The 64,666-nt window shown below is 33.0% G+C and overlaps 1 protein-coding gene and 1 long non-coding RNA gene across 2 annotated transcripts; one reads left to right on the top strand and one right to left on the bottom strand.

Annotated features, from left to right (window-relative positions):
- The first annotated feature begins 13,959 nt into the window (after window positions 1–13,959).
- On the top strand, window positions 13,960–39,138 carry LOC134241862 (tyrosine-protein phosphatase non-receptor type 9-like). Its single transcript, XM_062723884.1, has 4 exons — window positions 13,960–14,109; window positions 14,223–14,363; window positions 15,162–15,255; window positions 39,090–39,138. Exons 1-4 carry the CDS (start codon window positions 13,960–13,962, stop codon window positions 39,104–39,106), a joined length of 402 nt encoding a protein of 133 aa, XP_062579868.1. The 3' UTR covers window positions 39,107–39,138.
- A 13,930-nt stretch (window positions 39,139–53,068) lies between these two features.
- On the bottom strand, window positions 53,069–55,556 carry LOC134241863 (uncharacterized). The gene is made up of 4 exons (XR_009986740.1): window positions 55,194–55,556; window positions 53,781–53,844; window positions 53,440–53,507; window positions 53,069–53,217 (listed from the first exon to the last, which is right to left on the bottom strand). It is a non-coding gene; the product is annotated as an uncharacterized LOC134241863 (long non-coding RNA).
- Between the last annotated feature and the right edge of the window lie 9,110 nt (window positions 55,557–64,666).

The raw sequence follows: 64,666 nt of genomic DNA, 5'->3' as shown, positions 1-64,666 counted from the left end.
ACTGGCGTTCTTTTCAAATTGCTCAACGTAGAATTTTTTTTCCCGTAAAATATCACCCACAGTTGACTTCCCGACTTTGAATTTCTCACCAAGCACCCGTTGAGAAATCTTAGGTTATGATTCATGGTCCTTGATGAGCTTGACTTCTTTACTTAGTGGTAACTCAAGACATTGACGCTTTGCTGGCTGAGACATGTTTGATGAAAAAACTGCAGAAGTTGCAGTATTTATGTATAATTTCAGCTTATTCGTAAGACAAGACAAACAAACATTGTCATATCAAAACTACATTTGCAAAAAGAAGAAATAATTTCTTATAATGATTCAATTTGAAAAAAAAAATACAAGCTCTATCAGTGCATCTGTACTTAACTTCAAGCTGCTGGGATAGATTATCGGCACAAAGTAGGTACCATTCACTTTGATCCTGGGTATCGTTTCACAAAAACGTCGTAAATTACGTACTACTTAGCGAGTTACAACGAACTTAGGTAGTACTTACGCACTACGTTAAGACCGTTTCACGAAAGGTACTTAGAACTGTCGTAAATAATCGCACCTTACGTACTACGTAATTTTACCGGAAGTGAAAAAATATGGCAGACGAAACAATTTCTAAAATCAAGAAAGAAAGAAAGAATTTTACCGCGAAAGAAGTAGAGACCTTGGTGGAGGAGGTGGAGAAACAGAAGGATATACTCTTTGTGCCTCATAAAGAGGTCAACACCAATCAGAAGAAGACTCAGTGTTGGAAGAACATGTCTTCCTTGTGTGTATACAGCATTGTATAATATAAACATTTTATGCTTTGTTTACTATTTCAGTATATTAATATAAAATTTATGCACACGTTTTAAATATTTCATTAAGTAGATCAATATGTACATGAAGTCTCTAAACGTTATCCCTAATGCGCCCCTCACATTAATATTTATAATGTTCGAGTTTCTTCTTCAAGTCACATATCGCATCTCGGACAATAACATTTTGATGAAGCATCAGGATGAAGAGTTTACAGTGAAGTAGGATAGTTGAATATCACATGCTAGTAAATTAGCAATCATGTAAAGGGACTCACGAAAGATGAGAAAAGAGGAGAAAACGATTGCTTACCGAAACCAACGCAATGATGAATGAAATCGTCTGCATGTTTACCGTTTAAGCTTGACCTTGAAACTGTGAGAATATCCCTTATGAATATAAAAATACAATATTTGGGCTTTTAGTCCTATTTAATTTTACCTTTTCGGTACAGCACACATTGCCACCTTACACCGGATATAAGGAAACAAAATGATTTTATTTTTAATTTTCATATAATCCAGACCCACATGATATTTTTTCTCAATGACTTTTGTACTGATAATGTAGTGGTGGATCAAATTTTTGCTAAATAAATAGAATTCATGGATTTGATTTTGAAAAAAGGAAACACTTCTTTTTTAAAATTGAAAGTTATGTGAAAGTTACAGCAATAGTTGTTTTTTTAATATTTTTGTCCAACTTGACCATGACATGAAGTATGGTGGAGAGATCGAGAGAGAGGAGCCGGGGGGAGGGGGGTCGTGATTTCGAAGTTATTTCCTAGTCGGTTCCTGAAAAGATTCTTTTAATGTTTATGTTAATGGTATCAGTTGGAATTGTAATTAAACGCAATTGTCATCGTTTTGGAAAAGTTGAGACAAAGATAATAAATGGTAGGCTAAAAGCAAAAGAAATGATTTTGACAAGCCGACATGGAGGGGGGGGGGCTATCAGATTATTGGGGATGGGTTGTCCCATCGTCGCAAGCCACGGGTTTGTGGAAATAGAATGGACACAAAACCCGTGGCTTTCGACGATGGGGTTGTCCATTTAAAAAATAATCAGCTAATGGCTTTTGTTATTTTGAAATTTTAGAGTTCAAGGAATTTAGAATTAAGGCAGATTAATTTGCCTTTGTACCAAATTAATCTCATTTAATTGACGGAAGCACATATAACGTTGTTAAAACTAATAATGGAACGAATTGGCAAAAATCTTAAAGTCATCTTGGTACGAGTTAATTAGTTGGTATCACTTCCGCTTCCGTCACTCAGAAAAATAGCGCGGCAAGAAAACAGCCATTACAAGTTATTTAGAAAAAGCTAAAACAATCTGAAGACTGCGATCGTCAAACAATGCCGCCAGTCAGAGAAAGAGTCAATACGCGTTCCAGGAAGGAGCGGGAGCGTAATTTTGTCTCACCGGGCAGAGGGCGAGGGATCCGGAGGCGACCAAACCAGGCCAATCGGACCCCACAAGCTGACCCACCAACCAACAGACCACCGAATAGGGGGAACGCGGCCAGGAGGACACCAACGCAACCAGCCACAGCAACGGTGGCGGACCCCATGTCGGAACCAGCAGATCTCCCAGAGGGCCCAGACGAGGTCGAGGCTTCTAGCAACGTGGGTGAGTCCAATGTTTTCAGCCTCCCCACAGTAAATGATATATCTCTAAACTCAATGAATGATGAATTCGATGGCCCCCCATTTAATATCTCGGATTACCAACCAGCCCAGACTCCCAGCTCTATAGATCCTATCAGCGCCCACGTCCCCCTAAAAATCAAACAAAAGATTTGGGAGGGAAAATTTATTGATTTGTCAATATTGCTTAAGTCGGCGCGGGAAATTTCAGATCATTTAGACACACAAGGCCAAATCCAAATACGTAATGGCACAATGTGCCTTGTTAAACAAAAAACACGCACCTTTTTGTCAATTGAAAAATGGACTTCGGCCTTCCTGATTTTCACTAGCATAATGTTAGAAAAATTCAGAACAAGAGCACAAGAACTCTTGAAATATATGAGGGATATTAGAATGGCCGCCGATAGATCTGGGAATGGTTGGTTCACCTACGACGAACAGTTTAGGCTGCGAAAAGTATCTGACCCACACTCATCTTGGGGTATCATAAACTCTGAACTCTGGTTGATACATGTTACAAACAACTACGTCACGCAGGCCCAAGAAAAGCCCATATCCCCCCCACAAAATTCCTACCCTTATCCCAAACAGCCCAACAATACAGTGGCTAAGAGAAATGCTAATTCAACATCTAATCGTTACTGCTATGATTTTAATTCAGGCAAGCCATGCAAATTTTACCCAAATTGCAGGTTCGTCCACTCATGCAATTCATGCGGCGGATCACACCCCTCAATCAAATGCAGAAGTTTGGAAGATGGAAATCAGTAGCTTTTCTTAAATACATAAATAAATAAATAAATAAATAAATAAAAATTTTAGGACATTTGGGGGGAGGGGTGCTTGAACATGTATATAGTTAATTTTAACCCAGAACTAACCGACCCAAAGCATTGCAGGTCCAAAAATATGGATCATAGGATCTTCCATCCCTTACTGGGCAGGGGAAGCAGCCAAACACTGCCCAGGGGGACAATGCCTGAACCTCCCTGCCACACTGTCATGGAGAACACACAGGGGAATGCACTGGCAGGAACTCGATCCAAAAATCCTACAGCTAATCAAACAGGAAGTACCCCCCAATTACTTAGTAATTCATTTAGGATCCAACGACTTGGTAACTCCAAACTTAACTAGCAAAAAATTCATACAAGAGATTCAGTGCAGCTTCCTGCGATATAATGCCCTTCTCCCAAATACTAAACTGGTGTGGTCGCATATTCTACCACGCCGTTATTGGCATGGAGCCCCATTGAACAGTGGAAAAAAGATTGACAAAAAACGCAAAAGAATCAACAAAAATATTTCTAAATTTGTCACAGAATTGGGTGGGGGTGTTATTTCTCATGGAAACATTTGTGTTGCTAATACGGACATGTTCAGATTTGATGGAACGCATCTCTCCGAGCTGGGTAATAGAACCTTCTTAAATAATGTAAAAAGTGGTTTGTGGTCCCTCATTCAAGGGAAGGGGAAAGTATCCCCTAATATAAAGTAATGGAGGAACATCATATCGATGTCTGTGGCGGGTCCGGGGGGATAAGTGGGGAGGGTTGTGAACATATCTGGCTCGTTGTTTCCCTGCCCAGCCAGCAGATAAGTTGGTGGGCACTTTGTTGGGTAGACAGGTTGTCTACAAAGTATCCAACCTATGGCAATGTTGAACAAAAGTAAAGTAAAAAGTCAAGTAAGAAGTTTTTCGATTGGGGTCTTTGCCAAGCCTGCAGGCCTGGGGCCCCCTCCACCTCTTGTAACAGGAGGGGAGGCTTAGTACTGGAGTACTTGGGTGTTAAAGTACTGCTGACCAGAAGCAATCCCTGGAAACAGGGTATACAGATGTGCTCGCAACTCTCCCGGGCCCAAATGTCTAGTACCCAAATTTGGGATCCCAGGCACCTGTGACCAACACAGGGTCACTGGTTTTGCCCGGTACTCTTTAGTCGGTATGCCAGTTGTCCTTCCGGACCCTATTCTTTATTGTACATCTATGCAATGCGGCCTATTAATGCCAACTTCCTTTTTGTCCATCACAGTTATCAATAACACAAGTTGTACATGTATGTTTTTTCAAGTCTTTAATAAATTCAATGAAAACCATCCAACTGTTGTCTATTGCAAAGTTAACACCAAGGAAAAGGAATAGTGATCTTATGAGCATAAGGAATCAAAGAGCAATGCACGTCAGGTCCTGCAGGGCAGCGATCACCTGACTGTTCAATTAAGGCAGATTAATTTGCCTTTGTACCAAATTAATCTCATTTAATTGACGGAAGCACATATAACGTTGTTAAAACTAATAATGGAACGAATTGGCAAAAATCTTAAAGTCATCTTGGTACGAGTTAATTAGTTGGTATCACTTCCGCTTCCGTCACTCAGAAAAATAGCGCGGCAAGAAAACAGCCATTACAAGTTATTACCCACCCACCCACCCCCTTCTGATAGGTGTAATTTTATACTTCTGGGAAATCGCATGCTTTCGTGGGGTCAAGTTTTCGTAAATAAGCTTATGTAGACATGGGTTCTTTACAGGTCTCTTCAGGCCTCAAACACATCGAAAATTTGACCGCCGCAAAAGTTTGTTATTCCTCAGTACCGAATATGCACTCCCCTATACACTATCCCATATAAGATATATATATGTATATATATATGTACATATCCCAAACTTACCAGCTACCAATATCATTAGACGATGCAACCATTGGCTAATGAAAATAATACCAAATTGCAGTAATCTGCTGTCAGTTTTTTGCCTTTTTCAGATAACCAGCAACAAAGAGGGCCAACCAAAAATTCCAGCTCGAAGGAATTGAAGTCCAGAAAGGGCAGCTAATCCAAGGTCGAGCACAAAGCCAGTCCAAAAGTGATTCAAGACTGTGATTTGACTAATGTCAAGTGACAGTAATTTAGCACATTAATCTCGTAGCCCATTAGCCAAAATACATAAAACCCGTCAAAATCCTTGTCGCATTGTATTAAAGGGGGGCGGGTCCGGGGGGATAAGTGGGGAGGGTTGTGAACATATCTGGCTCGTTGTTTCCCTGCCCAGCCAGCAGATAAGTTGGTGGGCACTTTGTTGGGTAGACAGGTTGTCTACAAAGTATCCAACCTATGGCAATGTTGAACAAAAGTAAAGTAAAAAGTCAAGTAAGAAGTTTTTCGATTGGGGTATTTGCCAAGCCTGCAGGCCTGGGGCCCCCTCCACCTCTTGTAACAGGAGGGGAGGCTTAGTACTGGAGTACTTGGGTGTTAAAGTACTGCTGACCAGAAGCAATCCCTGGAAACAGGGTATACAGATGTGCTCGCAACTCTCCCGGGCCCAAATGTCTAGTACCCAAATTTGGGATCCCAGGCACCTGTGACCAACACAGGGCCACTGGTTTTGCCCGGTACTCTTTAGTCGGTATGCCAGTTGTCCTTCCGGACCCTATTCTTTATTGTACATCTATGCAATGCGGCCTATTAATGCCAACTTCCTTTTTGTCCATCACAGTTATCAATAACACAAGTTGTACATGTATGTTTTTTCAAGTCTTTAATAAATTCAATGAAAACCATCCAACTGTTGTCTATTGAAAAGTTAACACCAAGGAAAAGGAATAGTGATCTTATGAGCATAAGGAATCAAAGAGCAATGCACGTCAGGTCCTGCAGGGCAGCGATCACCTGACTGTTCAATTAAAGAGAGGAAAGGCCAATCCATTCCCGACTACATGTACTACATGTACGAACGTCTGGCTTGAAAATGATATTAAAATGTCAACATTTATTTTACGGGACTTTTGACAAGGATCCTGTCCTACAATGTTGAATATCAGTGTTAATTAGCATATGATTTTTATGCTAATGTGGATATCATATAATAATCACTGCCCATTAATTTTAACATAAATCACAAGATCATATGTCTTCGTTAAGGTTCATTTAATCAAGTCCATTAGGAACCGAAAAGGCGCGATTTTACCAGTGCATACTATTCTGAAGAAAATATACATGATAAGTTAATTGAAATTTCTAATTTGAAAGTCATTTTCAATCCACCTTTGTTACTCTGAAATGCTCAGTGTAAACGGTTGAGACCCGGGGGGAAATTTTCAATATCAAAATATACAGCAAAACACGGTTTAAGCGAACCACGGGGGGGGGCTATAGTTTAAGAAGTAAGCCTGAAAGTTTTTGAGTTTCTTCCTTCTTGTTTTTTGCTGGCAAACAATTTTGTATAATTATTGACTGACACCCAAACCCTAATTAATTATTGGTTTGTATCTAATTTTAATTTGCTGACTGAAATTTTAAATTATTCATTCGTTGAGGAAAAACCTCTACATAATTTAAAATCGCTTAAATCTAAAATAAATGGAAAAGAAATAAAAACGAAAGTCACATTTTATTTATTTACGTATCTGCTGTATGTTTGTCGCGTACGACATTAAGCAAAATCTGTAAAATTCAAGAATCAAATAAATGACAAACAGGAACATTTTTTATGACTATAACATGTAAAATGTTGTTGAATGATGTTTGTTTTTTTTTTTTATTATTTTGAATAGCTTGTTTTTAATCATTGTTAAATTATAAGGCCGTTTATATCCGCAATGCAGTACGAATGCAACAAACATGGCGACGACGGCTTGTTTATATTTTACAAGTCATTGGTCATTTAATATTTCATTTATACATAGCACCAAACTACTTGTATGTTTATATATACAACTTAGATCAATTGTGTACAAAGACCATGCCATTGTATACACTCGAGAGCACAGGTTAGGAAACCCTTGAGATCATTTTCACACTTCCGATCTCCGATCATTTTAACACAATTGGCCGGTCATTACCATCGGCCGATTACAGCCCTTTGGCCGATGATAGAATTTCTGGGTTGGAAAAAGTGGCCGGTATAATGAGGAGAAATTACCTATGCTTCTTACAATTTGTTACCAAAAAAGTGGCCGGTGTCCAGTTTTCAGGGGTGGCCGGTATTATGAAAATCTATTGGTAAAAGAATGTTAAGATTTCTGCCGGGACTTTTAAAATCGGCCAATGTTGAGGGAGAACCAGTATTCGGGGGGGGGGGGGGGGGGGTGGTTGAGAAGTTTCACTGTATTCTATTTTAATTATAACACGTCTGTAACATTTTTTTATCCAATTTGTGATTTTTCTTTTAAAACTAATTTATGGGTATGACTCTTAGTATACTGGAAAAATGGCAGATCCTATGATTTCCTGGACTTGTTTCTTCCTTCTTAAAGGTGTTTTTTTTTCAAGATCGAAAAAAGAAAAGTCAAAAGGTCAAAGATGTGGCGAATTTTGTTAATATGAAAAAAAAAACATTTACTTTCTGTTTATCCTGAAAACTCCTTTACTCCTCAGGGTGCGCGGGTTTGGACGCTGTCATGAAGAAAATTATTGTAGTGGATTCCTGATTATGGGTCATTCCTCTAATAAAACTTTTGATTTTTTGTAACAAATTTGCTTTCTAAACTCCTCCAGAAATTAAACTGTCTCCCCGAATACGAATTTGAACAACAATACGACTAATATTAAAGAAAATTGGACATAAATCTTCTTTGTGCTCTTGCAATTCTTTGCTCTTGTCAGACCTCAAGTACATCTTTATGGTTAATTTTGTTTTGGGAGTTTTAAACAATAGATTAAAATTTCATTATCTGTTTGAATATTAAACAAACGTGGATAACTTTAATTACTGATATTCTAAAATAATTGTTAAGACATTTGTACACGCTGTCGTTTTCACTCATTTTTCAAAATATAGGTTGACCTTTGAATCCTAAGCTTGCTAACCGTCAAACGTTTCTTAAAATCAGTGTTAACTATAGCTACTCCCAAAACGAAATGTTTATCAAAGAGCTGAAGCCACGAACCATCAATATCTGCCTTTAATTTTAGACAAAATTTAACTTTAAAATCACAAAGCCTATCATATGTTAATTTGTAGAGCACAATGTCATGGTACGCTACATATAATTTTTTGGCACACAGGCCACCGTCTTTAGCACATGCGCAGAGACAAATATACCTATGAAGTTAAATATTGCCTAAAACGCCGAATTTATGGCAGTTATTTCGAAATTTGAATGTGGCCACACTCAAGTACCCTTTCCAAACTTTGCATGCATGAAAATATTACATTTATGCACCTTCGCGTGTGGCCAATATCAATTTTACATTATATGAATGTTGAGTTTCAGAAATTGAAGCAAGATCCTCCATTTCAGTAGTAATTATAAGTTCATCATATGCGTAAATTTTCTAAATTAGTTATTAGTATATCAGATTTATTCTTGATAATTATATAATCCCCAATTTGTCAATGATGTTGTGATAGAATATTTTAAATTGTCATTTAATATGTGTTCTTTCATATAAAATTTAAAATTACGCTCTTTTCTTTCATGCTTACGTACATGATAGAATGATGACGTCATAATTTGACCGTGAGGTCTACTGCATCTGCGCAAAAATAATTTGAAGAAATTTGTCAAAATAATTTTATAATTAGAAAAAAGTGTTGAGAATTGATTTGTGTCGAGTTTCCAATTTGTTGCCAGCACTAGATGTTGAACGTAATACCTTGTTTCAAATCTTTTTTATAAACATAAAAGAAATGTCTAATCCGAAGTTGATATCTAAAATTCATGCAACTCTTTGTGTATTCTAGGATGCATAAAAAGTACATAGTTTTATTTGTTTACACTGATATTTCAATTGAAGAAATCTATGGCATTTATGAATATTTTGCATTTAGGATTACAGTTAGTAAGCTAACATTATTTTAAAACTCTAAGCTCTAAAACGCATGTGCTTTCTCTCTCACCATCTCTCTCTCCGTAGCTTTTCCCTTCTTTATTAACCTTTTACGATGTCTTAGAACATTTTCTTTGGCATACCTTTAAAAAATAAAACGACGCAGATTTTTTTCCCGAACGAAAAAAAAAAAGAAATTGGTAATCTAATAACTCTGAAATTGAATAACTCGGGATGATCTATCCGCACACGTATACCTTATAGAAGAAGTACGTCTCGTATCTACTATAGAAATTGGTCAAATGTGTCCGAAATTTTGTAACATCTGAATGCATTTTGAGGTAAATACCGAGGTTACCCGATTAAAAAGAATAAAAATAGACATGGATTTTGAACCCTAATTTACCTTTTAGAAGTAATTGGTTTGCCTTGAGGCTTCCTCATTCACATCTTGTGATCAGACATAACATGGATCGGACATATTACTGAATTATCTACAGATAGAAGAAAATATCTGCAGAAGTAATGTAAAGTGTTACTTGGGGAAGACAATTATTAAAGATAAGTGAAAAAACAAATTAAGCTTTCATTTTCACTCCATTTTATATACATAACATCTATATATCTCAGTACAGTGAACGCGAATTGAGACATGTAATTTTGTTACTTAGGATGTCCCTCACTATGACTAATAGTTAGATTAGTTTCGCTTCAAATATAAAAAAAAACTGTGGTAATGTAGTGATTGTCACGGATAAAGGAGCAGGAAGAGAAAAAAACGGCGATAAATAATCTACTGAAAAAGTAGAGGAAGTGGTCGAAATATAATTCGTCCCATTCCAGGGTACATGTAGTACTATTCTTACCGTGCTGACCGTTCACGATAGCCTAGTGGTAGAGCGTTCGCCTCGTGATCGGGAGGTCCGGGTTCGATTCTCGTTCCCGGCGCCGCGTCAAATCTTAGACGTAAAAATAGTTAGTGACTGTTCCTTCGCCAAGCGCTCGGCATCAGAAGTGAAAGTCATGGGTCTTTCAGATATGACCTTAAAAACGTAGGTCCCGTGTCACGGTAGGCGCTGGCACGATAAAGAACCCTCACTGCTCAATGGCCCTGAGTGCCGAGTATAGGTCTAAATTTGAAGCCCTTCACCGGCATACGGTGACGTCTCCATATGAGTGAAAAATTCTCAAGAGGGACGTTAAACAATATACAATCAATCAATCTTACCGTGCTGAGTATGCATGGCGATTTTAAATATTTTTTATATACAAACGAGTGTAATATTGGAGACAAGCCACACTCCCTTGCTTATTAAGATACTTGATTTTTTCAACAATAACATAAGCGACGATTTTTTTAAATGCAGTACCTAATAATATAATTTAAGATTAAAGTATTAGAATGCATGTCTTACGTCACGCCCCCCCCCCCCCCCCCCAAGACAAAATAGAAGTGATAGCGATAAAGAACATGAGAATTAAAAATACACTATATAATTTTGCATAAAGGAAAAGATACATACCTGAAAGAAAAAAATCTAAATCCAAGAACGTGTGATATCAATATTATCTAGCGGACTATGATATACCTGGTAATATAACTAGAAACACTCGAATTTAGGGCTACAATCTATATATATTTATCTTTCAAATCAAATTCATGTTACTTCCACCCCTGCCCCCTCCCCCCTCCCCCTGCCCCCTTTCTTTAAAACTTGAAGAATTCTGCAAGACATATATTTTATTGTCAAAATGCACGAATGATCTGAGTTCGTCACATACACAAAAACAAACGTACTCACTTTGATAATTCTATTTCTTTATAATAGGCTCAGATTCTTGTTTAGAAAAAGATTTAACAATTACTGCGCCGGGCTTCACTTAAAATTTATCCAGTCACAAAATTTGAAAACTTTCAGAATTTATTACATGTATATCAAAAAAAAATTATGTCATATAATGCAGTAACATATGTATAGAGTACTACCGGTAAGTACTTTTAAAACTAAATGTACAAGAAAAGAACTATTGTAACGCTCGGGTGTACAAAAGTAAGCAGTTAACTGTAGAATATTCTATAGCAAAGGACTTTTTACGATGTTATGACGTTACATTACAAATAATGACGATCCTCATGTAAATTTCATTCACAACAATGCCATACTGTCAAATCTCTTATTGAAAAAGTATTATAGATATCTGAAAAAGGAAAATAGTTATGAAAAGCTACAAGTCTACACCATCTTTATTGAAATTCTCATAGATTTTTTAGTTAAGGCGTATTTCGATGGTTCGTGGCTTTAATTAGCTCTTTGCTATGTGCCTCAAAGTCAATCATACATCATCAAATATTATTTGTTGAAATTTGACAAACAGTACATAAGTTGGAATATTATTTTTGTTGGCAAGGACGGTACCCATTTTTGATGTCCATTATATAATTTTTTGTCATCGAAATCCACCTGTTCATTTGTAGATAAAACAGGCATTGAATGCTGTAAATTTCACATATTTCAGTAAATGTCTCTTTTAGATTTTAACAAGTTTTACAGCAGCTTTAATGATGCTTTTATTTTCACTCTAATTTACTGATTCTTTATCATTCATTTATAATGCAGTGCCTCGAACATCCCTTGTTTTCCAGCTTCTCACAATGAAACTATGTGATGAAAAGTGGTCACATAAATTGTTATAAATTCATTAAAGATTATATAATGGGAAAAAGTCAAGCTTAATGTCATTTGATATTTATATTGAATGTCATACAGTTCAGGACATTATTAAGTGAAAAGTCCTCGTAGAACATTTTATTATCATTTATAAGAAAGAAAAATTTTATATTTTCTGCAGGTCCCCAAAGTAACACTATTGTTGAGCAGTGGAGAATGATATGGCAGGAAGACGTGGAATACATCGTTTTGTTGACCAATCTTACTGAGGGACCAAAGGTTTGAAAATCCAATGAGTACTTCAAACAGGAAATTATGTCATCACCATTTTTGCATTATTCTAAGCTGGGCGAAAGGGGGCAAATTCAAAGAAAATAGTATTTAATTTCTTAAACAGAAATATCAACCGGCAAATTAAAATATGAAAATCATGTGTTGGCAAGTGCGAATATAACATGGAAGGGAAATACATTATAAACCTATATATAGAAGTATACACAGATTGCTCAATGCTTTATTTTAACATTGTTATCATTTCTTTTAATTTCTAACATATGATTCTAGATCTAACAATGTAAACAGTTTAATTCCTATATTGTTTTCAATAAAAGGATTCACATGCGCTTGAAATATCCTATTTAAAGGTAAAATGTAATCAATATTGGCCAAATGAGAGGGAAGAACTAAGACAGGGTCCATTCTCTGTGAAAATGATTGAAGAAAAAGCATATGCATACTATGTTGTTAGGAAAATGAATCTTTCGAAAGAGAAGGTAATTTTTTTATATAAAATTGTACCCGTTGAAATCAAAATTTTGTTGTAATAAATACACCTGCCTTGTGTTACAAACGAATACTGCTGCTAACATATTTTCAAAAGGTATCTGTGTCAAGGAGAGTTGTACAGTTCCATTTCACCAGATGGCCTGACCATGGAACACCAAATCCGATGAACCTGATTATGTTTCTCAGACTTTTCCGGCATTAAAACAGACCCAACAATCACCCAACTATTGTTCATTGCAGGTCTGGGTCTATTTGTCAACTGAAATTGTGTCAAATTGATTTTTTGCATTTTGCTTTACAAACGTGTTCTAGGAAATTTTAGGTAGCAATGGCTATCGGTATTTAAAAGGACAAGGTTCACTTATGCCCTATTTGGCCCTGTGAATTTCTCAAAAAACTGAAACTACATTCTTTTGTTAACAATGCATTGAATATCACTTAGATCTTTGGTGATTGCGTATCTATCAAAAATGAAGTAATTTTCTTATTAGTCAATGCATTATGACGTCTCAAAATGTGTCAATTCCCTCATTTTCTGAAAAAGTCTACAAAATCGGAAAATTTTTAAAGCTATTTTTCGATATCGTATATAGAGCGCAACCTCTAATCTAAAATATGCAACTAATAAATGATAGAACTGTTTCTTAAGATTAAAAGACGTGTTTTATTTTTTAGATCAGAGAGTGCGCTCATATTATCTTTCTTCACTGAAAGTACTCAATTATACCTGTTTACATAAAAATTCAAGAACATTGCAATTTCATAAAGCCAGTTCTCCGAGACCTGGACGCTTAGGAGAAAATTTTTAATAGGATATGAAAACATGAATTCTCTATTTTATTTTAATGCTTCAAATGAACAATCAAGTGTTAATCAATCAATTGGTATATCTACAGGGCCATTTTATGCATAAAGTGAACCGCCTTCATTAGGTTGACATGGCAGGTGCATGTTTTAAACTGTCCGTTCTCTTAACAATTAAAGCAAAACAATCATAGACATGATATTGTTATATTTCTATCTAGATTAACAGAAAAACTAAACTTACTTATAAGCATTTCAGCTCCTGAAATTATATCAAGATTAAATTTATTTATCCCGGTTTCTTTTGATATGATTGAAGTCAATAGATGAATATACGAAACATAAAGTATATGAAGAAGGAATCTGAAAAAAAAAAAATAGATAAATGACGACAGATTGATTACATGTTCGTGTATAAAACAAAAGGGACTTTATTTTTTTTTTCTTGATTTGACCCTAAATATTTTTATTAATTAATGTATTTAATTAGCGCTGGAATCGGGCGAACCGGAACGTTCATAGCTCTGGACGTTCTGTCGAGGTACGGTGAGGAACACGACAAAATCAACGTCATCGAGTTCGTTAAGGCCATGCGTAAAGACAGGATGACCATGATTCAAAACGCTGTAAGTTGTTTATTGTGTGCCTCTCTTGGTATACGTGTCAATTTTAAATTTTTAAATGGAGAAAATTACAATGTACTATCTTAAAACCTAATCCCAGTTGTTTTTCATTTAAGGATCAGTACGTATTCCTTTATCACGCCCTGTATGTGTACTTCAGAAGAAAGGCGAATTTTATCAGCAGAACAGAGTTTATCGAGTTGTATGGCGAAATAGAAAAACCAGAAAAAAGAAGACGACTTAGGAATGAATTCAATGTGAGTAACTATTAAATTTCAAAACTATGTTTCCATTACAGAACAATACTTTCACATATATAAGATGACTGATAACATTATTTTATAATTGTATCTATGAATCTAATGAAGGATCAATCAAATGAAACATTTATTATATTGTTTCAGATGACAAATTAAGCATCATTTAGTTTGCTTTTCAAAGAGCCCTATAGTCACCAAAGGATGTAGCATTTTTGAATTCATTACATGTGAAGTTTTATATGTATAAATTTGTAGGATTTATTCAATTAGTATTTTCTAGTTCAAACTATTTTTCATCAAAAGGATTTATTTCTTCTTATCGTTACATTTGGTAAATTATGATTAAAGTACACATGATCAAGTTGAAAATTCAATTGATAAAAAGGTAATGTTAAGTGCACTGTTGCTTTGAAAGAATCGCTGAATCAATTTTTAATTGCAAATTTTGAGTCATACTTTTTTGAAAATAAACTTCGAAAAGACCCAACGGTATATAGTATAACTTATGTTATATTTTTCTATATTGTAGTCAAATAAGATCATTTCAATATCGAACGTACGACTTAGAAATACATATAAGGTTCTGATGCAATTAAAAAAGTATTATGAACATTTAAAAACAAATGAATTTCACGTATTGATATGTTTAAATAATTGCCTAGAAATTAATGATAATGCTTAATATTCATGCTAATCAATAAAATATTCCAGCTAATTTCATTGACAAGTAAGCATGGCAGATTTATTTCAAACTTTAACTGTATAGTATTAAATAAATTTATTTTGGATTTCAAGGCTGTGATTAGTTTGAAGCCACACTACACCGCTGATGATTACGGAACAGGACGACGGTACATGAAGCTCAGTTTTACTAATTCTGTTTTACCAGGTGATGCCATTAGTGTAATTTTCAAAAATATAAATATTAAAATGTGATGTTTGAAAACAATCAAATATTTTGAATGAATAAAGTAAATTTATTTGTGAATATTCATATGAAAAAAAGTTCAGTCTTTAATACATTTCAGTTGAAAGATATCTTGTGTATTTAACATCAACTGTGAAGGGGCGAGAACAATATTACAATGCAGTTAATGTCTCGATAATTTTTATTTGACGTGATTCTATCAATTAAAAATCATTTGAAAACAGTGTTACAATATTTATAGATTTGTTTTCTGATATTTTTTAGTCGTTTACAAGGGCTGAAGAGTTTATTTCTGCGCAATATCCGGTGTCTGGAGCCGCCATTGATCTAGCTCGATTGCTGATTGATCAGACCTCTTCATTCCTGATCTCAATGAACCCTTTATCAGAAATTAATGAGGTAAAAAAAATATTTTGAATTATTTTTAAATAAATGATTTCTTTTTATTTATACCAGTAAATTGTCTCTCTTTAACAAGATAAAAGATTGGGTTGACAACAATATTAAGAAGATTGATTTGGCTCCATATGAAATCTCAAAGAGTACACAGCAAATGGTTACAAACAACTTTCGAAAAACAGACATTAAAATCAAAAGGAAACACGTAAGTTTATTTTCATTGTGATATATATTCAAGTCAGTACAGATAGAAATTATGGATTAGAAGATTCAACTGCATGTAAAAAAAAAAAATACACAAAATTCAAATAGAATGAGATTGTTTTTTGAGGTCACAAAGATCTTTAACTTAAAATTATATTTTTTTTGTCCCTTAGAAAATCCCCTGAGAGACAAAAATGAACAGAAAAAAAGTAAAAAGGAATTTGGTATGTATTTTCCTAAACCCTTTTCCACGTTATATGTAGGGTGAATTTCATGAAGTACCGTACAGATAATTGAATGTCTTGACTGGAGCTTGTCTGAGCTTCTACCAGCACAACCCTCTTCAATAACAAATTTGATAAAACAGTTTTACTTGGATAGAAAGTCAAAACCAGATGGCCCTGTGACCCTTATTTCCAAGTATGTATTACAACTTAGAAGAAATATATGTATTTTGAACAGTGAATGCTCAGAGATTTTCTCAAGTATTTTATAAGAATAATAATTGGCTGAGAAAAAGTTTTGTTGAAGACAAATTCATTATATTTTTTTCTAGAGACGGAGCGACGTGTTGTGGATTGTTTATTGCTGTGTATAACGCCATAGAACAACTACAACAGGACGATGAGGTAGACATATTCACAACAGTACAAAAACTGCAATGTCGCCGACCAGAAATGATATCTACCAAGGTAATTGGCACATGTAAAACCTGTACGAATATACATGTTAAATTTAATGTATTTAAAACTCTGAAAAACACATTATACAAATGTTTTTTTTTTTTCGCATAGGAAGAATAACGAGTTTTGCTACAAGGCTGTGTATGAATATCTGAGTTCGGATAGCATGTATGCCAACATTTAAAGAATGAATATTTCTATGGATTTGTTCTTCATGCATTAATAAATAAAGATACTTTAAGCGTTTCAGTTTTTGAATATCTTGTGAGAAGAATGCAAAAGACTTAACAGACATTTATTTCTTAATTTGTAGAAACGTAAATTTCAAGAAGTATTGATAATTTTTCTTTAATTCATTTATGGATTATATCATTGACTTTGAATCAGAACATATTCAATGTAATGGATTTTGCTTTTTTATTACAATGACGATTAAGTACAAGATGTATTTAAGCATGACAATTTTGTTCATTTTTTTTTTCATTATTAACTTGCTGTGATAATTTTAAGGTTCAAATTTTGCTCTTCAACCGCGGGAAAGCAGCTTTAGACTCGCGGAATTTTCACCAGCACCTTCTGCGCAAAGGGGTCTCGGTTTATACGGTCTCATCTAAAGGAATGGTTTTACATCCCACAGTGGGATTTGAACAATATATCAATTTATTTTATTTGAAGCATACGCTTTTGTTTTGTATTTAATCAATGAATAGGAAATCTATAATATTAAAAAAAGAAAAAGATTAAGTAACTATATCTATTGAGTATGACATCCCAATGTATTGAGAAAAAGAACTGTTTCGAATGTCCATATTATCGTTCTGCACATATTGTCGTCGGACTCACTGCGCATATTCGAAACAAATTGTACCCGGCATTAATATGTGCCGAGATTATGTTTATTTTTCTGCATAACAGACGACAAAAGATACAGTTATATATAGGCACAATTTGTCGTTGGCAACAATAGGTACAGAGAGTATTTGCCCATATTGTTGCCGATATCAAGTATTGAATATTTATTAAGCTAATGAAGGCAGAGAGAGAGCCAGAGACAGCCAGACATAGAGAGAGAAGAATAAACAAACTCAATGAAAATATATAATAGAGTAAATGTATTCTTTTAGCATTCCTCGCAAGTTCCAATTTTTTAGGAAGAAAAGGGGTTGGTTTTGGTCAGAAAACTGGATCTAAGAGTCGTGTTCATCACTATGATACATGTATGCCAAAATAGAGTTAATTCTGAAATATAGAGAATTCATATATACTACTTTCTAAGAGGGGCGATTTGGCCCTCGCAGCTCCCAGCTGTGTCAATTTACATGTCTTGACGTTGCTGAAATTTCTAAAAAAAAAAATGCCTTTTTTGTTCTTTACTCTTACAAATGAGAGCCTTGCTGAACTGTCCTTTTATATCTCGACTCTTAAAATTGCGCCCGAAGGACATTTAATAACATGCTAGTTTCGACTTAATTTTAACTTGGGCCATATTTGAAAATAAAATAGTTTGTTAACGAATAATTCTTGACCGTAACTGAGTATTTGTAAGAGTCAAATTTGTCAGAAGAATTTGTGAAATTTACTTTTATCAGATGCATCAATTATATTTCTTAGTCTATCATGTCATGATTTCAATTTTTCCTCGAAGTAAAAAGATACTGGGGCAAGCATTTTATTTCTACAAGAATTTCCATTCCATTAGCTTATTTTTAACAGTCGACCTATTTTGATTACTACTTCGATTTTAAGAATTATAAAGTAATCACTTATACAGGAGATTATTTTTTCATGCTTAGTACCAGAGAGTTTTAATGGAATGATAAATATTTAATCACTTCCTGTTCTTGTTAAATGGCAATGCTTGGTATTTTTCAAACAATTAACAATCCCCATAGGTTTCACTGCGATCGTTTTTAATGGATGCAAAAGTTAACGCGGCGCCCATGCAAAAGTATACCACGTGAACCCCTAAATTGCTGAAATTGTTGTTCTTTAAAAGATTATTCTACGGAATCCCATTTAGGACCGATAAAAATATTTGTGAAATTTGACAAAACGAAGTCGAATTTGTTATAACAAATGAAATTTATTATAACAATTTCTTTGAATTTGTTATAACGATCTTAATCTGTTACAACAAATTTGCTGAATTCAATATAACGATTTCTGTAATTTTTTATAACGAAGTTAATATACCCTTAATTCACAGGTTCCTCATTTTCTTCAACACGTCCTTTATCATTATGACTAATCTGTCCTCTGCCTCTTTTCACATTTCCAAATTGTTTGCTAATTAATATGTTATTCTAAATTTTCGAAAGAATGGGCTATCACTATATCAAATGGGCCATAGTTAATAAAGTATATAAGTCATGGCCCGTTAATTTTCTATTGACTAACCTTAGGATGATGATGGATTTTTTTTTTTTTGAAACTCAAGCCTGATTGCAATATTTTATTTTAGATTTAGAAAGTATAGGTTTTACATAGAAAATAGATAAAAAAAAAAAACGAACCATATCAAGTTAAAAAAAAGGAAGTTATGGTCTAATAAGAGAACAAACAAATTTTTAATTGATTGACCTTAGCATGATTATAAAACCTTTGATAGAAATTCCAATCTTTTTGAAAAATAAAATGTAGATTTAGATTTAGAAATTTTATCCTGTTACAATAAAAATGATAGCAATCTTGTCATACAAAAAAAAAAACAAAAAACGTAAGACCAATAACGAGAACACAACAAAATTGATGTATTAACCTTAACATGAACATACATACTTGACAAAATAAGAAATTCTAATTTTTTTTTCATTTAGCAGACAAAAATATTTTATGATATCCTAAAATAAAAACATGCATCTGTAAAAGGTTTGTACAGAATTAATTAGAGATATTATCTTCCTGCATTGTTAAAAGGAAATATGCCTCATATTTTTCATTAAACCCAACTACATGTATTATACATTTCAAGTTGCATGTAATCCAATCCTAAAACACAAATCAGAAAAGTACAAACATTTTTTTTTTTGTTTTTAAATGAATGGAATTTTTACTTACAAGCGAAAGCAATTTACCCAGTCCCTCTAGAAAGTTAATGCAAAATATGATCTCAGTATCATGAAACAGACTTCGACTTAAATCAAATTTTCGATCATCATTAAAATATTTAAAATCATTATGATTGAACAAAAAAGTAATATGAAGTAACATCAAAATGTGCTTTAGTTTCTGATTGACAAAATATATTTATGTTGGGGTTTTTTAGACAAGGTCTTCCAACAATCTATTAGAATTCTTATGGGTACCAGTTGCGCCCCGTTATTCATATGAAGCAGAATTTGTGCAAAACCCTATGCCTGAAAGAAGAAGTTACTGTTGCCTTCAACTTGATATTTAGACATATGGACAACGTATTGTCAATTAACAGTTGTAATTTCCATTTTCATGTCGATATGATATATCCTGATGAGCTTGAGAGAAACGATAACACAGAGTCCGACATTGGATATTTTACTTGAAAAAGACGTAAATGGTAACTTAAAAAAACAAGCTTTAACTTTTATATCGTCAACTTCCCTTACTTATGCAGCAATATACCTTCATCACCATTATACAGAGTTTATATAACTCAATTAATTCGATACCGAAGAGCATGCTCTACCTATGAACAATTTCTAAAACGAGATAAATTATTGAAAATTTATTAAAAATATGTTGATGAAACAAGAATATCAGTAGTCTCGTTTAAAGTTATAATTTTGCAAGTTTTATGGTCGATACAATGACCTTGTCAGAAAATACAATTTATCATTGAGTCAAATGCTGACTGACGTTTTTCATACTTGCTGTTAATCCATTATTTATACCCTGAATTGACGACGAATTCTTTCCAGTATAGCCCAATCATGACAGGGAGCACACTGCGGATGTGAAAAATCGGCAGGGAATACTCACTCCTCTATGGCACCTTGTCCGACCTCTGATGTTTTTGAGGCCCTTGTTTGCTTTGCTACTGTTTTTTTTTTTTTTTTTTTTTGACTTTGACAAAAGTAAGGATTGGGCATACATTCTTTTTAAATAATGTAAAGTGTTGGGACCAAGTCATTCATTTTTACTCAATTATTTTTCTCAATGTTCCAACCCAAGTGAAAAATATTGACTGGTCACATCATGAACTCATAGTTCAATATATTGAGAACAAATCACTCGTAAAAAGTCTTTATATCTTTTGTCTGAAATAATTTGAAAGGAAAATGTAAGCATTCATATAAATGTAGTTGCATCAATATTTTTATGTCTTCATATCAACATTCAATTTGATAACAGTTATGAGAGTTATAAAAAAAGAATTTGATAATTGTTTCAAATCACAATGAAATATTTTTAATGGTTGCTATCGCGAGTTTCCAGATGTAAGATCAATCTCAATATTTTGTTCTGCAATGGAAAGTCTGTGACAGATGCTTTGAATCGCAGACTAATAATGTTAATATTAATGCAGGTTTTCGTTTCTTTTGTGTACCATCATCATTAATGCACGAAAAAATTCTGAAGACGTTTGAGCATTGTCCGTTAAATGTCTTATTCCAAATATCGACTTTTTGTTAATTTCTTTTCTTCTTTAAACTTTCTTATAGGTAGTAAACAATTGTCTCACTGTACCATAAAATACATTTGATCATTGTTGCGTATTATTACCATCAGATATCGCAGATTGTAGCTAGAATCAGCAATTAATTTAAAACAATAGTTAACATCACTCAGTAAAGATGGCATATGAATCGTATAAGACACTGGTTTGTTTTATTGTTGTTCTATTCATGGAAATCATGCAATGTAAAGCAAACGTAAAATCAGTGAAGTTTAGGCAAATATCTTATTTGAGTGGCGTATTACCTACGAGTGGAAGCTGCTACGTTTCCGAGTTAGACGACATCCAACTTATACAGTGCTCATTGAGATGTTTGGAGGTGGTGTGTGCTGGGGTGTTCTGTAACGATAACCTGAAGTCATGTAAACTAATGAGAAGAACCTGCAATGAAAACTTACTCTACGTTGAACATGAAGGCTGGAACTTCATCTCTGGTAAATATTAACTTCACAACAAAAAAATTTGACTATTAATTACAGTTTTATTTCGTTATCCCGATTGTCAGTTTATTGAATACTATTAATAAGTCGTAAATAGTAAACAAGAAGTCACAACATTTTTATTGTCAAACATAACTCATTTACCAAACACGATGCTTAATTTGCTACGTATCATTTTAATGTTTTAAATTCAAGATTTAAAATCCTAAGATATTTCGTATTTTAAGTATTTCCGTGGCCCAATCTCTTTCTAGACAACAAAGTGAGAATATGTATTTATAAAACAAAAAATATACAAAATATGCTCAATTTAGTGTAATCATTTAACAAAAAAATTATATTCTTTAAGTGGTCATTTTTTTTTCACTTATAATTTTTTCATCTCTTGCACTTTTTCTACAATTAGTACAAAGAAGTGTCCAACAGTGAATTTTAATGCTTATTCCAGATAAAATTACTCTTAAATACCATGGTTGCTATTGATCTTGAACTACAAAAAGGAAATAAATCAAGTTTTAATGAAGACTTTCTTTAATGCGGCGTTTAGGAGTAAGAATATTTGCTACAATATCATGTTAATATTAAATCATATTTAATGTTGAGATTGAATAATTTGTATGTTGTTTTTCACTCATAAAGAGACATCTAAAATCCAGAGAAGGGCTTACATTTTTAACCTTAATTCGACACTCTATGGAATTTTTATCTAACAGCGTCTGTCGTGACAAGGATCCTTGTTTTTTTTTTAAAGTCTCACCCGACAACCGAAACACCCTAAACTTCTTCTTCAAAATGTCGTGTGCTTGGCAAAAGGAAAAGTTGCTACCTATTTCTATCGGTTTAGGTCATCCGTGGCCGAGATTCGAATCACGGAGTTAGCGCTCTACAGACCTACCTAGAGAGAAGGGTCAAAATGTTAAGAATATAGTAAAATATAATCCATTGCTATGGAAATAAGATTTAAAAAAAACCTTCAAACTATTGTATGGATTATCACGTCTGTTCTTGAATGATATTATGAAGAGAACGATCAGAATCCAGGATCCGAAGTCTATTGAAATAATACTAATTTGGAACAGAATAAACAAAGATCAATGGTGAGATTATACGTGCCATGGAAATGTATGCAACCGCAGTCGACCAGTCCCTTGGGCAAACGGCTAAAATATTCAAAGATGTGGAACTTTCTATTTCTTTCTAAAATAAAATCCATAAATCACTTACCTGTTTTCCAGTTTGACTAACTGATGATTACATTAATTTTTTTCAAAAACTTTTTATTTCTTCTGTATATATATGTTGTGTACAGTTGATTTATAGTGTTTTTTACTGGAAGTTTATTTTTGTTTTTACTATAACTGTGATCAATTAATACAATTGTGTGTTAAAAGGTGAATGTTTGTAACGCTGACTTGTAGTGGAGTTTTTATAGTCTTTTGGAGTTAAGCAAGAACAAATCTCTTGGAGCAAGAAAAATGTTAAAACATTTTTACTTTAAAAAATGATATAATCAAACATCTAAGAATTATCCTATTACGTACGATAACCAAGCTAGTGCAGTGAGCACTGTTATTTCTGATATCAAATATATCCGGAAGGTATAAAGACGTATATAAATTATAAGTTTAATTTCCCCAAATAAGGACCCTCCTTTTACCCGAAGGTTTCAAACTGCGAAATAAAACAGTTACCGTTATCTCCCCTTTATACAACAAGGTGATGAAAAATGAAAATTAAAAAAAGGGAGATAATCCATATTCCCAGTAACTACGTACGACTTAGACTTTACAGAAAAATTATGAAAATGGGTCAATAATGAGTAATAAATGTCTTTTTTCAGACATGTCCTCCTGCAGCGAGGGTTGGGTGCAATACAGGGATCACTGTTATATAATCAGGACGGAATCTACTGGCTGGAACAATGCTAGTGTAAGATTATTCAGTTTTTATTATAAACATTAAAAGTGGGCTTTTGTATTTACATCTTAAAAAATATATAACAGGATCATATTAAAAAAAACGCAGATTTTTGTCATTTTTTTTTCTTATTTATGGTTGCATAATGAACAAATTAGGTAAATAATTTCAACAAAATATCTTTATCATTTGAATCAAAAAAATCAAATATACCATGCTGAAAATCAAGATTAAGAAAAATAAAATTCAAGCATAAGAATTAAGAATTTGACAACAATCTTTGGTTTTTAATTTTTTCCCTCTCTACAAAGGCTTTATTAATTCAAATACTTTGGAATTCAAAAGTTTCCGAATGAACTTAACTGAAGAAACATAATCTGGTGAATCAAAATTGGTACTGGATATGATTTACAAGAAAGAAATAAGTAGTTCCATAATAAGCAATTGGCGCTTAACTACTAGGGAATTTATAAAAGCACATTTACTAAGTAAAATTTTGAAAATATTGACAAACTAACTAAAGCCACTTGAAAAATTGATTTTATAAAAAAAAATAATCAAGTGGTATGGAAATATTATAATGAACGGGTAGGGGGAATATTTACGTTGTCATGTGGCTGTGTGTGAACTGTACAGGAAAAGGGGGGGGGTATTTGATATATTGTCAGGAGGAAAATTTTTTGAGGTTATAGTGATGCTCAGCATGTAGCAAAATATGTGGAATGCAAAGTTACACAGTCAATTTTTTTTAACGACTGAAACTTTACCAATGATATAAAAATCCATTTTTATTTCAAACTAACTTTATTACAATGCATTAGTTTTATATGATATCTTTTTTCATAGCTGTATGCCTCAGACCATAAATCTTAGAGGAGATATCATTTGTTCTGCCCCACTTTTGCACAGTTAACTTTTAAAAAAAAATTGAGATTTAAATCAAAATAAAGTCCGTCTAAGTTTAGGGATCTAGGATCCTATATTTAATATTTTCTTTTAATTACTAACCTGGAAACATATTCTTTTATGACTATAATACATGTTATTAAAATCTTTCACCATTGATTGTTGACATTTCTTACCATTCAGTTACAGTGTCAGGACCTTGGATCTTATTTGGTAGAGATCGAGACGAAAGGGGAGGATGAATGGATTCGAAAAATAGTAGTATTAGGTATGTACATATGATACACTGACAAATAGTAATATTAGGTATGTACATATAAATACATTGAAAAATAGTAGTATTAGGTATGTACATATGATACACTGAAGAATAGAACTAATAGGTATGTACATATAAATACACTGAAGATTGATTGATTGATTGATTGTATATTGTTTAACGTTCCTCTCGAGAATTTTTCACTCATATGGAGAAGCCACAACTTGCCGGGGGGGGGGGGGGGCTATGTCCTATGCTCGGCATTTAGGGCCTTTCAGAAGTGAGGGATATTTTTCGTGCCAACACCTACTGCGACAAGGGGCCTAGGTTTATACGGTCTCATCCGAATGACAGGTCTCCACGTCCCTCAGTGGGATTCGAACCCGCGACGTAAGGGTTGACTCCTTACTTCGCGACTCTAGAGCAAACGCTCTAACCACTGCGCCACGCTGGCGACTTAAATACACTGAAGAATAGATACACTAAAGAATATTAGTATTAGGTATGTACATATAGATACACTTGAAACTTTACATATGTATATAAGTCATTTGGTGATTTTATTTGTATACTAGTTTAACTGGGCAGAATCTACAAAGCTGTTTACATAGGATAGGAGTATCTTATATTTATACTGAAATGTCTTTTCAAAATGTTATTCAATATTATTTAAGTCAACTTATCTCCAAAGTTATAGGAAACACATACATAAGAAACAACTACATTACCGACCAGACCCATCCTGATACCCAAGCAGTCCCAGAAAGCAGTCCCCGGGACTGCTTTGGGACTGCTGTGGGACCGCTATGAGACTGCTCTCGAAAGCAGACCAAGCAGTCCCAATTGTCCCTGCTTTCTGAATATTTGCATGTATATATTTATATTTCTCAATCTTATATTGATAATATTTACTTCTAATTTATGACTTTTATTTTTGTGGAAAGGACTTATATAGGCAGTGCCTGCTGTCCAATCCAATTATGTTTATTCATAAAATAATATTGTTTAAATTAAATTAGACTGCTTTCTGGGACTGCTTTGTTCTCTCATGTGTGAAAATGTTTCTGAGTGACATGATACCCCCTTGTGCATTCTGAGTGTGCAGGCTCCCAGCTGTTTTGTTTACTTGCAGCAGATAGAAGTTTAAACTATAATTAAAGAAAAACAAGGATTTCTTATGATCTTTTAATATGTAGAGATTATTTTAGTTAATTAATATTTTCATAGACTTTATTCTTTCATAAGTGTAGATTAGAATGATTTTAAAAAAAATGTATAAAGTTGTTAGATAAGGAAGTCAAGATTTTTTATCCCTAAAAATAAACTACAGGTTTATAAGGGATTGATTGATTGATTGTATACTGTTTAACGTCCCTCTCCAGAATATCTCACTGATATGGAGACGTCACCATTGCCGGTGAAGGGCTGCAAATTTAGGCTTATGCTCGACACTTACGGCCTTTGAGCAGGGAGAGATCTTTATCGTGCCACACCTGCTGTGACACGGGGCCTCAGTTTATACGGTCTCATTCGAAGGACCGCCCAACCTGCGGTTTCGATCGCCTTTGAGCAAAATTCAATCATACATGTTATTTGGGTACATGTATAAGTGTTACACATCATTGAACATGCTGGTCAACAATGACCCTAATTTCAATCTATATTATTTTGAAAATATGATAAATGAAGTGTGTATAATTTCTGAAAGGGTGATTTAATTTCGAATATAATGTGTTGGTTCTATTCTGGTGATTTACAGATGTACACTCAAGCGTTTACAAATTAAACACCTAACATGAGTATTACCGAGCTATAGAATCTAACGATAATTAAATTGACAGGTGAATAGAAATAATCATTACTGAAAAGTATACTATAGTTAACTATTGTTGAATATAGTTATAACTTTGACACTTTGAAAACGTTTATTTACTATGGTGATCATTTTGACACTTTGAAACACTTTATGAAAACTTTGACACTTTGAAAAACTTTGGGAAAAACTTTAATACTTTTAAAAATTTTGGCGAAAACTTTGACACTTTGAAAAACTTTATCGAAAACTTGGACACTTTGAAAAATTTTATCGAAAACTTTGACACTTTGAAAACCTTTATCGAAAACTGTGACACTTTAAAAATCTTTATCAAAAATTTTGACACTTTGAAAAATTTTAACTCTTTGAAAAACATTATCGAAAACTTGGACACTTTGAAAAACTTTGGGGAAAACTTTGTCACTTTGAAAAACTTTGACTGTTGGAAAACTTGATTGAAAACTTTGACACTTTGACAAACTTTGGCGAAAATTTTGACACGTTTATATACTATAGTTAACTATAGTAAACTATAGTTATCTATAGTTAACTTTTTCTTTGTTAGGGTATCCACAGCATGAATTTCGGGGGTGGGGGTCTGACTATGGGGATGTCTCAGTCTACAACGTTGGTACACTCTATATTACTACAATTAGTAATTGTTATAATTATCTTGTTTGTCTTTCATTGTTTAGAAGCCCCCTCGGTGAATGGTATTTGGACAGGAGGTACTGTCTTTGGAAATGAACACTCATTTATCTAGAAGAATAGCAAGAAAGAACTTAACTATACAAATTGGCGAGAAAATTAACCAAATGATGCTTCAGGCAAAGAGGACTGTCTGGCAATTCTTATTCCCGAATACGAAGCCTGGTTTGACGTTAATTGTGACAAGCAATACCAATTCCTGTGTGAGAAAAAGCATCCATTTTGAACTTAGCAACTTATCTAAAGAATTGGAAGCCATCATACATTTGTACTGCAACACATGGAAAAAATATCAATTTGGCTTGAATTTTTAAAAAAGGTTAACTTTTATATCATTCAATTATATTTGTGTTTAAATGGTTGTTTTTAACGTCTCTTTCGAGAAAATACAAGAAAATATCACTCATACGGATGCACTACCACTTGCCGATGGAAATATTCTAATTATGCCTTTACTATGTACTAAGGAAGAGTGAGCAGTGATTGATTCCTTTCATGCCAGCTTCCGTGCCGACAAGGGACTTCGGCTTATAGGTCTCATCTAACGATGGTCTTCACCGGGGGCCATAAAACCTCACTTTTGTCTCTCTCACTTTTTCCAAAGGAATATATAGTAGAAAAGTGAGACTGAGATCAAAAGTGAGCTCGTCTAAGTTTTATGGCCCCCAAGCCAGGTCTTACTAGAGAAACACCGACATCTTACGAACGAATGTAACCAAAAACGGGGACCAGTCATTGTAGTCTATTGTATTCACGGTTGCATAATTGAATTCTTCAATATTATTGGGATTTCGATAGGTAAAATCCCCATAAGATACCTCAAAGCCACGTTCTTGTCGTAGTCGCTACCGTGACGCTACAATACATTTCAATGGACATTGGGTTCGAGAAGGGAAATGAAAGGAAAATTTAAAAAATGTCATTCTGTGGCATGAAATAAAAAAAATAATAGTATATGCGGATCTAGTTGGGGTCGAAGGGGGGGGGGTATTACTATACTAAGGGTGATCAAGACAATTAAGAGTTATGGTCTAAAATTAAATTGCAAAAACCCAAAAATTGTTCAAAATACTATATGCTGTGAAAAATAAAATTAATAAGGCTCTAATACACAAGTATTATTTCATATAATAAAACCAGGGGAGTGCCCATTCGTAATTTGTCGGTTGAAAAGTTTCTTCTTACAAACGTGTATCTTAAAATTCTTCTCACGGGTGCTAGTGGACAGGACCCCTCCCCCCCTAAACACCCGAAATCTAAAGCTATTTTTTTGATTTCACTGTAAAAGCTCAAAGGCTTTTCGAGATGCCTCTTGAAACAAAAGTGTATAACAGACGGACATAATTATAATACGAACGGTAGACCGAAATTAATATCCCCGACTTTCAAGGGGGGGGGGGGTCGGCGCAAAAATAGAAGTTTAGTGAATTGCGTTTTTGACGTAATTTAAGATATATGAGAGCAAGTTCCATATCAGCTTGCCATCATAGGATCTATGCCCACCCCCCGACCCTCCTCCAACCCTTGGAATATACATAAATCCGGCTCAAAAGATATTTTTTGCCTTTCTTTCATTAATAACATTTACAATTTACAGCATACAAAATTGATACCTGTAGTTAAAAAGTTAGAGGTGATTTCAGATACTACGGGCATGATTTTTTTAAAATAAAAAGTGAATTCTATGTACGTTTTGGATTGTTCATATGAAATAAATTGTAAATATGTACTAGACGATTTATTTATAAAAAAGACAAATATGAATATCTTGGGACCGGTAAATTGGAGGTTGGGATGGGGAGGTTGTCTGGTCTACATGCACTTGTGATAAGCATATGTGTGCAAATACTTTTGAAGGATATTATGGCAACTAAGTGACAACTTCGTTTTCATATTATTCACACTTTAAAAAGTCTGGTATCTTTTTGTCGGCATTCTGGAATCAATCCTTTTTTTCTTTTACAGGATGGTGAATATATAATTTCCTTACATATGAAGCAAGTTATAATTTCTGTCATAGTTCTTATGTATATTGGACTTTCGGTCAAAATAACTATGTGTATTGTCAAATGTATAAAGTGTATCTTCTTAATTTATATTTTGACGATTAATGCATGGTTAACAAACAGTGACATAGTGAAGCATAACTTTGAGACGAAGAAAAGAACTTTACTAAGAAAAATGCACCACCGTACATAAATGCATATTTCCTTTTTATAATTCATACATATAAATAGACATACATGTACACACGTTCGTATATAGGAACAGGGTTGAGGAGTTGGGGAAAAGCCCCCCCCCCCCATCTGATGAAGTCGATAGATAAACAATGTAATATCATAGAAAACTTAGCTGTATACTTATGCCCCCTCAATAAAAAGAAAATCTTTCATTTTGGCTTCCCAAGGAATTTTTTGGAAGTGACTCTAAACTAAAAATGTTTGGTCCCCCCCCCTCCCCAACTAAAATTGCTTGCTTCAGACCTGTTACATAAATGAAATAATAGCAGTCCAAAAAAAAAATTAGTTAAGATCGCCATTTAATGCACCATCTAAGAAGATGCTGTCTTCCATGAATGCTCGTTTATTTCTTTGAAGTGATATATAAATAAGTTTAAAATGAGTTTCTCTATCTCTCTTTAGATCTCAATACAAGACACTTTATAGAGTGCACTACCTATTTACTAGATTGCACGGATTTATTTATTTTAACCTGTAAAAAGTAACCCAATATGAACAAGGCCATGAAGGCGCACACTACGGAGTAGTTTGTAAACGTTTAATCACTGACGCATGACAAACGTGTACCTTAATATATCCGTCTAAAGTAGTATGGTGTATTTCCTTCTCTTCTGTTTATTCGCTTTTTTAAACAAGGTAGGTGATTACAATAAATTTCACATGAGCAAATTTTAATTACAAAGTATTTAAAACACTATCCATTCTATTTTACACATATACTTATTTTTTCCGATTTTAAATTTTACACTGGTGCAATCACTGGTCCCGAGAAAACGATCGAGATACGGGAAGTTAGGGAGAGTTACGTTGGTTCGTAAGATGTCGGTGTTTCTCTACTAGAGAAACACGCGGGTATGTTAAGGAAGCATATAAGTAATTTCTCGGGAAATTTAGACTTTTTGAAGAAAATTTAGTTTAATAAACTAAAACCACTGATAAACGTAAACTGATATTTACTATCGCATACAGATAAAAGCGTGTCTAAGGCAAAGACGTGCATCACCGCCACGGCATCACGTGACTTCTATTAATAGCAAAATTTTCCTTAATAAAAAGGCTTACAGAACAACAATACCCCTGAGTTTGATAATTTCTTTGAGTATGTAATATAGCTGAAAAACATCTATTTTGTCTAAAAAGTGCTGCTAGAATCCCACTATCTTGTCCGTAAAATATTTATTCCACACATTCGCACGAAACCTTACCCTTTGTTTTTGATTTTTATACATATGAATCGAGATTTTTCGTACAACCATGCTTAACTCGGGATTCTAGCAGCACTTTCCAAGTTTGTCAAAACGCAAACTTTCAATCTGTATAAATCGTATGTTTTGAAATATCCAGCTTATTGTTGTTCTGTAGCATTTTTTTTGGTCAAGAATGACGGACGATAGGCCGACCGGGATACCTAATATAGCTGACTGTCTTCGAAAGAGAATATAACCGATGAAAATAAATTAGCATACCTGTTGTATTAATTAAACTCCATATGAATTTAACACAATATTTCCGATATTTCCTTTTAAACTCCATTTGACGTATCTTTGAACATGCCGTCCTAGCCAAATTCTCTTTACACGACATGATCAATTTCCAAGTTACTTGATGTACACATATGACGTCATCGGTTTAGATTTCAATCATAATGACTGTTACAGCATAACAAAATAAAAACATTTTATTTTTGTTAATGTTTACACGTTTCTAATCATTTTCTAGAGTTAAATTACATTGCTAAATACCAATATTACGAAAACCTGATTTCTAAAATTGACGTCATCTTGCCTACTATGACGTCATAATGCAGCACTGATTTAGCCAAGGCAGAATATTTTGCATGCTTCCTTATTCCCCCTGCGCACCGACTTCTTACGAACGAACGTAACCAAAAACGGGGATCAGTCATTGTAGTCTATAGTATTCACGGTTGGATAATTGAATTATTCGATGTTATTGGTATTTCGATAGATAAAATCCCCACAAGATACCTCAAAGCCACATCTTGTCGTAGTCGCTACCGTGACGCTACAATACATTTCAATGGACATTTAAACGAGCAAAGGGGTTTAAGAAGGGAAATGAAAGGATAATTTAAAAAACAAAGTTATTCTGTGTAATGAAATAAAAATAATAGTATGTGCGGATCTAGTAGGGGTCGAATAGGGGGGGGGGGATTTACGAATGGCGGTCGGGACAATAAGGAGTTATGGTCTAAAATTAAATTGCAAAAACCCAAAATTCTTGTTCAAAATGCTATATGCTGCGAAAAATAAAATTATTATGGCTTTAATACACAGGTATTATAGCATATAATAAATCCAGGGGGTTGCCCGTTCTTAATTTGTCGGTTGGTAAAGCTTCTTCTTACACACATGCATCTTAAAAATCTTCATAACATTCTTACGGTGCTAGTGGACTGGACACCCCCCCCCCTTTAATTTCCCGGACCCAAAGTTATTTTTTTTTAATTTCAATGTAAAAGCTCAAAGGCTTCTCGAGATATTGTTTGAAACAAAAGTGTAACAGACTGACAGAATTACAAATAGACGAACGGGCAGAACGAAATTAATATCCCCAACAATCAGGAGGGGGCGCAAAAATGGAAGTTTAGTGAATTATGTTTTTGAAATAATTTACGATATATGAGAGCATGCCATTATAGGACTAATACCACCTCCCCCAGTCTCTGGAATATATATAAATCCGGGTCTAAAGATATTTTTAGCTTTCTTTCATTAATAACATTTACAAGTTACAGCGAAAAATTGATACCTGGTGGTTTAAGATACTATGGGCATGATTTTTTTTAAAACTAAAAAGTGAATTCAATGTACGTTTTGGATTTTTCAATTGAAATACATTGTAAATATGTACTAGACGGTTAATTCATGAAAGAAGACAAATATCAATATCTTGGGACCCAGCATGTATATTGGGGTGGAGAAGGGAAGGGGAAGTTGTTTGGTCTACAAGCACTTGTGATAAGCATATAAATGTATGTGTGCACATACTTTTGAAGTATGCCATGACAACTAAAAGTGACAACTACGTTTTCATATTATTCACACTTTTAAAAGTCCGGTATCTTTTTGTCGGTATTCTAAGAATCAATCTTTTTTTTTCTTTTATAACAGGATGGTGAATATATATTTTTCCTTACAAATGAAGCAAGGTATAATTTCGGTTATAGTTTTTGTATGTATATTGGACCTACGATCAAAGTAACTCTGTGTGTAGTCAAAGGTATGAAGTGTCTCTTCTAATCTTAAGTTTTGGCGATGAATGCATGGCAAACAAACAATGACATAGTGGAGCATAAAATTGAGACAAAGAAAGAACTTTACTAAGAAAAATGCACCCCCTACATAAATGCATATTTTCAGCCTCTTTTTATAATCCATATATATAAACAGATATAAATGTATGACACACGTTCGTAGGAACGGGGTAGAGGGGTTGGGGATAAGCCCCCCTCCCCCTAATGAAGTCGATAAATAAACAATGTAATATTATAGAAAAATCAGCTACTGTATACATGTGCCCCCTCAATAAAAATCTTTCATTTTCGCTTCACAAGGAATTGTTTGGTACACATGTAGTGACTCTAAACTAAAAATGTTTGGTTGCCCCCCCCCCCCCCCCCCCAACTGAAATAGCTTGCTTCAGGCATGTTACGCAGCTAGGATAAGGCTGCCCGTAAAATATCAAACTGTTCAAACTGTAGTTACTTCTCTGAACTACCCAGATATGACGTCATAATAGAATATGACGTCAAGTCACTGCATACTTGAGCTGACACGACGGGGAAAGTGTTATAATTATTATAAGGCATGTAGATATACTATGGGGACTTGTGTTTAATTCAAGAGTACGGGTTGTTTTTTAAGCTCGTATGTGCTTTTATAATGTTGAACATTTGATATTTAAATATCTCTACTCCTTTTGCTTGTCCAATATGCACACATTCAAGCAATAGCAAAAAATTATGTTTGAAACGCTCCCCTTACACCTCTGCAGACAGAGTTAGAATTTATGTATCGTGTTTATATCGGACTGGCACAAGTGAAAGACACGGATAAATTGAAGATATTCTGCATGAATCTTAAAGAGAAGCATGTCTTCTCTCTCTCTCTCTCTCTCTCTCTCTCTCTCTCTCTCTCTTTGCTCACTCTTTTTGTGTGTGTGTGTGTCTGTGTGTGTGTGTGTTTCAAACAAGGATCACATATTGAAATTAAAATCTAGCTCAAAATAATATATATATTTTTAAGACATTTTAAGTGTGTGTGTGTTTAATGCACCATTTAAGAAGATACTGTCTACCATGGATGCTCGTTAATTTCTTTGAAGTGATATTTTAATAAATTTAAAAAAGAATCTCTCTCTCTCTCTCTCTCTCTCTCTCTCTCTCTCTCTCTGTGAACACAAAACATTATCTACAGCGCACTACCTATTTACTAGATTGCACGGATTTATATTTTTTCAAGCTGTAAAAAGTAACCTTTCCCCATATGAAAAGGACGCACACTACGAGTAGTTTGTATACCATTAATCACTGACCAATTACAAACGTGTTTCCTAATCCGTCTAAAGTATTATGGTGTATTTTCTTCTATTTGTTTGCTTTTTAAAACATTGTTAGTGATTAAAATAAATTTGACATGAGCGATTTTCAATTACAAATTGGTTAAAGCACTATCCATTCTATTGTACACATGTACTTATTTTTTTCCGATTTTAAACTTTATATTGGTGCAATCACTGGTCCCGAGAAAACTATCGAGATACGGGAAGTTAGGGCGAGTTACGTTCGTTAATAAGATGTCGGTTTTTCTCTACTGTGGGATTCGAACCCAAGACGTAAGGATCACCTCCTTCATTCACGAATCTAGTTCATAACAACAAGTAGATTTCAAAATAAAGTTGGGATTTATGGAAGTACACAGTCAAAAATAAATATTTTTTAAACCAGTAATTTAAACTTACGAACCATGCTAATGATGTTGTAGTTTACGGAAACATTATGCATTATAATTCAGTTACGAAAAAGATGTATCGTCTGTCAATTTAAATATTGTTTCAAGACTACTTTGTGACATGTTAAGTTTAAAGTGACACAATAATTCTGGAGAATTTCTAGATATATTGTTTTTTTTTTTTAATTCTCCATACAAAGTTTGGTGCCAGTGCTTGTTTCCTAGATTAAAAAAAATATATGTACAAGAATAGTTCTCAATTTGAATATATTTGACATTGTTGCAATTATCGCGTGAAATTAATCATTTCTAGTACTTGAGACTAATGTCATCTAAATGTCTTTGTTTGTGGTTTTTTATTCAATGCTTTTGGGTAATTTTCGCTATATTTGTAGGTGTTTTTTCACTTTATAAATCGTTATTTAATTTTCTGCTACAGTTTAGATGTTGTCAGTGCCATACATGTACTATCATTTAAGGACAGATGATACAACCATAAAATGGATGTCTGGATCAGTATATATTTCTTCGTATAATTTCATTGCTAATGATACCAATAACAAATTTCTAGAATATAAAGAAATTGTAATCCCTCTGTGAGGTTCAAAAGTCTACCCTTCTGAAACCATCCTCATTAATCTATACTAATATTTCTCACCTTTAATCCCATTTTTGTGAAATTTTGAATAAAAAATTTAAAAACTACGCGGTGAAACATCATTTTACTCGTTTAAACATGACCCAGGTTGTTATTTTCACTTTTTTCAACATGTCTGTTTGTATCATCTGTTCTTAATTTTACTTTTTTAACGAATTATTTGCCACAGACTTACATATTTGTTGGGAATTGTTTGGACAATCCCGATGTATTTAAATAAATTTAGATATGTCTTGTCAATTTATAATCATTAAACATCTAAATATTTGTAATTTTGGTTGATTTTTTTTTGTACAGTAATCCATTTTTGTAGGACAAGGGCTGATGAGTTCCTACCGTAAGACAACCAACCATATGAACTGCCATCACATGCATCACCACCATATACACTGCCAACAAAAAAGAATACTGGAAGTGTCTGTATTTCAGACAACCATTGTGAAACAAATACTATCCGAAAAAGATAAAAATGATAAAAAATATAAATATATCGAACATTACTCATCTAAAAAAAAAACCCTGGTAGCAGAAAAAACCTCCTAAATATATCAGAATTTGGATCAGGTGTCATGGAGGATCAAGCTTCCACTTTTGTACAGATGGAAAGTTTGCCCTCTGACAAACTTGGAAAGTGCTGCTAGAATCCCGAATTGAACATTGTTTTACGAAAAATCTCGGTTCATATGTATAAAATGCAAAACATGGGGTAAGGTTTCGTGTGTATATATGGAATAATTATTTTATTGACAGGACAGTGGAATTCTAGCAGCACTTTTTAGGCAAATTAGATGTTTTTCAACTATATTATTTACTCAAAGAAGGTATTAAACTCCGGCGTATTGTTGTTCTGTTAGCCTTTTTATTAAGGAAAATTTCCCTATTAATAGAAGTCACGTGATGTCGTGGCGGCGATGTACTTCTTTGCGTTAGACACTCTTTTATCTGTTTGCAATAGTTAATAACATTTTACGTTTATCGGCGGTTTTGGTAATAAATCAAACTTAATTTTCTTTAAAAAGTCTAAATTTCCCGAGAAATGACGTATATGCTTCCTTAACATACCTGCGTACCGTTTTTTGACTTCATCGTATGCCAAGGGTTTATAAGGAGAGTAGCGTATTAGAAACCCTTGGCTAGCGAAGATGATCTTATATATATTATACATTTTATTGACTGGATTCGAGGGTTACATAAATTTTGTCGGACTTAGTACCAAAAGCTTTGCCTGATGCTGATAGAAAGTTAGGCAATTGTTCCCTTTTTAACCCGATTATCACAAACAACAAATGGCTACTGACATTCAAAAGGTATGAAAATGAGAAAGTATCAGGTTTCGTTCATATTTAACGTACATCAAAACTTATTTTTACACACAGTTTTTTTGGTTTGTTAAATCCCATACTGCAAGATATAAACGATTCATTGGTCGATGTTACATCAAGTAGCAGGAGTTTACACAGTTTGTATGCAATAAGAGGCTGATAAAGCTATATTTGTCAAAAATAAATGTCTTTTGTTTTGAAATAAAATATCATTTACACATATATAAATGTGTATATATAAAAGGTTGATAAATTGGATGCTATATATATTTTACTATTTTATTCACATAGTGTCCGTATATTCTCTAGACAAGTGATACTGTCATATATTTGTATGCAGATTCATATAATAGAAGGGTCATTATAAATCTATTTATAACATACCCTCAATGAATCATTTTTTTTTTCATATAAACTCAAGAAAAAATAACATAATTGAAAGGTGATGCAAACCTTATTTTTTTATTTAGATTAACATAATGAGAAAGGGGTGCAAACTTTGTGAAATCTTTGAAATGTAAAAAAGAGCAAGAGCCAAGATGGGCCTAATTTGGCCTTGAGGATTTCTGAAAAATCAAAACCGTTCAGTTTAGGTTGCAAATACAGTATTTATCATTTGGAGTGTTGGTGACCACGTACTGTATCTATTGATCATAACGTAGTTTTCCCTATAGTCAATGCATTATGACATCATAAAATGTGTCATTTTCTCATATCCTTTAAATTCCTTTGAAAATGACCAAAAGTTGAAGCATTTTTTCAATATTTCATATAGAGCACAGCTACTGATCCAAAATATGTAAATACATAATGAAAGCTCTGTTTTTGAAGATCAAAAAGCATGTTTTATTTTTTGGATCGTGGGCTGTGCTCATATTTTAATTCTTTGCTGAAGGTAGTTAAATACGCATGTTTTCTGCAAAATTCAAGAACATTGCAATTTCTCAAACCTGTTTTCCAATATCTGGATTCTCAAAACGAAATTTTATTATAGAAAATGAAAGCACCAAGTGTCTACTTTATTTTGATATATGAAATGGGAAAGAGGGTGATAGTTAATTAATTGATATAAGTACAGGGCCATTTTGTGCATAAGATGGCTCTTGCTCTTTTCTTATATTTAATGTAATTGACCAGTAAAATATTCAACCTAGGGTCTAAAATTTGTTTGCATTGCATTAGAATATAAGGGAATATATAGGTGCCCAGGACTTTTCAAGAACTACATACAATGTATTGTATTGAAAAGCAATTTAAATAAAACTAAGATTTTTAATTTGGTTCTGCTTTTTTAATATTGGTATCTATAATGACCTCAATAGTCAATACTGAAAGGTAATTAACAAAAGCATTGTTACTCTGTTAGCATGTGACAAGTCGAAAATATGTGAAGATTTATGATATGTAGATTTAAACCACATTACATTTTTCTGATATCAGTAGTGTTTTAAAACAATCGCCAATCTTAATAACGAATGTATTTTTTATTTTATGAATTCATCGATATCTCAATTAGACACCCTATAACTCTACTGTCTATTCAGGCGATGCAGGTATATTGCTGCATAAGTAAGAGAACTTATCGATGCTCAAAAGTACAACCAGTTATATAGTTAATTATATCTGCTTCATGTCAACTTATGCAGATATCACATTAACTGATAGTTTTCAATGTTATCATTACATTTAGTAAATTATGATTAAGGTAAAATTAATCAAGCTTAAAGATTGAATGAATGAAATGGTCACGTTGAGTGTAATATTGCTTTGAAAGAATCGCTGAGTCCATTTTTCGGAGCTAATGGTTGCCCGCGTGGCGCAGTGATTAGGGCAATTGGTGGCGTCTCCATATGAGTGAAAAAATTTCGAGAGGGGCGTTAAACAACATATAATATATCAATCATGCCTTGCAGATGTGGAATCACACTTTTTTGAAAATATGTTTCTTAGAAACCCAGTTGCATATAGTATAACATGTTATATTATGTTATCGAAAGTACATGTACGACTTACAAATACATATAAGGTTCTGATGCAAGCCAAAAAGTATTACATGTTTGAACATTTGAAAAAAAAAATGAACTGAACGTATTGATATGTTTCATTCATTGTCTGGAAATCAATGATAATGCACATTTATCATGTTTATCAATAAATTATTCGATCTAAATTCATTGACAAGTAATCATGGCAGATTTTTATAACTGTATACTATTGGATAAATGTATTATGGATTTCAAAGCTGTAACTGGTTTGAAGCCACACTACACAGCTGACAATTATAGAACAGGACAACAGTACATGAAGATCAGTTTTACTAATTCTGTTATACCAGGTTATGTAATTAGTGTTATTTTTTAAAAAAAAAAAAAAAAAACTACAATGTGATGTTTGAAAAAAAAATCTTTTTGAAACAAATAAACTACATGCGAATATTCAAATCAAAGAAATTTATTTTTGTCAAATATTGCAGTTGAAAGATATCTTGTGTATTTAACATAAACTGTGAAGGGACGAGAGCAATATTAATGTCTCGGTAATTTTTATTTAACATATTTCTGATTCTATCAGTTCAAAAGTTATTTAATAGCAGTATCATAAGTTTTTTGAAATTTTTAGTCGTTTACCAGGGCTGAAGAGTTCATTTCTGCTCAATTTCCGGTATAAGTAGCCGCCATTCATCTCGCTCGTCTGCTGATTGATCAGGAGTCTCCATCTCGTACATATGCCAAAATAGCGTTAATTGTGATATATTCTAATTTCAAAGATGGGACCGGTTTAGCTCTTGCAGCTCCTAGCCCTTTCAATCTACATGCCTTGACGTTACTTAAATTTCTTTTTTTTTTGTTTTTTACTCTTACAAGTAGTGTAAGAGCCTTGAAGAATTGTCCTTTTATAATTCGACTATTACAAATTACGCCCAAAGGTCTTTTTTTAACATGCTAGTTCGGATTTCAGTTAAACTGAGACCATATTGTACATATATTAATTTGTTAACGAACTATTCTTGACCGTAACTACGAATTAAAAAGAAGTAAACATATCCCAAGAATTCGTAAAATTCACTTCAATCTGTATGCATCAATTTCATTCCTCAGTCAAAATACCACTATTTCATTTTTCCCCATTGCATTCCATTTGACTAAACATTAACTTTTGTCATTCGAAAAAAAATCCATTTTTTCCTTATTTGATAGCAGTAAAAATTCCAATTCCACAAGAATTTCCATTCTATTAGCTTATTTTTAACAGACGACCTATTTTAATTCCTGCTTCGATTTTAAGAATTATAAATTGATCGCTAATAGAGGAGATTAACATTGTTTTATACGTAGAATCAATAGGTTTTAATGGAATGATAAATATTTAATTGTTGCGTGTTCTCCTTTATTGTCTAAGCGTAGATTTCTTCTTAACAATTAACGACCACTACGGATATCACAGATATTATTTTAATAATGAATGCAAAAGATTACTCGGCGCCAATGCAAAAGTAAATCACGTGAACCTCTTGCTTGCTGAAATTGCTATTCCTCTTTAAAAGATTATTCTTATGTATTCCAAAATAAAACAAATGCTTGTGGTGGTCCCAACCTATCACGGGGAAAACAATTTTAACAAATTTGCGATTAAATCTACGATATTCCAGGAAGCTTTATGATCAGATAGTTGTTTATTTGTTTGTTTGTGTTTTAGATTGCCCCAATGTCATCAGAAAACAAGTGTTTTCTTAGTGTTGAAAGTTTTTTTTTTCCTTCAATTTATTGATTTATAATTTCATTTTTTCGGACCCAAATTTGATATACACTAAACGTTGAATAATTATTCTTACACTACGCTACATAGTAAAACAAACCATGCATGACTAAAAAGCCACCAAATTACTTTAAAAAAATACTTTAAATTAATTATTTAAGCATGTATGTTCAATTTGAATGCAAATACATATCGGGTAGCTATGGAAGTTAAATTAATATTTTGAATAGTCATTTTACTTCATATAGTTATGTACTGAGAAAATTCCTTAAAATTTTATATGAATAGTATTTAACAATTTAATATACACTTAATTGACAGGTTTCTCATTTTTTTACCATTCACAGTAGCTCTGTTGGTAGAGCGCTCCCTTCGATATCGGGAGGTCGTTGGCTCGAAACTTTGCCGCCGCATGTGAGTTAAGGCTACATACGCAGGTTTGTATGCAAAATATCTAATTAAATTCCATAATTGCTCTACCTACCGCGCAGAAAATGTTAAGACTTGTTTTCAAATACATTCTTGGTACCCATGAAATGCGATAGCCAATACACATTATGACGTCAAATAATGACGTCATCGACCTCTACTACACAAGTTTATGAGAAACATTAACAAAATCGCTTCGGTGCAAGGGCATACCTTACATTGTTTTATGACTGTCGACCTTTCTTATCATTCAGCTACAATGTCAGGGTCTTGGATCTTATTTGTAGGACTATAAGACATTTTTTACTTTTACATTTGACTGTCAACCTTTCTGATCATTCAGCTACAATGTCAGGGTCTTGGATCTTATTTGTATGACTATAATACATTTTTTTACTTTTACCTTTGACTGTCGACCTTTCTTATCATTCAGCTACAATGTCACAGTCTTGGATCTGACTTGGTAGAGATCGAGACGATAGGGGAGGATGAATGGATTCGAAAAATAATAGTATTAGGTATGTACATATAAATACACTGAAAAATAGTAGTATTAGGTATGTACATATAACTACACTGCATAATAGTAGTATTGGGGATGTACATATAAATACACTGAATTATAGTAGTATTAAGTATGTACACATAAATACACTGAAGAATTTGCATATGTATATAAGTCATTTGGTGATTTTATTTGTTTACTACTTTTATCTGAGCAGAATTTAGAAAGTTGTTCGCATAGGATAGGAATATCTTATATCTATAATGATTTTTTTTTTTCAAAATGTTATTTGATGTTATTTAAGTCCACTTATCTCAACAGTTATAAGAAACAGTTACGCTTCTAATATATAATAAACAACTATTAGATAAAACGAATATCTTAATGCAAAAAATATACTGACATTCATTAGGTTGGAAGAAGGTTTCGCTTTAAAAACTCTTTTCGTCTTTGAGATATTTATCAGATGGTAAGATGCAATATTGCTGACAAAGTATATTTCACATTTAATACAAATGAAACTAAATCATTTGCAGTCAGAATTCGTCCTTGCGGAAGTCTTACTCTAGGGCATAACTTCTGTCATAAGTTCCAATTTATTCCAGAGCATGAATTTCGGGGGGGGGGGGGGGGTCTGACTATGGGAGGAAGTCTCACTCTACAACGCCGATACACTCAGATTTTTCAATGAACATAATAGTAATTGTTATAATTATCTTGTTAGCCTTTCATCAGAAATCTCATCTGTGAATGGTATTTGGACAGGAGGTACTGTCTTTGGAAATGAACACTCATTTATCTGGAATAATAGCAAGAAAGAACTTAACTATACAAACTGGCGAGAGAATGAACCAAATAATCATGAAGACAACGAGGACTGTTTGGCAATTACCCGGTATTTTCCCCGCCGGAAACTGGTATGATGAGATTTGTGACAATCAATACCAATTTCTATGTGAGAAAAAACATCCATTTTGAAAATAGCAGCTTATCAGAAGAAATGGAAAACAGTCATAAATTTGTAATGCAACACATGCAAAAGAAATATTCATTTAGCTTGAACTGAAACAAAGAAGAACTTTCATATCATAGACACATTAAGTTTTATTTGTGTTTTAATGGTTGTGAAGCGTACATTTCGAGACAATTTAACTCAAACAGTGGAAATATGTTAATTTTGCCTATACTTGGAACTTGGTGGAGAAAATACGACAATCGAAATATATCAGAGGTAGGATCCGGTATCATGGATGAGCAAGTTTTTCCTATCCAAAAGCCACACGCGCTCTTTGTTTTGATTGGGTGAATGAAATAATAGGTAGCAAATGATTTAACAGTTTTTATGGAAAACAGCGGTTAATATTTGATATGTAAAATACGAGGCATTGTTAAGGCTGAAAAAAGGGGCGGAGCCTAATTTATACGGAAAAAGTTTACTGTGACGTCACACAAAATATGACTTCTATGTATTCCTCATAATACTAGAAAATGAAATAATTTCAACTTGAAACTGTATTAGCATTATAAACAACAATAAAAATTATCAATCCATAAAAGCAAACTTCTAGTTTAATCCCATGCAGCTGGTTTTGAACAAATCACTGATTGCGATGAACTTGTCAACATGACATCATTTTGATTTAAAAAAAAACGTATTTTATGTGCTATGAGAGGCATTTTAAGATTTTTTTCGACAATGAAAAATGCGTTTTATTATCAAACAGAATATTAACTAGAGGTTTCAAATAGCCATTAATACAAATGAATATCCTTTGTTTAGTGCGATTAGTCATTAACTATCAAGAGAATGTATTTAATTAATTTTGTTGTGTTTTTATGTACATGTAAGGTATATTTTACATCGAAATGCCTCATTAAATCATTTTCTCGCAAGGGCATACACATACGTATAGTGCAGGGAAATAATTTTGTTACAGCATCAATGCTGATTTTGATGCTTCCTTTGCTTGCTGGTTTTGATGCTTCCTTTGCTTGCTCATTTTGATACTAGTTATCTTTATCCTGATGCTGGTTTGAAACTAGGTTAATGCTAGTAATGCTACCGGAAGTAGGATTATCCTGCCGGAAGTGGATAATTCAAAAACAGCATCGCTATTTTAAGCCATTAAAAATAATTTTTGGGGTAATTTTTATTTGCAATTTGTATTAAATAACTTTCCTTTATTTGTTTTCACTTTTTACCGAAAAAATTAGCGATTTTTAACGAATTTCGTTTTGTCGTACTGCAATCGTAAAGAAACAAAATGGCGACACAGTGGAAGTTGGAAGTAAATCTTCATCTTGCGAAGTAATCGTAATATTGTTTTTTGATATTGATTGCAGCTAACAATGCGATATGCTTTATCCTTTTTGTGATGCGATTTCAGAAGGTGGAATAGCCCTAGTGTGTGCAACGTGTAAGCATGGAAACGTGATGGACAATGAACATGATGAAGTTTATGTCAAATCCAGATGAAAATTTATTGCGTGTCCTGTGAATATTTCAGCGAAAATATCATGTTTTAAATGGAAAAGTCGTAATCCAAGGAACCAATAGATCATCAGTACACCCAGATAGCAGGATGCGATTGGACCTGTGTTGGGCCAACAATGCTCCTTATGTTGGGCCACCGTTTGCATTCAACATTGGGCCATCGGTAATTTGCTCATCGGCCCTTAATCAAACAACGTTGGCTTATTGTTGGGCCGATGTAACAGTTAATGTTGGGCCACTGTTGCGCCAATGTTTTATTTCAATATTTGGCAAACGTCATTTTTATACAATCGGGCCATTGTAAGCAATTAATGTTGGGCCAAGGGTAATTTGCTCATCCGCCCTTAATCAAACCAACTTGTTGGCTTATTGTCGGACCAACGAATGGATATTATTGAGCCGTTGTTGGGCCACTTATTCTTTCAATATTAGGAAAACATCATTTTGGGGACAACGTTGGTTTGTATCTTATTGGCTCTCCATCATGACAACTCATTTGCTCTTCACTGGTTGGCCATTTGTCCTCAAAATTGACAAACAAATATATACAATCAGGTTATGCTAGTTTTGTAGTACAGTTTAATGGTAAAAGCTCTTTAATACTACCTATATATGCTATTGCTATATATGCTGGATAAATAGTTTAATACATATTCTCAATATCTCATAGAATTGCCATCAAAAAGTATTGCATTGTAAGTAGCTCTACATTAATTACAATACTGAGGAAAACGAAATCAAAATGTAAAATTAAATTATAACATACTATAATTTTATTGCTCAGTGCATGAAGAAAACGTTAATAAAGAATTAAAAGTTGATGCTCACTTCGAGCGATACATGTAGGGTTACATGACTGTATACTCCCTCTCTGATGTACTTTTATGCACAGGTTCAGTAAATCACAGGTATCAATAAGCACATCTAACAAATAAACAAAGTCCTCCTGTTCTTAAAATAATACTAAAATGAATCCCGTCATTTTGTTTACTTACACAAAAAAATGTTTCTGGTATCAGCATAGTGTTTGTAACCAACAAACAGACACAGAAGTAGAGCTACAGGTATGTCAAACTATATTACAGAAAAAAAGTTAGGCACTGCCATTTTCCATCTGATCCCTCTCCTAAGTCTCCTCTTCTCTCTCCAGAGTCTCCTCCCCCTTCTTTTCTTCTCTATCCGTTTCCCCCCCCCATCCTTGTCCTTGGTATACTTTAGCTATTCTTTGATTGTGTTCTAAATGTCTTTTTAGAATCTCCAGTAGCACTAAAATTGTAGTATTTGGTACTTAATACGTTTGTTACTTTTCTCAGTAAAGAGTAAACATACGATTAAATTTACAAGTATATCACTATATGTTTAAGCTGCCAATTAAGGAATAACCGTCTTTTTTGTTTCATGGTGTGATTACGAGGGGCGTTCAATAAATAATGTCATCAGCTCCATGACATACAACATAGAAATTATATGACATTAAGCTTGACTTTTTCTAATTATTGAATCTTTAACAAATTGATAACAGTTTATGTGACCACTTTTCATCGCATAATTTCATTGTGGGAAGTTGGAAAACAAGGGCTACTCGAGACACTGCGTTAAAATTGAATGGTCAAGAATCAGTAAATTAGAGTAAAATTGAACGCGTCATTAAAGCGGCTGTAAAAGTTGTTAATTAATCAAAAATATATTAACCGAAATATGTGAAATTTACAGCAACTTATTTCTGTTTCATACATACATGAACAGGTGGATTTCAATTAACAAAAATTATATAATGGGCATTAAAAATGGGTACCCTCCTTGTCAACAAGGTCATACATCAACCGATGTATATCAGCGATAATTCAACAAATTATCACATATTACATTTTATTGACTTTAAGTTACATAGCAAATTTGATAGACATCATATCGGGGGTAGTCCACACTGTTTTAAAGAAACATTTGATGGTAAAAAAGTTTAATACTCAAATGTCACCATATATTTATAAATATAGTGAAAACGAGAGCGTGTAGAAAATCTAAATAATTATTATTAAAAAATAAAAAATTGTTCTTATCCACGTTTTTCTGAAATTTAAACAGATCATGAAACTTCAATCCATTCTGCGTTAAACCTTCAAAACAAATTTAGAATAAGATGTACTTGACAAAACTGCAAAGGCCTAAGAAGATCAAAAATTTGCAAGAACACAAAAACAGTTTTATACGCTATTTTCTTAAATATTAGGGATTTTGTTGTTCAAATACATATATAGGGAGGCAGTTCAATATCTGGAGGAGTCTAGTAAGCAAAATATTTGCCAAAAAATTGAAAGGTTTATGAGAGGAAAGAAACAGAATATGGAATTCACTACATTAAATTTCTTCCTAACAGCGTCCAAACCCACAGGGCATGAAGAGTAAAGGAATTTTGGCGTAAACAGAAAGTTAATGTTTTGTCACATCAACAATATTCGCCAGATCTTTCAATCTTTGACTTGTTTCATTTCCAAAACTTAGGAAAACACCTTTCAGAAAGAAAAAAACAAGTACAGCAAATCAAAGGATCTGCCATTTTCCAGTATACGAAGGGTCATACCCAAAACTGTGTTCTAAAAACAATTAGAAATTGAATAAAAATGTTCCGGACATGTCTTTTAATTAAAAGAGAATATTTTAGTTAAATCATTAAGACAAAATCATAGAAAAGCGATTTTTGTTTCTTTCCGAGCCCTGATGACATTATTTATTGAACGCCCCTCGTAAGTGATTAGCTTGCGTGATGAAGGCATTTATGCATAACATTTCTACGCTTGACCATCATCATCACAACGATTTTGATTCAATGTTGCCCCATATAAAAAACATGTATTGAAAATTTGCCGTTACACTGAACAAATTTTTAATGAAAGAACCCAATTTATGTTTAGTACTGAATAAATTTTGTTTTAACTTCAACAAGTTCAACATTTTCAAAATGTTTGATCATGTACTCGACATTAAGTGTGTATAAGTAAATTAAGTGGTAGACTTTGGAAATGTATTCTACTAGACACAAATTTCAGTCTAAATAAGGGGCAAATTATTTATTGTTTTAACAGTATCAAAACACATTTGTTATTTTATACTTTAATTTATTTTTCTTGTATAGAAACAAAAAATTTAATCACTGATAATTTATTTTGTTTTGATAAATTACATGTATAAGAATATTAAATTCATTTAAGCTAGCTTGTATTTTCAAATAATAATAATAATAATAACTAGATGCGTTCTTGTTGCTGGTGCAACAAGCAGGTCTTCCGACCGATTTTCCTTAGAATTCTATGCTGCGTTATCCCATAAAATTTCAGAATGTATTTTTTGTTTACGTTCATTTACAACAGCCTCTTAACATATCTCATGATTATTACAGGTATTCCCCAAAATATCTCAAAAATAGCTTTTAAAAAAATAGGGAAAATCTACCATACATGTTTAAAAAGAGAAAAAAGTTATTTGCAACTGAAAAAAGTCAGAAACAAAGAAAAAAAAATTTCAACGCCCACAGCGGGATTCGAACCCCCGACAGTGGGACAAAGTTTAGCTTGGTCATATCTTTTCAAAAGAGGCACGTATAAAGATACTAAATACATACTTAGAATTCTCATAAGACACACTATAAACCCTGTGAATACTAAAGAAAAATAAAGAAAAACAAAAAAGTTTAGAAATGTGACATTTTGAATTCACTTCTGTTTACGACCGGAAGTGCCGACGACGAAAAATAAAGGTCGTGTCCCATAATGGAGTTCAATGTTCTATCACCTCAGTGAGTTTCACTTTCATATTTTTAGCCGTTCTCGAGAAAACAGCTGGACAAAATGCCGTTTAAAAAATACAAAAATCCCCAAAAATCGAGAACGGAAGTGAATTTTGAAAAAATGAAAAATACGTCTGGAGATATTCTTATGATGCATCTTCCCTGAGAAAATCTTTGAAATCTGTCCATGCATAGCTGAGATATCGGCTGTACCATGAAAAAAGAATAATAATAATAATAAAAAACAGAAGGAAAACAATAAGGTCTTCCGAAGGAAGTCGGAAGACCTTAATGATTGGATTTATATAGGATATATAGGATTGTTTGTAGAGTGGTAGAGTGGTAGATTTATAGGATTGTTTGTAGATTTATTTCTGATTGTAGAGACGATCAGATTTCTTAATACAGAGATTTGTAACAATTAAATGTTTATACACATTGGCCTAATGTTGGTCAAATATATCGGGCCAACATTGAGCCAAAGAGCAAAATGACACTGGGCCAACGTCATTTGCCAACATCGGCCCAATGTTCTTGTTGACGTTTCGCCAACAATGTCGCATTCATTGGGCCAATATTGGCGCAACGTTGGGCCAATATCTGTAGAAATAACACTCTACATTGGGCCAACATTTGCCCAACATTTCGGGCCAACATTGAGCCGATGAGCAAACTTAAATTGGGTCAATGTCCTTTGCCAACATTGGCCCGATGTAACCTATTACATTGGCCCAACGTTGGCCCAGTGTTGGCATGCTATCTGTGGTACAGTGTTGACCCAACAGCACCTGGCCTCTGCACTTCCCCGTGTCTGATTTACACAGATTTGTACATGATATCGTTTAAAAACTAATCGTTAATTCAGCTGTACCGAGGCAAACATATTATAAATATATTTATATATATTACAAGTAGCCCGGTTGTTGTCTACCCATGATGCTCAGTCAGATTCTTGGTATATTGGGCCAACGTAGGGCCGATGTCAATCCCCAAACAAATATTTACTCTCATGATAATAGTTTTATTATATAATGCCAATAGTTAGCCCAACATTAGTGCACCATTATACATAATCAGCTATCAATATTCCATGTTGGGCCATCGTTGGCCCAATCAAGGTAACCCAACATAGATAATAGAACCATAATGTAAGATTGGGCCAACGATGTTCTGACATCTGGGTTATTACAAATAAATAAGCATAAACACAGAATGTGCCAACGTTTTCCCAACGTAAAGCTCAGCAGTTAATTATACAATTGACACAACCAATTAGTTGGCAGTATAATAATTGGGCCAACGTTGGCCCAATATAGATATCCCATCTTTGAAACACCTAAACAAAATAACATTTGTATGTATTACAAACATTGTGCCAACGTTAGGCTAACACACTACTACGAACTTGATAGGACACGATCTTTAAGGGTGTATTACAAACAATGGGCCAAAGTTGGGCCAACATAATACTACCAATTTAATAAGATTTTCTTTAAGGGTGTATTAGAAACATCGAACCAACGTTGCGGAAACATTCTACTTCCAACTTGCTAAGTCACTTTCTTTAAGGATGTATTACAAACAATGGGCCAACGTTGGGCCAACTTAATACTACCAACTTGATAAGACACATTCTTTAAGGGTGTATTATAAACATTGGTCCAACGTTGGGCCAACACCAGGATCCTTCCTTCCTTGGAAACTAAAGTGAATGGAAGTTGCTTACGTTGGACCAACGTTGGGCCAACATAGGCATTTCGTCATGGAAGGTTGACTTTGTTATTTTGGTCCAACGTTGGCCCAACGTTGTTCCCCCAACGCCAACCATACAACCTTTAACAAATGTTGGCCTAACATAGTCCTGCTATCCGGGCAGTCACTTCAACCACTCAGAGGGTATGTAAACAATGTTTTTTTTTAAATCAGATTATATAAAATTGGTAAAGATGATGTGAAACAGATTTAGTGTTACAAAAAATGAAAAACTCAAATTCTGAGCGAATAAGGCATTTTAACATGTTAAACACATGTGATTTTAAAGGTCAATTTTTACAATTGAATAAGGAATAAATGATTTTTTTTTAATTTAGAATCTGCAGATGCAGTCTGTAGTTTTTCCACAAGGTATCTAGTCAAATTATATATAACCAACGACCAAAATCAAATGTACAATCTTCTCCCATTCGGACCATGGTCAAATGAGAAAGAATATTTTGTAGCTCGATCATTAATATTTTGTAGCTCATTAAAATATTGACCAATGCAAATGCATGTAAAGCAAAGTCAGATATTTTACTTTGATCATGATACCCAGTCGCAGTGTAAGAAACACTATTGAATGAATATAAATTGTTCATTTCAATTTTGGATGGAAACAAACCCATGTTCACTTACAATCCGATGTCATATGACGTCACAATATAGATTGAAGCATCGAGATAAAGATTAGAAATTTTTTTGTGATCAAGCAGCCACGAGCAGGAGAGCTTTATGCTTACAACGATCTGGTAATGTACATAAACCTGACCAACTGATAACCAAGTCCACTCAAACCTAGTACATGTATTTCAACTTTTGAACCAATCTAGAAGTCAACTCTTAAACAATAGTATGCATGGTTACGGATTTTACCTTTGTAGTCTTGGTTAGGCTGTACCCTATCATGTACTGTCTGGTTTACGAGTAGAATCTAGATTGTACGTAAGGCTTCAAGTAGATATATAATTTTTTCAAAAGGCAGAAATGTATTTATCCTGAAATTTCTTCTACAATACTATGTCAATATGTATCAAATATTTGAATTGGTCATGTTGATCAGGAAGTCTTTTTTGTATTGATTACAAGATGTGTTTTTGAAACACTATGCGGCCGGCGGTAACAAAGTTAAAAAAAAACTTTGTTTTAGCATATAGGTAAAAGTCTAGGTCATAAGGTCATTGCTCTCAATGTCATTTGAAAGAGGTGTATTAGTAGAATATGCATACCAAACATGAAGTCTCCATCTCCTATGATTCAAAAGTTTTGGTAAAAGTTCAAAAGAACTATTTTAAGCCTGTAGGTCACAGTCAAGGCCACAAGGTCATTGAAGTTGGTGTCTTTTTAAGTTAAGTACGCATGCCAAATATCAAGTCTCTACCTCTCAAAGTTTAAAAGTTATGGCGAAGGTTCAAATTGGCAATAGACAGACAGACAAACAGCTGAACAGACAAACAGATAAGCAGACAGGACGTAATCAATATACCCCTCAGATCTATCGATTCGGGCGCAATTTTAAGAACAAACCATTTCTTCACAATTATTTATGAATAATATCATTTAATTTAAAAGAATAAGCTGTATATTTTAAAGTTACTTCCACTTACATCTAAAATGAAATGGACAGAATTTAAAGTTTAAAGTGGATTTTAAGTGATTTGTGTATTGTACATAATTATATATAAGATGTATGTAAATAGAAATACATCCCTGCTCTTTTGCTCATATATAAATTGATTTTCTAAAATAAATGAAAATATATATTTTACAGTAGTGTGATGTTTGTTTTAAGTATAATGTACTAATAGAGCGACACATGTTTATATGATATTCTGTCCAGGTTCTATTTGAAGTATATATATACGTTTAAAAAAAAATACTGCCCCTGATATTTTATTTTTGAGGACACCAACATTCCATGTAAATAGGCAATATTTCTGTTACATGTAGTGTTCTTATTGAAGCTGAATGAAGCATATACAATTCTTCACTGCATTTTCATGAATACTCTAAAAATAGATTTTTTAGGTCACTTAAAACAGAATATGAAAAACTTATTGATGACTGGTAAAATTTTTACTGATGTGCGAAGATTAATGAATGGTAATGACAAAATTAGTAATACCGATGTGTTCCGATTCATTAAATTCTAAATATTTCAAATTAAAATAAAAACATTTCTTTCTTTGGATTTAATTCATTTAAAACTTTAATTGGAAAATTCCATATTTATAAATCTGCAATAACGCAGTACAGTTAAGGCAACATTTTCTGTAAAAAGTCACCGAAAATGATATACTTAATGTTTAATTGTTTAATTTTTCGGCAAGACATTCTAATTAAAATAACTTTATGTTATCTTGAAGAATATGTCCATCGCTATTCACATCGGTATTTTTTGTCATCATGTGACCCTCTTAAGTCACGTGAGCTCCGATTTTATTAACAATCCGAGGTCAACAAATGAAATGTCAAATTTAACCAAAAAGTTCAAGGGCAAGGCAAACAAAAAATAACTGCACAGTGTTTTAAATTGTCCCTATGTATCTATACTTTTGCAAAAACAATGCTCATTCAGTTAGTTTTCCGATATATTTAAGATATTCAGCTAAAATAGACAGTAGCATATGAAAAATAGGGTATTTTCCTAATTTCATAGATAATTATAAATTACCTAAAGGATTACAAAGAAATGAGCATCACTTTTTGAAAACTATACAGTAAAACGAATAATTTAAAATAAAAACCTACTTTTTAGATTGTCGCCTTGCCCTTGAACTTTTTGATTAAAAATTGACATCTTGGTACAGTCAATCTAAATAAAGTTTTCAAACGCATCGCCGACCCAGCATGGGAGATAACTCTTTAGTACTTGATATAGTTTGTTTACCTCGTAGATTTTAAATAAATATACTTGCGGACTGCCCTGGGATTTTTTTACTAAATCAAACGGTATGCATAAAACATCCTGAACATTTGTTCCTTCTATTTTGTGACTTCGTTCTCTATACAATATATGAATGATGTATGCTAAAAGACGACCTTCCGCATTTCCTCAAATATGTGTCAACACACAATATCATGCTGCTACACGTACGTGTAAATTTTGCTGCAGCATATATTCTAAAACGCCGATTGTTAATAAAAATGGAATTATTCAGTTGTAATTTTAAATAGTTAATTGATAGGCTCCATCAATGCAATAATTAATTCGATAACTTTACAACTCTGTCACTACTGTACATACACTTGTGTACACATAAGAAAAGGTTTTGGTTTGTTTCGTTTTATTTACGCATATGAGATTCTATCATGGCTTTCATTTAAACCTTCAACTCCTAAGGAATTTAAGTTGTACGTTTTAAGAACTAAGTGGATAGCATTAGTATTCCTGCATTTGGTAGGAAGACTACCATTTCATTCCGAAATAGGAAGGGGGGGGGGGCATTTCTCGAAAATGTTGAAAATACATATGTCCCGAACTGGATATGAAATGAATAATCTGCCCCAGACCAGCGCTCACCTCCTATAAATTAGAGGGTGTTTTTTTGCTTGCCAGACATTTTTTTCAGTGAAGAGGGAAATAAATAATCTGTCTTTCATCTTATTGGAAATAAATATTATTTTTAAAAAATGACTTAGGAAAACATGCCAACCACCCCTCTCCTTCAGAATAAAATGGTGGTCCCCTTACATGTACCTGTTTTGAATCAATGATCTCGTTTTTAGTTCCTTTGATATTGAAAAACAAACTAACACTATGTACATGCTGGAAATAATATCTTGATGGAGATTGACACCCACCACACAAAGCATATGCAAGTTAAAATTTCCACATCTTAATAGCCTTTTCAATACCTATACAGTATAAGTAAATGTATATGAAAAAGTCAAAGCATAATTTATTGATCAAGAAAATTTATTTCATAAACAGCTTTTCAAATTCATAGGTAGACTTTATAAGGAATACTGAGCAGGTGCAAATTATTTCCATCACTTCATGTTTTTGTGGATGAAATCAATTCTGAAAATACATGTATAAGAAAATCAGGATATACATGTATACATATCATTATTGAGAGTAAAATGGTGTTTAAAAATTAGATTAAATTCAAAACAATGTATTGAAACATGGAGCACTGAATGCATAATTAATTGAAAAATAAATTAAATGCAATTCTACTGTTATATTTGATGATTTTGCCAGGAATATTGCTTGGTTTATAATAGCTTATATGGAGCATACCATTTTCCTTAAATGATGGATTAACTTGCTGCCTGAATGAATCCATAGATCCAATTCTTTGGGAATAGCTGCAACACATTATAATGCTATGAGATTACTAAATGAAATACATTGTAGAATAAAATGACATTACACACACAAAACAAATCATGATATACAAGATATTAAATAGAAACAAAGATGTGTTACAAAACTTTTCTGGGGAATTAAAACCTCTGACATTTCCTAGACAAAATAATTAGTATATGAAAAAAAAAACATTCTTTCATCTTTACCAAAATGAAAAATAAATATAATCACACCTGCATGCTTAAAAAATGTGAAATGCTTTAAAAGTATACCCTGTGGAGAAATGGAAGGGATTCTTATTTATTCATCCTCAAGCCTGGAACTCTTGACAGCTAGCTACAAAAGCAGAAGTTTTATATATCATATAATTAAAACAAAAATAATGTATAAATTACAGAATTTTTATTGACTTGACATGTAATCAAACTAAAAAAATATTTTGTTTCCCCAATTAATTTAGAAATTCTATAAATTTACAAACATAGATTTTAAACTGTAGGTTTTGTTTTCAACATAATGATACAGACAATATTTTATAGATATATTAGGTAGCATGTTTGTATACTGTCAGAAAGAAAACAACATAACATGTTTAGTAAATCATTGTCAACTCATTTACTGAAACAATGAATTCAAAATTTAATTTAGTGTATATCTGTATTACTGTTGTCACAGTTGATCCCCATTACTACACATAATATCTCAAAGAATATAAGCGAATACGCAAGTTTCGAGATTATCTCCCTTGGTGCACTCTTTCGTTGAGGAGGAGAGTTTCGTCGCCGCGTAAACAAACAGGTGGGACAGTTATTTATATATTGGATATATCGCATCATCGATATACTGGTTTATCATAACTACATAATTGTAAAGATGCACTTTTCAACTCGAGAATAACCGAATTAATGTAAAGGCGTCATTTTTTAAAGCAACAAAATCGGAACAAAAAAGAAAATATCAGTGGATGTGAGACTTTTCAGACGAGGGAAGAGAGATATGGACCTCTAATAAATACGGTACACATGCTTCTGAACATTGCATGTCGGCAATGTAAATGACACATTGATTATTTTTCTTATTATAATTTCAAAGAACCTACTAACTTTTTAGAAACTGTACAATCATGAAAATCTTTTACTTTTTATAAAGACCACGACGTTTATTTCGTTTTCAAGTACCCTATAATTGAAAGAAGACTTGTAAATATACACAGCTGAGCTTGATAAAATCATAAAATGCATCACTGCTTAACATTATTATCTTTCTATAACTTTAAATAATTTTTAAAAGCCATAAACATCGTTCATTTATTTATGCACGTTTGTGTACAGAAACAACCTGTCCCACCTCCATGCTGAAATGGATACGTTTTGCGCCTCTATCGTAGGAGAGTTACAATCTCGAAACCCGCGTATTGACAAGAACTCTGTACCATATATTTATGGTGCAATTACATAAAAAAATTCTAATATAAAAAGTGTGCAACTTTGTATGTGTATGTTGGGACTTGGGGGGGGGGGGGGGGGGGGGGAGGGGGCATAATATACACAATCGCAATACACTGCATTAGATTTTCACTTACTGTGATAATACATGCAAATGATCATGTACACACTCGCTATCGGTTTTTTCTATGATGTAAACACAAGAATATCTAGATATTTTACATACATGCGCATACATACCTGGGCTAAATGTACTGCAGAGATGGATCTAGGGAGCTGATGATGATCGTCTCAGTCTTCCATTATCTTCCAAAATAATGTCCTCATATTCTCGTAATAGGGTTAAGCAATGCCTTGTCTCTTATCTTATCCCTATTTTCTTTTAAGATTCCCGGTTATTGCATTAAAATCAACTGCATATCTCAGCTGATGTCGCCACGTTTGTAGATGTAAACAACACTCCGTGTCATCGAGTGCAAGCGTTTGGCTGAAGCCGAATGCAGCCAAGCGGCACATAAAAAGTGAATTATTCTATAGATATGCTATTCTATGTAAGAGAAAATCACTTATAATTATTTATTTAAACATGAAATTATTGACGTTTGCTACAAATTCTTGCAAATATAGGTAAATAGTTATTTTGAGCTCTATTTCCTTATAAGGATTAATCAAGGCGGAGCAACTGTCATGACGTCAGACCTCATTATGACCTCATTACCATATTTTTTTCATGTGTTGCCTTAACTGTACTGCGAAGAGACTGAATGTGAGGATAACGCATTGTTATGTAGGGTATTTTAGACTGAAGTAAATCATTCAAATACACAGAAAAAAAAGCTTGTAGCTTTTTAAATGCCTGGGAAACACACTTTTTGACATTTTAAAATTATGTTCACTTTCCAAAAGATTTTAAATCCAGTACAGGGAATAAAGATGACTCCACCATCAGCATGAATTCATTATAGAGTGTTCGACATAACCATGTTTTACTGTACTATGTGTAAACATTTCTTCCCTTACATCATGATACTAGACAGTGTAATAAATACATTTTCCTAATTGTTTAAGCCAGTAGTTGGTAAAGGCCCATAGAAAATATAGTGATAAGCATGAAAATACAGTAGAACACAACTAGAATACAATTAATTGGTGTAGCAAGTTAAATATTGTACTAATCAGATACTCAATACATATGATTCAGTACAATGTACTTACTCATTTATAGCTTAAAAAAATTTTATATCAGATATTTGACATAAAAATGATGATAATATTTTAAGAACCTTTTTACAACTAGCTTTCAGCAATAATTTTAACAATTTGTCATTATTATGGATTGTGTGGTTCAAGTTAGGGAAAGTATAGATAATTTTGTTTTGAATATATTTCTTTGTGCTTCATATTTTGGACAAAGCAAAATGAAGTGTATTTCATCCTCAATGTTATTAAAATGCTCATAAAATACTAGAAAAATGAGCTAATTATATAATTTAAAAGTTATGCATATTTGCATTCAGAAAGTACCAGGCCATATAAGGGTCCGTTTTTTCGTATACGGCAGTCATAAATTAATAACATTTAGTAGAAATATTACTTTAAAAAAGAGTTGGGGTACATGTATCTTTTCACCTATTTAAAGTCGTTCCCTGCAATCGCTAGTTATAGGATTAATGTTTGCTTCCTTAACTGTACTTAGATTCAAATAATTGGAATAAATATGACTCTTTCATAGGCATTTTTTTTACATTCTATTGCCTTGGTTAAACAGGTGCTTTTTCATTATCAATTTGACGCTTTTTTCCTGACGCAACTATTTTACGTCTTAGTTTACGTCGTAGTACGGCATCCATGACGTTACAGACGTAACGTTGTTCGGCGTCGAAAGGGTTAAATCATCCAATACTTAATATGCTATAGGGTACCATAGATTAAGAGTTTGCTGCTAGCCAGATATCTTTTCATCTTGATGATATACATGTGACATTAAAACTGTTAAGTATCGTACAAAACAAATTTTACAATTTTAAAAATGAAAACTTAATATGAAATTTACAGTAACATTTTCTATCAGTTTTTTTCTGTTCTGTTTTAATTACATGTAACCGTCTTGGTAAAATGTTCATTTTCTGAAAATTTAAGAAAATCCTATATCATCTTTACCAAATTTTTCTTCTACCACTCCTTAGAAGCTAATAGTGCTGTATTAAGGCACAATATATTTGAAGTAGGGAACAAAATAAAGATTATTTTATGTTTATAGTAGAACAACACAGTACACATGTAAAATTTTAACTTCATGGAAACAATAAAAACAATATTTCCAGTGTCTAAAAATTACAATTTATTTATAGTCAGTGCCAAGTTAACCAATGAAATTATAATATAAATGAAATCACAAAGTGTCCCATAACATCTTTTAGAATTTTATGAAAAGTGTAATCATGGAATTATTAGATAAATAGTTTAATTTACAATTCATGTCTCATATTCACTGCTTTTTCACTTGTTTTATATTATGTCAAAAAATTCAAATAAATAAATAAATAGAATCATGGTGTTTGCATTAACAAATGAAGTTTTTTTCTTTATCACCAGTAGTTTCTTTCAAGAAGTTCACTTTCTAGATTTTTTTTTTATTGCAAGTTTTAAATCGACCTTTACTTCATACTGTTCATGTCCTCTATTGTCCCTGCCCTCTACTGTTAGGAATGAAAAACACTTGTCTTTTTTAAAAAGCAGAATTTTGTTTGAATCATCAGTCTCCAACATCACTGTAGATTGTCCGGTCCTTTGAATGAAACCATATAAACCGAGTTCCAGTGTCGCAGTGCATGTAGGTGTTGGTACGAAAAAGATCTCTCACTTTTCAAAGGCTTTAGCGTTGAGTACAGGTTGAAATATGCAGCCCTTCACTGGAACGTGTTGGCGTCTTCATATGAATTAATTTGATCTAGATTCTCATGTGCGGTGATGAAGCAACAAACTGTGGACTATTCATAGCACTCCATTTCTATAAAAGTACAAAGAGGACAAGATTTATTCATTGATGATTGATCACCATAATATTATTATTTTTATTTTTTTTAAATCTCCCACAATTTTAATTTGGGAAAAACACAAATAATTATCTATATATATATATATATATATATTTAGAAAAGAAAAACACGACAACACAAGTTGTAAAACGTTAGCGCTTTCATTCAAATTCTTCAGACGTTTTACTTTGAACATTTGACGTTAAAATGTTATGGTAATGACGTTGTCAACAATACAATGACGTCACAATGAATGTTCGGGAAACAAGCAAAAGCGTATATATTGAACATATGAGAAATAAACATACATGTATATAAAATACAATAAACTATGCTAAACTGTTCAAAGTTGGTTTTAAAGACTTAATAAAATGGCCCCTACCTACGCTACTCTAACATTAGGGTATTTAGAAGAGATTCTATATGAGAAAATAAGTGATCGGTTTGATTCAACTACCGCTATCAACATTAAACAGAAATGGAAAAGATATCTTGATGACTGTTTCATCATTTGGAATGTAAACAATATGAATTTAGACATCTTTTACAACATTCTAAATGAGCTTGATCCCGACATACATTTTACCGTAGAGGAGAACCTGGAAAGTATATCATTTCTGGACGTCTTAATTACTCGAAATGGAGAGAAACTGACAACTGATGTATACTACAAGACGACAGACACACACCAATACCTCCATTTCGGTTCATGCCACCCCAGACATACTAAGCGTTCAATACCGTATAATTTATCGAGAAGAATCTGTACCATAGTCAGTGATGAGGAACGAAGGAAGGAACGTCTTAAAGAATTGAAAGGGTATCTTTTGGATCAGAAATATCCATTAGAAATTATAGAAGATGGAATTAAAAAAGCCGAAGAACTGGACCGTAACCAATTAATTAATCCGCCGTCTACAGACACTACAGAGGAGAAAATACTTCCTTTCGTTACGACCCACAATCCAAGAAATAGAAACATGACCCCATTTGTTCAACATCTCAATGGAGTTCTTAAAACCGACGAAAAAATGTCAAAAGCTCTTCAAAATTTCCAATTCATAAATAGTAAGAGGCAACCGAAGAACCTCCGCCGATTATTGTGCAAGTCGCATTTTCAACAAAATAATGTGCACTCAGTCAGCAAATGCCCTGACCGTCGCTGTGGAACATGTCCGTACATAAGAGAAGGAAATACCTTTAAAATTGGGCCCAAAGAATTTAAAGTTAATGCTAATATGTCTTGTGATTCTAAAAACGTCATATATTGTATAACGTGTGAAGGATGTGGCCAATTTTACATCGGCGAGACTGGAACTACTCTCCGTACCCGTATCCGAATCCACAAACAACATTTTCAACATCCAGAGTACAGACAGGTCAAAGTTAGTGAACACCTGGACCAATGCGGTAACGGACATTTCACCGTGTTCCCCTTTTACAAATTGTTAACCGACAGTACGGTAGAAAGAAGAGAAAAAGAGAAACATTTTATTAAGTCTTTAAAACCAACTTTGAACAGTTTAGCATAGTTTATTGTATTTTATATACATGTATGTTTATTTCTCATATGTTCAACATATACGCTTTTGCTTGTTTCCCGAACATTCATTGTGACGTCATTGTATTGTTGACAACGTCATTACCATAACATTTTAACGTCAAATGTTCAAAGTAAAACGTCTGAAGAATTTGAATGAAAGCGCTAACGTTTTACAACTTGTGTTGTCGTGTTTTTCTTTTTTAAATATTCATTGCCGGACACTGTGACTATTATATAATTTATTATTATATACAAACTTTGGATATATATATATATATATATATATATATATATATATATATATATATGGCCCTATATATATACATATATATATATATATATATATATATATATATATATATATATATATATATATATATATATATATATATATATATATATATATCCAATGAAAAAAAGTCAGAAATCACAAATCTCGAAAATCATTTTTACTGTTAGCGCTTTCTGCCTAATGGCTCTTCAGACAGTTAAAAGTTAAATATAAAATTGCTTAGTAACGTTCATAAGCACGAGTATTGTCCATTGTGACGTCATAATAACGTTAAAAGGTAGCATTATAATTCGCACCGTTACAATCACTTAAATAAACCAAAAAACCAGTAGAAAATAACTTAAAACTGAAGTAATTATTTTCTGTTAAGTTTTGGGTTAAATAGTTTAATGAAGTAGTCCTCCTTTGCTACTCTGGATATTTCACAGTCATTGTGCATTTTATAAAATGGAAATAATTTAAATTTCCCTTTCCCACAGGTAGCAAAGTGCTCACTGCACGGCGTATTCCTTACGCTAGGGTCCCGAATTTGTTGTTTATGGACTCGCACTCGTGCGTTCAGTTTGCCGGTTTGTCCTATGTAGTTTTCATCACAGGTCGGACAGCTTATGCAGTAAATAACATTTACTGATTTACAGGTCATGCTGGCGTTTGGTGTTAATTTTTTACCACATTTTAAAGTTTTTTCGCTTCCCTCCTCCAGATATTCACATGTTCCACAACGTGGGTCACAGCACTTTTTGACGACTTTGGCATTGATTGTTGCAAATCTTGCTCTGGTTAGGATTTTCTTCAGATTGGGTGCCTGTCTTCTGCTATTAATAATTTGAGACTCTTTGATGATGTCTTTTAGATTCTGAGATTGTTCTAAAATGGGAAAAAATCTCCTGGCTGATCTTAAAATATTGTGGTTGCGTGGATTGTGCGTCACAACAAAAGGGATGTCGCTTTTTTCACTATCATCCTTGCTTCGAGTGTTTCTTAGTACAGAAGTAGGAATGTTTTTTGCTTTTTCAATTCCGGCATTGATAAGATTCTCCGGATAATGTTGTTTTTGGAGATATGATTTAAATTCTTCTAACCTTTTCAAGCGTAAAGTTGTATCGGTTACTATTGTGCATATACGTCTTGCCATATTGTATGGAATATTACGCTTAGTATGTGATGGGTGACATGAATACAAATCCAAATATTGGTGCGAATCTGTTTCTTTGCAGTACAGGTCTGTAATAATTTTGGTATCATCCTTAATTAGAAGGAGGTCAAAAAATGGAAGTTGTCTGTCACTCATCTCCATTGTGAACTGAATTGATTCCTGTAATTGATTTATTACCGTATGGAATTTTTCTAAATCGTCTTCAGTTTTATTCCAAAAGATAAAAATATCATCAAGGTACCTTTTCCAGTTTTGGCGAATGTATTGTACAAACGTTTCGTCAAATATTTCCGGAAGTTTACTATATAGCTTTTCTTCCAAGTAACCCATAACTAGAGTGGCATAAGTTGGGGCCACTTTGGTACCATAGCTGTGCCCTTGATTTGAAGGTAAAATTGCTCATCAAAATGAAAATGGTTATTTTCTAAAACTACTTGAAGGGCTTCAAGTATAAATTCTTTAGAGAATCTTTCATTCGTTTCTGTTGATTTTCGAGATTTGTGATTTCTGACTTTTTTTCATTGGATATATTTTACTGTACCAAAACCCTGGATTTTTCTTAAATTATATATATATATATATATATATATATATATATATATATATATATATATATATATATATATATATATATATATATATATATATATATATATATATATAAAGCACTAAAAATGACCAACGACACGAACAATAAAAATTGTCAAATTTTCGGGACGCCCTGTCCCTTCCTCAGGACAAAGAAAAAAGTTAAAAAGTCATAAGAACAAAGGAAAAATAGAAACAAAAACAACTAGCACTACTACTAAACTACTAAACACTAGATATTTACATAATTAATTACATGTTGAATTCGAGATTTTTAAGAACAATAATAAAGAAAGAAATCCGGACCGCTATGAAATGCGTCCGGTCTATCGGGTATACTCGGGTGAAGTGCGATTTACATAATTGAACGAATTAATTATGCTAATATATATATATATATATATATAATTATACAGACTTCCTATTGATTAAAGCTTGTGTATTCAATTGAATTGAGACCTTATTTGCAAGGGTATAAATGGATTCAAGTACTTTTCAAAAATATAATTCTACATACAGGACATACAAACTAGTTTGTACACAACTTTCCACTATGAAGATGTTATTCATCAAACAAGGAAAAGAATATGTAGTGGAAAAGTTTTAAAATAAATGTATGCATATTTTCAAGCACAGATCCTCTCTCCTATATATCATAATGATAATAATTATTTTAGCTATTTCAAAATGATTTTTTGTACATACACAAATTCATTTATCTGCACAAGTTTTTATAAAGTTAAAGAACATTTGCATTAAAAAAATATTTACACCGGATTCATTAACATAAAATTAATTATTGCATTGGGTTAATTATTACGTTTTGTTCATTACACCTCAGTTTATGATTAATTGATTGCAGATAATCTCATCAAAGCCACTGCAACTTTTATTTTTGACTTCCGTAAAATTAGAGGAAATTAGGATTGAAAAACTTCGTAGCATGTGTATGCCCATAAAACCAAATGGAATTTTGTGGTAATTAGTCATACGCACAATATCATACTTTTATTATATTGTTCAAATGATTTTTCATGCACAAGCATAACTACTTACCCCTAAACCAGTATAATCCTGATTTTAAGTAGGTCAATGCTGGTTTTAAAATAGGTCAATGCTAGTTCTATCCTTTGCTTGCTGATGTTGATCCAAGTAATGCTGTTTTTAAATGTTACTTATGCTGATCCTGATGCTGGTTTATGTAACAAAATTAGTTCCCTGCACTTTATAGATCTTACCATTTTTTTGTAGATTAATAAAAGATATTTTCCTTAACTTGAAGAGTGTTACTGTTTTCTATAAGTCTGGACCGTGACTTTATAAGTACCAAAAATATTTGGTATATGTCAAACATAATTCGACATGGGTTTATTTAGTTGAAATTTTAACTATTAAAAGAGATTTAAAACGCGACTTTTAGTCAAAGCAGCAGACCTTTCCAGAAAGTACAAAGTATGCAGAAAAAAAATAATAGCTTGCATTTTTGATTTCAACTAGGGTATGCCCTTGCGATATTGAAATATGTTAATGACCTACATTCAATAAGGGCACTATGCATTCATCACGTGACTGTCCATCGATGGGACCAAACTTCATACAGTACAGAGTGGATTATACTATGCTATTTCCATAAGTATTTAAGTTCTGTGATCATAAAACAGATTAAAAAAATAAATTCAACTTTTTAAAAAATTCCAGTTTTTGCACGTCTATTTCCAGTTGCTTGCATTAACAGATCTGATAGATATTAATCTGAACCTTGTCGGAAATTTTCGTCGTTGATGACGTCACTTCCGGCCGTGAAATATGGACAATGTTCTGATTATTAAAGGGTCAGCTTGTCCTGAGATCTCCTCCTATACGACTGAAGATATCGATTTGAGATTTTCAGTGAAGGTAGAGGAAGGATAGTAGATGTGACATTTTGCATATAGAGCTTTCCAGGTAAAAAGGCATCGACGCTCGCCTGGGCTCAAAAAATAGGCTCATACGCATCTCGCAAAAATTGATACGTTTTCTTTTATATCTTTTTACTGGTTAATATTTTGTTAAGACATATATAATAAAAAATGTGCAATATAGTAAGACCTTTCATTTGATATCAAGAAAATGGGGTTAGTCCTTCAAATTAGGGGCACAGAGGGGCCAAAAGTCTTTCGTCTTTAACTCTTTAATGATCAATATTTTGTGATACATTACTGAAGCAAAGATATTCAACTTAAGGATTTGCAACAATATATACTAAAAATTTGATCATATGTTACGTAATAAAGGGTCATAGGGGGCTAGAATGCCAAATCTTTGACGCTTTATATCTCGAAAAGCGTGAATATTTTGAAAAGAAATATTGAACAAAAGATGGTCAAAATAATGTTCCCAACAATATGCATACTTTTAATTTGTTCATTTTTTACGTCGAAACTTCCGTTGTAAACCGGAAGTACATGTAATTTAAATATATGTATTCCGATTTTTTGTTTTTTTTTTCTTCATTTTCTAATGAATGGAATTGTTCATTATAGAGATTTAAAGAATGCGTAGCATCTTAATATTTCCACCGGGAGTACGGTTCGCTAAAACCGGAAATCGTCTAAAAATAAGTATTTTCCATCGAAACTTTCAGGGATGATTACTTCATGCTTCATTTAGAGTTGAAAGTAGTTTTGAGCACATACGGTCGCACCGGAATTGAAGAAGTAGAACCAGAAGTTGATTGGAATTGATAGATCCTACATTTTTTTTGTTTCTAAACATATTTTGAAGAATTCTTGTGCCTTTCTGACATTTTTTATCTTATCAGTGGAATTATCACAACAAAAGTCTTATTTCATCAGATATCGGACGGAAGACCTACTCGTTGCTTGCAACGAGATCGCATCTAGTTAAGGTCTTCCGTTTCCAACCGAAGAGCTTATTGTTTTAGTTCGGTTTCTTTTTCTCTATTATTATTATTATTATTAAGGTCTTCCGTCTCCAACGGAAGACCTTCTTGTTATTCTTCGGTTTCTTTTTCCCTATTATTATTATTTTTTTTTTCCAACCTATTTTTGTGCACGCCATTTCTCAGAAATGGCTCGGTCAATTTACATGAAATTT

Source organism: Saccostrea cucullata, unplaced genomic scaffold (assembly GCF_032062105.1).
Source record: "Saccostrea cucullata isolate Sc308-1 unplaced genomic scaffold, CSIRO_AGI_Scuc_v1 ctg5855, whole genome shotgun sequence".
Classification (NCBI taxonomy): Eukaryota; Metazoa; Mollusca; class Bivalvia; order Ostreida; family Ostreidae; genus Saccostrea; species Saccostrea cuccullata.
This window is presented reverse-complemented; position numbering and strand designations above follow the sequence as displayed.

What these genes read in the sequence shown, in the direction of transcription:
- LOC134241862 (XM_062723884.1), top strand. Translation starts at nt 13,960, where the DNA reads ATGTATTTAATTAGCGCTGGAATCGGGCGAACCGGAACGTTCATAGCT. An exon ending in TGACCATGATTCAAAACGCT is followed by an intron (nt 14,110 to 14,222) that starts GTAAGTTGTTTA and finishes TTTTCATTTAAG; the next exon opens with GATCAGTACGTATTCCTTTA. An exon ending in GACTTAGGAATGAATTCAAT is followed by an intron (nt 14,364 to 15,161) that starts GTGAGTAACTAT and finishes TTGGATTTCAAG; the next exon opens with GCTGTGATTAGTTTGAAGCC.